We start from the raw sequence: 60,948 nt of genomic DNA on the forward strand, positions 1-60,948 counted from the left end.
CAAACTCAGGACCTTGCTTGCAAGGCAGGTGGCAGAACCACTGAGCTAAATTCCCGGCCCTTGGCAATTTTTTTCCCCCATTCTGTAGTTTGTCTTTTCACTCTGGTAATTCTTTCATTTGCTGTGCAGATTTTTAAATTGGTAAAATCCCATTTATTGATTCTTGATATTATTTCTTGTGCAATTTTCACCCTCTTGAGAAAGTCTTTACCTAAACCCCTGTATACAAGATTTTTACCTATTTTATCTTGCAGTAGGTTAAGTGTCTCTGTTTTAATATTTAGATCTTGGATCCACTCTGATTTTACTTTCGTACATGGTGAGAGATACAGGTCTAGTTTCAATCCTCTGCATGTGTGTATTCAGATTTTTTCTAGCACCATTTGCTAAAGAGGCTTTCTTTCCTCCAAAATGTTTTGGCCTTTTGTTCAAAGATCAGATGGCTGAATTTGCCTGGGGTAGTTTTGTATTATCTATTTTGTCCTATCCCTGTGACTCATGATGCAAGAGTTGAACTCTGATAGTTGGTAGATAGATGTTCATGGTGAATATATATGTGTGCTCATGTGTATATATCAACACTCATGCACATTTTGTGCATTTCTGCTTAGTGTTCAGCTGGGTAGAGTTTGGAGCATTTTTCTAGTGTTTCTTGTAGACAAAATCATGCATAAGCAAACATGAAATTCAAGTTACGCACAAATTGTTTTCTAAAACATTAAGTGCATTGAAACGAATTCACATTTTCAAAACTGATTGTACAAGCAAATATGAAGACAGAAATGCGTTCTTATCTCCTGCATTCTCACAGAAAAAGTGACTTATTTATTAATGCAATATTTTGCTCCTTAATTTTTCTTTAAGAATGTCAGAGATGTTTAGGATGACCAAGTTTAAAATTAATATTTCAATGATAAAATAGCTATTTAATATTTACTATTTTACAGTCCAGACAGCATTGATAAACACTAGCCCACGAATTTTATAGTTACAAGACTCCCTACATTAGAACTACTTCTATGACCTCTAAATAGAAACATCCGGAATCCTTACTGCAAACCAGTGATCCTCACAAGTCAGTGGTAATAAAAGAAATATTGGACTACTTACCAGAATATACATGTTTAGATTTTTCCCCAATGTTGGTGAAAAAGAATCACAGTAGGTGTGTACGTAAGGTTCTGTGCCTAGGAATTTAAGAAATATTCCAGGTGAATTTTTTGAAAAGTAGATTTAACATTAAACATTATTTTTAGACCTACTTAAAAGGATCTATGCTCTGCTGTGTGCATACTTAGTAACCACAAGTGATATTATCTTGAGCATTCAAATTGAAGAGAGCTGTTTCCTTATATGGCAAACTCAGCTAAGAAATATTCCGCTGACCAACTGTTTTACACAGATAATCATTTACGAGACTGTTCAATTTTCAACAATCTTCCAGGAGAAACTAAAATGAATTAACACAGTATAGTCTTTTAAGAATATATAGCATAAATAACCTTCCTAAACCTTGCTTAATGTGGGTAGAAAAATAAGTCACAGCACATCTGTAGAGTAAATTGAATTGTGTATCTCTCTCCATTGCCTCTTTTGGAAACTTCTATATTCTCCTGAACTGCTTGGTTGTATCCAATTGTGATTTTGTTCTATTGATTTGGCAAGGATCTAGCTAAATGGTTGCTGATACTGAAATCATACCAGCTGTTCAGATTTCCTGGTTATCATTTTAAATGCTTCTCTTTCTCTTTTATTTCTATTTTCCTCTTTCCGTCACACCTTTTTTTCTCTCCTTTTTTTCTCTAAGCCAACCATCTATAAAGAATATGAACTCCCATCTGCTCAGACCAAGCAGAAGCTAGACCAGATGTGACCTGCAATTTGCTGAATGGGAAACAAACACAAGGAATGCAGCCGTCTGCCATCTGTTGATGCAGAAAGCAGCAGGCCATGCCTGGCATTTCAACAGGGCTCCCCCACTGGGAAATTGAAAGAGAAAAAGCATTTGCTTATGTTTTCCCCTTTCCTGACCTGACAGCTCCTTTGAGCAAGGTGGGGAGGAAAAAAAAGGACATCTTGTAACGAAGAAATGACAGCTTACATAGAAATGTTTGTACTTACTAAATAAACTCTATTTTGGATTAAAACTTCTGCCCTTCCCACCAGTGCCTCTTCACTGGGGTGCTGAGCCTCTCATCTCAGGTTGGCAGAAAGGCATCCCAGTGGAGGAGTCTCAGCTTCCAAATCTCTAATCAGCTTTTTCTATGAATTCCCCAAAGAAGGCTGTTGGGGGAGTGAGAAGTAATGAGACAGGTGTTAATGGCAGAAAAACAAAGGCAAGGGTTTCTCCTGGACATGGAGTCTTTGATTCATATGGCCAGAGAACATCTGGTTTACATTTGCAGCAAGAGATGAATAGACTAGAACAGGTGGCCTGAGACACAGGCATGTTAACCTGGACTCCTTTCCTCTCTAAGCCCAATTGTGTGGACGAAGTCCTTCCATTCAGATACAAGGTACACAGTGAGATAGCAATTTCCTTCCTCCAGACAAACCCTCTTTAAAGGCTTCTCTAGGTCTCTAATTTGAACCATGTTGAATACACTGCAGTCCCTTTTTTATAAGACCCATGATCTGGAAAAATATATATATATATATTTAAAACAGATTTAAAAGAAAACAAACAGTTTTAAAGATATTTGCAAAGGAGGTTACCCAGGTTTTTTTTTTTTTTTTTTTTTTGTAAGTGTTTTGATACCTAAGCCTTCCTAGTTCTCTAAGCTCTTTATTTTAAATGTAACTTTCCATTATTTCAAGAATTCTTTTGAATCAATACCAAATCAATGCAAAATTGTGATTAAAAGAAATTTTATACATTATAAAAATACTATTTTAAGTGTTGATTTTGCTCTAAATAAACAAAATTTCCTGATACAAATCATGAATTCTCTTCAAATATTATACTATGCAATAACTTTCTGCAGAAAGGAGCAGGTAAGTTATTATTTTTTCATTTTCTTTTCAAATACATGATAACTATGAAATAAAAACACACTAAGGTCCAACCACTGCAGAATGAATTTACTAAGTAAAAATGTGAGTAGTTCCCTGGCACTTGATGGAAAGTCCATTGCGTGAAATAGGGCTATAAGTAAATGCAGTTGTACCTTGGTTTATGAACTTAATCTGTTTTATGATTTGGGGGAAGATGGCTGTCCTTGTGTTTGTGTGGGGAAGATGACTGTAGTTGTGTTTGTCAGTCAATGCAGAGTTTGCGAATGGAAGCACAATTTTGCAAACCAAATTGTTTGCAAACTGAAGTGTTTGTGAACTGAGGTACTACTGTACAACTATCTATATATGATTGTGATACTGGCACAGGTAAGCAATGGAAGAACACAAATTCTTCCTGAAGAAGAGAGGGGGGAGGGGGAAAGAAAAAAAAGAAAAAAAGGAAACAAAGGCTTTATAAATAAGAAGTGGAAGAGGAATTGAAAGGAGAGGATTTGTACTAGTACAAACTTCCTATAATGAATCTGATCATTATGTATACCTAAAATGTTTCAAATTAATTAATTAATTAAAAAATAAAAAATAAAAACATTTCTGAAAGAGGAACAGAAATTATAATTAGATGTGACTTCATAAGATGAATCATTAGTAATAATTTAATATTTGCTTTAATATTTTTGTTAAATTACAGAATAAAGCAGAAAAAAACTGTAAAGTAATTCTTTGTAAAGTTAATACTTTTTACTTATGGAATATAATCCTATAACAAATTTTTTTGTTGTTTTTTTGAGACAGGGTCTCACTATGTAGTTCAGGCTGGCTTTGAACTCATTATGTAGCCCAAGCTGGCTGACTCAGCTTTCTAAGTACCGGGATTACAGCCATGTGTCATTCACCACCTGGCTTCTTCTTCCTCTTCTTTTTAAAAATCTTTCTGCAGGGCCAGGGATTTATCTCAGTGGTTTTGCCACCTACTGCACAAGCACAAGGATCCAAGGTTGATCCCCAGTACCAAAAAAAATACAAACAAACAAACAAACAAAAACCTTCTGCAGTGCTAGATATCGTACTCAAATTCTTGAATATGCTAGATAACTGCTTTATCTCTTTGCTACAACCCCCACCCCATATTTTTAAAATAATTCCCTAAATGTGTGTTGTTGAGGAATGAAGGGATGTTTTATACTAATTCAGGCAATTTGTGAATTTGCTAGGCTTTAATGAGAAAGAGATCCTCAAAGGTACAGTGCCAGTTTGTGTGCATACAGACTTCTGCCTGTGGGTAGAAGCTCCTGTGACGTGGCTAGGAAATTATGTCGCTTAGATTCTCATCTAAAACCTTTAATATTGCTGAAAGATGTAGGATTTCAGAAAGATTATATATCTGTGTACCATTTATCACAGGCCCCAGCTATCCATGTTTATAGAATAAGGGAACATTACTTGTTATTCTCAAATTCTGAAATGGGCCCCAAAGGCCCCTTTCTCAGAGCCTTGCTACTGCTCAAGACTTGCAAGTTACTTCTAAAAATTCCAAAGTGGAGCTTCCCGTGGTCAGTAATGCAGTTAATAATAGGGCAACTACACTACTAGGGAGAAGTTGAAATAAAACCTAGAGGTTTTATGTGCCTGTACAAGGTTTTGGTTTTCTCTTTGGGGAAAATTAAATGCACTTAGAAGGTGTTGAGCAAAGCAGTAAGAGGATCTGACCTAGTTGTAATAGGATCAGTCTAGCTATGGTGTTGAGAACTGTATAAACCCCACAGGATATGCTAGTTGACTACATGTAGAGTATAAAGCAGAATAGAAGGATTACTGAACATTTCTTAATTTAGACAGTTGAAAGAAGGTAACTGCCATTCATTGTGGTAGTAAAGACTAAAAAAGTAGCATATTTGGAGGAGTGGAGGATATTTGTGAGTCTTGGATGTATAACTTTTGGGATGATCTTTAACCAATTAAGTTGGGATTAGGCTCAAGTAAGAGTTGAATATGTAGTCTGGACTTCAGGCTAGACTGACGTTTGGAAATATATTTGTTAGTCAGGAGTATGTTGACAATACCTAAAACCAAAGTTTATAGAAGAATATCAAGGATATTTACAAAGAGAGAAAAAAAATGAAAATAGAAAACCAAGCCCTGTGGAATTTTGAAAATGAAAGTTGAAGAAGCTGAGGAAGAACTAAACATTTCCTTTCTAGAAAAGCTGCCTAAAGGGAAGGAAGAAAGAATCATAGATGGAGAGTGAAAGCAAGTTTAAGAATCTTTCAAGGATAAGAGAAATAAAATTGTATACTGAAGGAACAAACAAATTAAAAGGAACAAATTGAGGAAATATGTGAGAAAACGTACTGATATACTTTTGGGTATATCATCCACAAGGACCAGGATTTACTTTATTTTTCATATTTATTTTTATCAGTACACATTTGCAGCACAAAATGATTACATTCATCACAGGGAGTTGCTACTTGTACATGCACAGCTTAATTCTCCTTTCATCCTCTTCTCCTTTCCTCTTCCTCTTTCTCTCTCTTTCAATCTCAGCAAAATCCCTATGGCAAAATATCTATTTTCCTGTTTTCTTCTTTTCCCCCCATTAAGTTTATTGGTACATTTTAGGTATAAAATACATTTACAAACATCATTGGGATCTTGTACCATTACATGAGTATCTTGGTTCTTATTTTTCCCCCTTTACCTGCCCTCCCCTCACCCCCTCCACCCCTCCTCACTTGCAAAGATCCAGTTTCTATTTTTCCCCTTTCTCATATTTTTTCTCCTCTTTCTCCCCCAACTCCCCCGCCCCCCCAGACCTTTACTTCCTACTGCACAATATAAATTACACATTTTAAAAATTAAAATATCAAGACATAGGAGACATTACTACAGATTTTACAGAATTTAAAAGGATAGAGAAAACATACTTCAAAATTTTGTTTTGAAATAAATGTGACAACTTCTAAAAAGACACATTAATGAAACTAACCCTGGAAGAAATGTAAAATTTGAATAGCACCTATTAAATAAAGAATATTCCTAGCTTGAAAACATACCTATATGACAAGAGCAGGCTCATATACATTTTAACTGATAAATTATATCAAACAATTAAAGCAGAAAAAAGAAGGAACACTTCTCCCCTCATTTTAGGCACTCAACATTGTGCTAATCTGAAAACTGGATAAAGATGATAGAAGAAAAAAAGTATGAACATAGATAGAAATTTGTTTAACAAAACAAACTATTAGAAGTCAGATCTGGCAGGATGTAGAAAGTGGTTTTATTATAGGGATGGCAGTGTTGGTTCAGCATTGGAAGATCCACCCTCAAAAGTCATCATTTTTACAGAGGAAAGAAAAAAGCTATATGATCCTGTCACTAGTTGGAGAAAAAGTATTGGACTAAATTCCACAACTGTTCATGGTAAAAGCTATCAGGAGGTTAGAAGTAGAACAGAACCTTCTCAACAGAGTAAAGACAGATACTCCATACTTCCTGCGAGAATGCCTTATATGAATGGAGAAGATACAATGCTTTCTCCTTAAGGTGGGGAATAAGGGCAGATATGCTTACTCTTCATCTGTCCATTAAACTTTGAAACCTAGGCCCAACCAAAATAGTCTGGCAATAAAATGACACAATTAGGATAGGATTGGCAAGGTAGAAGCAAGATCTTTACATGTAGATGAAATGATCATCTACAGAGAAAATAGTAAGAAATCTCTAGGAGACCCTAGAACTTGTATTTAGATTTAGCAGGATTAGAAAACACAAGGTTTATATAAAAATTCAGGTCTGTGTATACTTGGTATAAATGAAGAATTGGATATTGAAATTTAAAAGTTATGTAGGAGTACAAAGGACCTAGAAAAGTTAAAAGAAAAAAAAAAAACAGTATTGGAAGACGTTTAGTACCTAATTTTAAGACTTCTTCTAAAGCTACAGTAATCAAGGCAGTGTTGGTGTAAGGAAAGATATATAGATCATTTGAATAAGACAGAGAATCTAGAAATAGAACCACACATATATGGTCCACTGAGTATTGAAAGATTATTTAACATTAGCATTTTATAGAATATAAACTCAATTCAAGAGCCGAGGAAAAGATAGTATTTTCAGCAAATGGAACTACAACACCTGGCATCCGTATATTAAAAAATTAAACTCAACCCTTTATTTCCATACATAAAAATAACTTGAAAGGATCTATGAATCTAAATATGAAAGCCTAAAAGTATAAAACTTTAAGAAGAAATTATAAGGGAAAATGTTTATGAATTTAGGGTAGGCAAGAACTACCTAGGATACAAAAAACATGATGTATAAAAGAAAAAAATTGATAAATGAGATTCCATCAAAATTTACAACTTTAAATGACATCATTAAAATGATAAGTCGTCCTTAGGCAGACCATATTTACAATGCATATAACCTATGACCAGAATATGTAAAGAACTCTTACAGCTCATTAATAGACAACCCAATTAAAAAGTAGACACAAGAAGATGATAAATAGCCAGGACAGCACAAGGAAAGGTCTGCAACTCTAGAATCAGAAAAATAATCATCAATACAATAACAAGATTGAATTATACACTCATTAGGGAGATGAAGTTAAAAGTTCTAAAAGGCTTGTCATGACTTTTTCTTTTTGCTGGATTCTCCTCCTTTGCATTTAATTTGTCCCACCCAATGGATTCATTCTGCTGGTGTTCCTGGGGTTGTGATCCTCATTGTCTTTTCCTAGGGTATTGTCTAAAATTTTTGGAGTTCTCGTTTGTTATTCATGAAGTTTCTGAGGTGCTCTTTATCATGAAAGTATCTTATTTCTCCACCAATTTTGAAAGATAGTTTTTCAGTGTACATCAATCTGGGTTGGAGGCTGTTTTTCTTTAGGGCTTGAAATACATCACTCCAAGCTCTTCTTGCCTTGAGGGTTTGCGTTGAGAAGTCTGCTGTGATTCTGATGGGCTTTCCTTTGTATGTAATTTGTTTCTTTTCTCTCACTGCTTGTAAAATTTTGATCTTCTGTTGGATTTCTGGAATCCTAACTATTATAGCCTATGTGTAGATTTTTTTTTTTTTTTGATCAAGGCTAGCTGGAGTCCTATATGCTTCACTTAACTGTATGTCAAGTTCTTTTCCCCTCCTTGAGAAGTTTTCTGCCATCACTTCTGTGAACAGATTTTTATGTCATCTGCCCTCTCTCCTGTTTCTTCATTGACTCCACTCAGTCTTATGTTATTCTTCTTTCATCATCTAGCAGCTGCAGGATTGATTTCTCATGTTCCCTTACAATTTTAAAGCAATTTTTCTTTTCCTCCTCACTAATTGCAATCTTATCTTCTATATCTGAAATTCTATCCTCACATTGGTTCATTCTGCTGTGCAGACATTCAAGGGAATTTTGAATATCCTGGAAATCTGTTTGCCTCTGTTTTATGGATTCCATTTGTTTCCTATGTTGGGATTTAATCATGTTCCTCAGATCCTCTATTATTTTATTTGTGTCCTCTCTAGATTTATTAATCCTGTCTTGCACTATGAGCACAATCTTTGCTGTTATCTGAGTAATTATTTCTGATTTCATTTTTCCCAGATCCTCTCTTCTTGCCAGTTCAGAGAGTCCAGGTGGTAGAGTATCAGATTTCTCCATCTCCTTTCCCTTTGGGGTTGCTGCAGGTGATCCAGAAGTCTGTTTTTGAGGCTTGTTTAAGTGTCTTCTCATTACCAGGGTGTGTGGGGGGGTGCTTGTGGCACCCATAGGTTTCACTTTCTCTGCCCTAGGAGCATGGAATGGCTGGGGAGGTGGCTTCCTTCTGGGTGCTGGGACTGGCTCAGCTTCTCTGCCCTCTATCTTCCTGTTTTCTATTACCTATTGTTTCTTTTCAGGAGAATTTGAGTGAAGGGGCAACATATGGAAAGAAAGAGATATAAAGGGATGTTTCTTGGGAGTGTATAACTTTTGTTCTTATTTCCTCAATTAAAAGGAAAACAATGTGTTAACTAAGAATGACAATATTAGAATATAAATTATAATTGTTAAAGACTTTGATGTAAAAAAATTTATGAAATTATTAAGGAAATGTAAATATTTAACAAATTAGAGAAATGTAGTAAGAGGCATCAAGATGATTCCTTTGCAAAGAGTGATTATGAATTAAAAATGAAATCATTGAGAATAGCTGTGTTTTTCCTTATTTGTTTGCTACCAAAGGAAGAAAAACATAGGAGAACACCTGCGTCTAACCAAGAGTGTAATTTTGCCAGAGCAGCTTTAAAAATGAGAATAGAGCAATAAATTAGAAGATATGAGAAAACATATTTTGTATAAATGACTGTTAATTTTATGTACAGTGAACAGGGAAAGGAGGATGGTAATGAAAACGGGGACAAAAACTACTAGTAGGCTGGATGAATAAAGGTTTTACATGTAAGGTTTTGCAATGATTGTTGTAATTTAGGAAGTGATGTATTATGCGAGCTAGATAAAATTTGTGATCAGCGAATGAGGATTTGCAATTGAATTTAAAGCTGAATTTGTAGGTATAGATGAGCTACATGAGGGAATTGTCATTAAATTAAGAAGTTTCAGTGGGACAAGAGACAAGAAATTTACCAGTCTGCTGGAAGTTTCATCCATGTAGATGTTGAATTTTCCAAGAATTCTAGAGGAAAATGTTTGCAAGAAAAACATAATAAGCTAGGAGACAAAGTACTTAAGACCAAAGAAAGCACTGTCCTGGGAGTTGGTGGATGATTACCATAAATAGGGTGATGTGTTTTGCAAACTGATGCCATGGTACTAAAATTTATGATTTTAGTGGAAAAAGTGAATGGTGATGAAAGGTAAAAAAGGCTGCTATTTACCTTCTGACTGACTAGCAGCAATAAAGAAAAAGTGCCATTCTTTTAGAAGAGATAATGCACCTGAAAAGAGAACCAATTTTCCATTGAGGAAACTTTATTAAAAATTTAAAGACAACTTTTCTAGTATGTAAAGGATTTTGCTGACAATTGATGGTGAATTTCAGGAAGAGTATAGGAAGGAATTAAGTGGTGAGAAAGAGGTGAGAGATAGTACACATATAACTTTATAGAGCCTAGTACTTGGTGTCAGTTCTAGAGCCACTAGGTTTTCTAATGATGACTGGTGTAAATGTGTATATTGAGATGAATGATCTTTAAGATCCTAAGGCACATAATCGTGGCAATTCTTACACTGGGGTATGGAGTAATCATGTTAGGGATGTACAAAAATCTGGGGTCCCCCTGGATAAGCTAATGGAGAGATAGCAGTGGAAGGGTGAGGTGTTTCTCAGAAAGCACAGCCCTCTTGGGTTTTCTACCTGTGAGGTCACAAGGGCCCAGAAGAGTGATCTTGTTCTGAGCAGAATTTCTTCTCCATTCCTTTGGTCTCTCCTCTCACACCCCCAAGTGTGAATCCAAAAGGCAGGCATATGTGATGTCTACATTAGAAGGTTAGATTTGGTCCTCATGACCTTATTTCCTAAGCCCGGTTTTGTTATCCTTCCAAAGAAAACAAATATATATTTATATCATTTTATTTTCCCAATGTAACCTTTCTCTGAAGACACAGGTATTACCAGGAACTCTTTCTTCTGTGTGTATTTTTCATAACTACTGTATTTTCCAAAATATTATTCTTTAAATCTCATCTACATCTGATTTATTTATTTATTTATTTATTTATTTATTTATTTATTTATTTCACCTACACCCTCTTCCCACACACACATACTACTTCGTTAGAATGCAAAGATTATGGTGAAGACCTATGGGCTGGAAAAAAAATAAACACTCTTTTTCCAATTTTTTTTCTTTCCTCTAGTAGAATTCATTACCCAAATTGAAGAGAGAAAAAAAAAGACACTTAGTCAAAGAGGTTATGTTTCCATGAGAAGGAGATTCTATGTTCTCTCAAACAGGATTCCCACTGATCCTGGAATGAAAGCCTGCATTTGAAAGAGGTAATAGGATGCTGAACATTTCTGACTGTTATGAAGCTATAGACTGGCAGGATGCAGGATCAGAAGTTAAACCAATTCCTTTGTCATGGAGGAGGGGCTGGCTCTGAAGCTGAGCTAAATGCTATCCTCTAACATTAGATGTCTGTTGAATCTCAGGATACTGACGAAGTCAGTCATTTTCAACTTGCTATTTTTCCAGAGTGGTACGGTATTGAAGTTCAAGATAACTCAACATGCTTTTCTACTTCATAAGGAGCTTACTGAAAGATAAGTCTTCCTGCTTCTGCCCTATTTCTACACTGAGAGAGAATGATCAGTCATAAGGCAGTGTGCTGCCAAAAAGTTTTATAAAGTCAGGAACCATTCCAAATGGGAATTAATGGGGATCAAAAGTATTCTTTCACATTATCTATTATACCTTTTAGTCCTTATTTACACTTTCAGTTTCTCACATTGGAGAAACTATTTGGTATTTACACATGTGTGTCCCATTTATTTCACTTAAAAGTATCACCTCAATGTGCAACTATTTATAGGAAGAAGAGTTGCAAAGGACAAGGGGAAATGGGAGGGGTAGTGGAAAAGAAAGAAGGGAATGGAATTAATATGAGAAAAAAATGGAAATGAAGCCTTTGTAGATAGGGAGGGGTGGAGGGGTTGAAGGGAGGGCAGGGGAATGGGGGAAAAATAAGAACCAAGATGGATTATGTAAAGGTGCAAATTTCCAATGATGAATGTCATTATATTGTATACCTTAAATGTATCAATATAATTAATAAAAACATTCTTTTCATATTCTCAGCCTTCATAGGGTATGGCAATCTGTCTTTAGATGGGGCTTCAAATCAATTAAGCATGAATGATGCATAGGTATACAATGTGACCTTAACAAGTTGTCTTGTCTCTTTCCATCTGGTTTGTGCAAAGAATCTTCAGATAATATAGCAAAGAGGAAGATTATGATTTCAAGGGGAACAGTCATTATGAGTCCCTATCTTTCTGAGTCTGATAAGTTTTATCCAAGTTGCCTGGGAGGGAAGAACTCATAAAATACTTTATCTGAAGCAAGTGCAAAACTACTCATAAACTCAAAGGTTAATCACTGCACCAGAAGAACAGATGAAGGAGACAGAGAAGTTTTATGTTTCTTTACCGTCCTGCCCTTATTAATCATGTTTCAGGGTGCTTTAAAATATGTGCCAGCACTTTATTTTGAAAGCCTAATAGACAGAGAGACAGACAGACAGACAGACAGATGCTGAAAATGAAGTTGCAGTGATGATAACAGGACTTGTTCAATCTTCCCTTCACTTGCTAGTATTTGCAGGAGTAACAAGGTCAAGAAACATATTTTAAATTAGCTCTATTTCATGCTGTAAACTTTTTCTTGTTATTTTTTACTTTCTTAAAATTTCACATCTCTGTTTATTCTGGGCTGGAGATACTGGCTTTATCTTTCTGTGCAAGTGCCTTTATTTTATGATGACAGGTGGATAGCTGTATCATTTGTGTAATCATCCCTTCAGATTTCACTAAACGGCATGTAAGTGGATTGGAGAATTACGCTAATAGAGCTGCTGTTGTTAAATCTCCAGTGGGTTCCATTTCGGCCTCTGAATTCATGTAGAACATCTTTAGATGATTGAAAATATAAAGCATATATATAGGTATCAGTTCAACAAAATTTAAAGGTACTTTTTAGTGATGTGATGGAATCTGTATATAATTAAACAACTTTAGTCTAAATTGTATTTCATTTAGATTCGTTATAGGGAAAAATAATCATTATTTTCAGCTTGCAAGTCTTATGGTCCCTGCCATTTTAATATGAAACCAACCACTGATAGCATGCAAATGAATGTGCCTGGCTGGGTCCCAATAAAATTTTATTTTAAAAACAGGCGGATGGTGCAATTTGTCCCTTGAGCTGCAGTCTGCTAAAGTCTGATTTAAATTATTTATAAGAATATAATAAACAAAGATATTTAAGAACTCTGCCTTCCACTTTGTTTACTATACAGAGGTTGAGTTTGAAAGATTTCTATTTGTTCTTTTGTTTTAGTTTCTTCTTAGGGGTTATAACCCCAGACACTCAAAGAAGTCAGGAAGTAATTTAATTGTTTAAACCAAAATGGTATAATATGTAAAGGCAAGGTTTTGATTAATTAGAGCTCTAGCCTAAAATTCATTTTAAAAAGTAAAAAAAAAAAGAAAGAAAAAAAAGAAAAAAGAAGCTACAGGAAGATTTGGCCCAAGTTTCCAAAAACCAAAAGTTTCCCAATTCTTCTGTATGTGGCAGATTGAATTACCCTGTGCCTTGTAAGTCCATATGGTGTTTTAGCTGAAGAAAATCAACTATCCTTTCAAGAACCAATCCAATTATTACCTTCCCCAGGGGATTGTCATTGGTATTGGTATATAAAATTCATTACTACTTTCCCTGTGCTTTCCAAATGTAAATATTTCTGTATTCCTTTATAATATACTTATCCCCACAATAGATCAACATCATTATTTATTAAATGGAAGCTTATAGAGCTCAGTCAATGCAAATTTCATTCCTTCCAAAGACATAATCTCTTCCTCCATGGAATGTCTTATGTCTAATTTATATTCAGATATATTGCCATCCAAAGTCGGTTTATTCGAACCCTCAGTATCTGAATTCAGGAAACAACAGATTTGGATATGTTTGTCCAAGAAATATTTGTTATCAGACCTTTTACTGCTTGATATCTAATTTCATTAGAATAATAAAGATTTAAATTATGTCTTAATTTTCCTTAACTGAACTTATCTAAATTTGTTCTGTCCAGGTTAAAGAAGTCAGTAAATGTTGGTAGCAAGGAATACTTGCAGTAGATTATAGTTCAATGTTTACGATGACAGTGCTTTTATACTTCATTAAGGTCATCTTATAAATTAATACTTGTCAGAATCTTTTCATAGCAAGTAATTCCCTTAGACATCTTTGAAAACCAAAGTCTAAATATGTTTTGGTCTACAATACTGCGTATGACAGAGGCTCTGCTAACAACTCCAATTTATCTCAGATTCTACTCAAGCCACCTTAACCTTTCAGTCTTGTAAACATAATTCATATTTTGGTCATTTTACCTACTCTTTTCCTTTTCTCAGATGGTTTCTCCCATTCTTATGATGGTACACTCTTTCTCATTTAAGTCTATGCTTAAGTCTATGCTTGTGATATCTTCAGGAAGGGCACTCATTTTGAAAAAATATGTTCCACTCATTTTGAATGTTCATCCATTCATTCAGTTCATAAATATTAATTAATTGTTACTGTGGATTGTACACTCTACAAGGCAATAGGAATAAGATGGTTCACCAGAAACACAAGGTCTTTACTTTCATGGATCTTACATTCCAGTAAAACATTAAGGTTTGGGAAGGTTATTCTCTAATACTACATGCATGCTTATTTTTGCTGTAGCACTTATGGTAATCTGAAGTTTTCACTAGTTTATTCTCTGCATCTGTGTAATATTATAAATCCAAATCTATCTTCCTCATCCAGCACTCTGCCTGTCACTCACAGAAAATAATTTTATACCTATAAACATAATGACTGAGTAGAAATGAATATTATGTGTGATAAACACAAAAGTATTTTGAAGAATCAATTCAAAATCTAATTTCATCATGAGCACATTGATACATACTATATTTTCCAATAAGTAAAAATTTTGCTTTTTTCCATAGCATTATGCAACAAAATCAACCATGAAAATCATATACACTATGAGAAAAATGGTAACTTTTAAGATTAGTAAAAGGAATTAAACATTATTTGCTGGTGAAGTATGTTCTAATTACTTTTGTTTTTCTAATATAAGAATGTCTACGAGGCATAGATCCCATTTATATTAATGATGATTTAAAGGTTGAGTTACAGTACCTAAAAATTACTTCATTTATATTTTATACCAACATATTGAATCATTATAGTATGTTCTTTTAGTAAAATGGAAAACTACACTAACTATATTGCCAAAATTTTAAACATATCAACATTATGGCACAATCTCCTCTCAAATATAAGCTCTATAATCAGACCTATCAGTGATCATTTTAAGGAAATGCCCAGCATCTCAGTTTCTGGAAAAAAAAAAATGTATATTGGTAATCTTCTCAGAAACTGAAATCCAAAAGAGTATAGCATGAAACTGAAACAAAAAGTCTTTAATCTGCTTCTGTCATTTACTTTCACTAATCTCTCAAATTATGTTTAACTTTGATTTAATGATTGTATCAAAATATAAATATATATATTAAAATATAAAATTATATAGACTCCAGAACCCTAAACATATACAAGTATGATTGAGGGAGATACACCTAGAAGATCAGCATTCACCCTATGATGTGGATAAATTAAGTACAATAGTAACACACTAACAGGATAAAGAGAAACCGAGGTTTAGATGTTTGGAAATCACTGATACTTGTATCATTTGGTCAGTTCTCTAAATAGCTTTGAGAATAGAGATCAAAAAGTAGTCAAAAAATTGAAAATGTGTGCCTCATTAAAAACATAAGTCATCACTGATATACAAAGAACACAGACATAGAAGCCCTTAGAAGGAAAATATTTAAAATCATTCCAAAGACTATCAAGTTCCAGGAAAGTGATAGAAATCCAGTGCTGATCAAGGACCTTGATGATGACTAATTCTCAGGTCTGTCTCTTGGCAGGAAACTGGCATACTCAAGAGAGCACCTAAATTGACTTTTTTGGATGGGTAGGAAGGAAACCTCAGTGGCTGAAGAAGCAGCAGCATAAGAACAATTATATTTGGTTCAACTGTGTGTTTTGCTTAGTGCGCAGAGTGGGAGGACTCTGTTAGGCAACAATGCTGGAGCTTGCCAGAGGCTGACCCACTGATGCAGCACATGGCATCCAATTTACAATGTTTCTGCTTTGACACCTTCTGACGTTTACTAAAAAACAACAACAAAACAAACAAACAAACAAAAGCACACCCAACTCTGACTGAGTAATTCACACAAACACAGAAACGTGTTTCTCATAGTTCTGGAAGTCGATAAGGCTACGATCAAAAGCAGGGCTAGATTTTATGTCCAGTGGGGTCTGTCTCTATCCTTATATTGACTGGAGGGAAAAAGAACCTCAAAGTCTTCAACTCTTGATACCATCACTTTGGGGATGAGTTTTCAACATACAAGTTTTGGGGAGCACGTAAACATTCAAACTAGAGAAATTTCTTTTCTCCAAATGTTGACTGTATTTCCACTCATATATTTGTTGTCCTTATGTCTGACTTCGGTGTACATAACTTGTGATTTCTTTATTCATTTTTAAGAGCTTAATTAAACTTGCATATAGTTCATTCTTTCTCCTAAGAGTTTTATTGTCTGTAGTTTCACACTTGTAGTTTTGCATAAAACTGATTTTGACTTATTTTGCATAACCAGTTTCTATTTCCCTTGTTATAACATGAGGTTTTCATATTTCAAAATTTGTAACTAAAGTACATATTTAATATCAATGTATGTATTTAGTATGTATTTATTAAAAAGACTTTGCAAAGTCATTGATTCATTTCATAATCTCGGGTGTCTTAAAATTTAGGAAACATGAAAACATTTCGATTCACTCTAATGCTTTCTTTCCCCTAGGTTTTGGTTCATTTATAGCTAGAAAATTTTATTTATAAATATATTGGTTTATCCTTGTTGTTCTTTCTTTTTCTTTTTAAACATTTGTACAAATTCAAAACATTAGAAACATATGATACATCAAGAGCACACAATTACCTTTCTGGGTAGGGTTGAATTTAACTTTTTAAAAAAGTTTCTGAGCATGAAAAACAAATATAAAACTTTGTCCATTTGATGAACAGACAGCAGAAAACATGTACAGCTCCAAAAAATATGTGTTTTTGATTTAGTTTTCTTGGAAATACCAATTAGATTATTAAATTCCAATAATTCATTCATGGCTTTTAATTTCATTACTTCATGTCACCTCTGAATTTTGAAAGTAAACTGCTGGAGATTGACCGTTGTTAGAAATCCAGTATCTAAAAACATCACCCATGCTTGGGGGACTTGTGCCAGATAATTGTTTCTTTGGCTCGATCCTGTGATGATCTGTCTTGATTTAGGTATTAAACATATGCCAAATGTCTCCATTGAAGTCACTTTTCATAACATATTTCTATAATCACTGTGAGCACAAATGAGGACATTGTAATCTCCTCAGGGGATTTCAGATTAACTATTATTTATAGATCTCAGTTTGTTGTGATTTTGCTTGCAAGGAAGAGTTAGCTGGGAAACAGTGTTACCAGAAAGAATATGCAGAGCTGGACAGTGTGAAGGTGAAACCGCAGTAGAATAGTAAGGTCACTTCAGATGAAGCTTTAGCATTATAAATAAAATGCTGTCCTTCTAAATCAGGCACTAGAGTCTATTGAAAAAGTAGTTATGTGATGATTTTTAAAATTGAAAAATGCAGACAAATAAGAAGTATGCTTGCAAAAGTTCTCGGAGGACAGAAGTGATTATGCTGAGATGATGGTAAGGTGTGGGAAAGACACATTATGTTGGCTATTACAGTGAGAAAGATATGTCTTGTTTGAAAAAAATTTTTTTACCTATTATTCTTTAACAACTTTGATCAGGCAAATAAGATAAAACATGTAAAGGAAAAATCCCAAGCAAAATCCCCAAATGATTACAAATTAGATTTAATAGTTTCTTCAGAGAACAAATGCATTAATTTTCATGACTGAAACAAGTCCTTTTCAATAGGTTGCATTTTATTCATAGCCATATTTTTACCACATACTTGATCACATGTTTATAAAATCACTCCAATTTACATAATACAGTGTTTTAAGTAACACTATACCTTATCTGATTATTTTTGACTGACATATTTGTTCTGTTGTTTCCCCACTCTGTTTGTATACCAAATTAGTAAGAACATTTTTCTGATAATTATATATGAGTCATTTTCTGGGTTTGCATTGAAAACATCTAGAGTTATGCTTGCATACATATGTTATTTTAGAATACTAGTTTTTAATTTTTAAAATTTTTATTATTTTCTTCTTTCACATTTTTTACTAATGTGTATTGATTATACATTATAATGGGTTTCATTTTTACAGATCTGTTCATCTCCCTCCAGATTAAATGTGTGTAAACTATTTTTCTCATATTCATGTTCCACTGAATTTTTATCTTGACTTGTGCTTTTCATTTGCAGAAATTCTGTTTGGTTCTTCTTCAGAATTTCTATCTCTGTTGAATTGTTTCTGCATATTCTGTATTGTCTTCCTTAATTCATTGAGCTGTTTATTTCCACTTTGAGTTAATTATTTAATAAATCAGGCTTTTAGACTATTTTTTTGGACATATTTTCCCCATCCATATCTATTCACTCAGTTACTGACAAATTGCAGACATTTGGAGGACTGATGCTGCCCTTTTTGCTCATAGTTCTTGTGTTTCTATACTGAAATCTGTGCAGTTCTTGGAATGAATATTTCTTCCACTCTTATTCCAAGGTTTTCTTAGGATCCAGCCTTCATCTGAGTGCTTGATCCCCACCACCACCCCTAAAGGGAAAAAAGCACCACAGTAATATCGATAACATAAAAACGAACCAGATATCAACATACAGTAAAACCAATTAAAATAAAAAATCTATACCACCATGAACAATAGAAGAGAAATCAGCATTAATGTCAGTCAATGAAAAGGCTTGTTTCTGGGGTCAGGATCCGCTCTCCACCCTGACAGCAGGCTCAGCTTTCCATACTGCTCCACTGTTTGCTCTGCGTTGTCTTCTGTTTCTTCAAGGTTTTTGCCTCCCCTGTTGTCTCTTTCTCGATTCCCAGAAGTCTTCTATTCCTCCTCACTGGGTAGTTGTTTTCCAGGTGCCTCACTTCCAGGTCCAGAGAAGCCATGTTTTGCTGCCAGGTTTTATTCAGCTATTTTGCAGGATTGCTCACAATCTTCTGTATTAAAAAAAAAAGTCTGGATTGTTCTCCATTTATGTTGCATTTAATTATTTAATAGAATTTATTGTATGATTAATTTATACTTCGACTTTTTTTCTTTTTTATAACATGTGACATGACATTCCTCAATGGGATTCCTTGTAAGATGGAACCTCTTCTCTCTCTCTCTTTCTCTCTCTCCCTTTCCCTTCCCTTTCCTCTTCCCCTTCCCCTTCCCTTCTTTCTTCTAGTGGTACAACAGATAAAACACAGAGCCTTCTCACTGAGCTACACCTCTAGCACTTTTATTTATTTATTGTAATTTTGAAATGATCTCATTAAGCTGCTAATTTTTCCAGGCTGCCTCAAACTTGTGATCCTCTTGTCTCAGCCTTCCTTAGTGCTGGGACTACAAGAGTGGGTCACCACATACAGCTTGTAATAGAAGTCTTGTTTATGTAAGTCTGAGCTCTCTGTGGGGAGAGAACTCTGCAAACACAAGGTGTGATGCATGATTATTTATTAATGAATGAGTTTAAAAGGTCACAAGTGAACCATTTTTATATCGCAAATTTTTAAAGATTTTACCAGTTGCTTTGGAGTTGTATAAAGTCACAACATCTAAGAATAAATAGCACCAAACATCAAAAGGAATGAACCATAGAGAGAACCCAATAGCAATGTCCTTGCCTGAAACCTCCACTAGGTCTTGAACTTGCTTTGTCTTTGTTTATAGTCAGCTCCTGAAAGAGTAAAGACTTACAGCAGGCTTCCTGATCCAATGCCAATGTCCTTTTTTCTCCCACTACAGACTCATTTTTAACAAGTCACTTGCATAGATATCTTTTCAAGTTTGATAGAAACACACCCTCTTTTAATATTTTGAGGTGCAGAGTACAGGTTGACTTTGATTTTATTTTGGTTGTTATTATTCTATTGAGCCTTATATTTTCAAGTAAAAATATTTCCCATCATTAGCTTCTTTTGGAAAGCTCAATCTTCATCTAATCAGTTCTTTAGATAAAGACATTTCCTGGGCTTTTCAGTACATCAGGAATCATTTTCTCAACACCAAGACTTTAAGCCTGCTCCAGTGTCTGGCTATTTTCACCATTAAGGTTAATGATCAGAAGTCCTCTTTTAAGAACTATTCAAAGTCTGAAGATTTAGCTTAGTATTTAGTGTACTTACCTAGCATGTGAGAGGCCTGAGTATCCATCACAGAGGAATGGATAAGAAAATGTAGTATTTACAAGGAGTGAAATACTACTATGCCATTAAAAGATAAATTTGAATCATTTGTAGGGAAATAGATGGCCCTCGAGACTATAATGTTAAGAGAAATAAATCAGATCCACAAACCTGAGTACTGCAGGATTTCTCCTATATGATAAATCCAAAGTATAAATAAAGAGAAGAATAAAAGATAGATTAAGTAGGGAGATAGGTCTTTCTCAACGGGAAGGAGATCAAGAGATAGAGGGAGGAAGGGAGAGATGAGGAAGGGGATGAAAAAGAGTTAAGATGTGTTATGTGCTTGCTCCAGCTCCCCACAGAGATGTAATCATTAAGTACTAAAAACATGTGCTACCAAAACAGAGCTATTTTAATGCTGATTGCTTATAAAAAAGTTTTTTGAATAATAATAAATATATCTCATATGATATATGTCAAAAATGCTATTTTGCTGGTAACATTTCAAGTTTGAGCCTTTCAATCCCATATCTTCTTTCTTCTCCTCTCATGGATAACTGCTATCCACAGGCTAATATACATATGTGATATATTGCTTAATTCTGCACAGGTATTTATAAGTAATAAAAAATTAATTTTTGAGTGTATTTTTCTTTCAGAAGAATTTTTGTTCAACATTATAATACCTAACTTTAATGTTGTTTTATGTTTTTTTAATTGTTTTTGGTCATACTATATACAATTTACTTGTATAAATCACCACTTTTTAGCTATTGAATTGTTGGTTAATATTTGAGTAATTTTCACATGGATTTTTTTTATTTTCAATATTTTTTATATTCTTAAACATTCATATTTTATTCTTGCTTTCTGCATCACTTGTTCAAGATTTGCCTTACGTCTTTTAGGATAAAATTTCCGAATTGTAGTTATGCACATGTATAAAAATGCCAATTTTTAAACAAAATGGTTCTATCACTTTCAGTTTAAACTACTTTCATTGTTCAAATTCTGTAATAAATTTGAACAAACTTAGGCTTTTAAAATTTTTACATATTGATAGTTTTCAAATAACATGTAAAAGTTATCTGTTATTATCCTGATGATGTCCAGTAACTTTATGTTACTTCCTTGAATAATCTTAATCCCTATTCAAATTTCCCCTTATGTCAAAAGCATGTATTCAAACTATGCATATTAGAAAAAAGGTTGTGACTATTAGTTCTATGGATGTAAAAATGATAATATAAAGAAAATAACAACTTTATTTTAATAAATTTATTGATTTAAAAATGAAAAAATATAAAATATGACTTACCAAATCTTTACAACTAAATGATGATAAAATCATCATATTACAAAGATATATCAGAAAACAAAAATAAGACTTGTAGGAAAAAGTTAAATATTCAAGGAATATGCTATTAGTTGAGAAAAATTCAATAATTTAGTGTTCAAATATTGTAATCTAATTAAGTATAACATCAAAATGAACCCCAAAAGAAATAACACCTACTACAGAAAGTAACTGGACACACTATATAAATGAAAAAGTAGAAGGTTAACAGCATTCATGGTGAAACTAACTCAAAAAGATGGTTTAGAAATGACACATAAAGGAAATCAGAAATTTAAAAAGGAAGTTTTCAGTGCAGGTATTGAAATGATAAAAAGACAAAACTATGAATAATTTATTGCAAATATGCTATAGTTTTAAAAATGGAAAATATACTAGAAATCAATAATTTGTATAAATAAAGAAAAGTAGAAATGCAAAGTAAGAATTTAAAGCAATAATTTTTAAAAATTCCATAAAGAATTCTATTTTTAGATGACTTTAACAAAGAATTCTATCAAATATATAAAGAATAATTAATTCTAATCACATATCATCTTTTCTAGCAAATACATAAGCAAATAAATTCATCAGTGTTTTTTCAAGGTTCTGATAAGTTTAGCTATAAACCTTAGCAATGAAAATAAAATAAATTATTGGCCAATAAAAATCATAAACTAAGTTCTGTGGTAAAGATAAATAAAAACGTACCAACATCTCATAAGTAAATTCAGTACCATATTTAGAAAGTTGTACATTTTAGCCAAGTGAATCTTAGAAAGTGAGTCAATGCATTAATTTTTAACTTCTTAATAGAAGGCAAAAATTATGATTACTTCACAAAATATATAATTACTATTAATAAATTTGTTCATACAAAAAAGATTATTAATAAATGAATAAATTTTTCAAAACAACTAAAATTTTGTGAAAATTCTTCACAAAAATACATTATCAACTGATGTACTTGATGATAAAGAATCATCGTTTTATATTTGAAATAAAAAAGAAACCATTCTACAAAAATTACTTGTATGAAATGATGCTATAGCCAGGTGAGTAAAACAAGAAAAAGAGAAAAAAAAAATTAATAAATGACCAAGAACAACAACAAAAAAGCTTTTCTTCTTATTTGGTGGTACTATGCATGAAAAAAATCCAAAAATTTAAAGGGAAATCAGTGGAATATTAAAAGAGTTCATCATTATTTCTGAGTATACAGCAAATTATATTTTACACATTAAACAAAATAATTAACAGTAAAAACACTAGTCTAAAATAATATATACCCAAAATTTCCCTTTATAAAAAAGACAAGCACAAAAAAATCCTTCCCATTAACTTTTATTTTTTATTTATTTCTTTCTTTATTTTATTTTTTTTATTAAATTCTTTTATTGGTACATTTTAGGTATACAACACAATTACAATTCTCATTGGGAATTATACTTTTACATAATGCATCTTGGTTCTTATTTTTTCCCCATTCCTAGCTCTCCCTTCACCCCCTCCACCCTTCCCTATTTACAAAGACTTTATTTCCATTTTTTCCATTTCTCATCATTTTACTTTCCCTTCTTTTCTTTCCCCTGCCCCTCCCACTACCCCTACCTCTTTGGACCTTTTCTTCCTATTTTGCATTATCGATTATTCATTCTAATCATTGGTACATTTTAGGTATACAATATAATGACACTCATCATTGGAAATTTTCACCTTTACATAATCTCTCTTTGTTCTTATTTTTCACCCTTGACCAGCCCTTCCTTCAACCTCTCCATTCCTCCCTATTTACAATTATTTTTCCCTATTTTTAAATTTTCTCATATTAATCCCATTCCCTTCTATCCTTTCCCCTAGCCCTCCCACTTCCTTTCCCTTTGCCCCTTTTCTTCCTATTTCACATTACCTATTATAGATTTATTCCTTATTTACGCTTTCAGTTTCTCATAGGAGAGAAACTATTCGGTATTTATACATGTGTTTCCTATTTATTTCACTTAAGAGTATTGCCTCAATGTGCATCCACTTAGCTATAAATGTCTCTAATTTCTCATTTTATATTGCTGAGTGGTACTCCATTTTATAAAAAACCCCACATTTTCTTTATCCGGTCTCCAGTTGATGGGCACTTGGGCTGTTTCCAAGTTATAGCTATCACAAACCATGCTGCTATGAACAAGGGCGCACATATATCATTGTGGTATGATTCTTTTAATTCTTTGGGGAAGATCCCTAGCAGTGGAAGAGCAGGGTCAAATGGGACTTCCAGTCCTAGTTCTTTGAGGTATCTCCATACTGATTTCCACAGTGCCTGCACCAGTCTACACTCCCACCAGCAGTGGAGCAGGGTTCCTCTTTCCCCACAGCCCCACCAGCATTTGTTATTGGTTGATTTCATGATAGCAGCCATTCTTTCTGGAGTGAAGTGGAATCTCAGTGTTGTTTTCATTTGCATCTCCCCAATGCTCAGTGATGTTGAACATTTTTTCATGTATTTATTTGCTATTTCTACTTCCTTGTCTGAGAGATGTCTGTTCATTTCAGATGCCCATTTTTGGATTGGGTCTTTAAATTTGGGAGGTCTGATCTTTTTAAATTCTTTATAGATTCGAGATAGTAGATCTTTGTGTGAGGAAGAGCAGGTGAAGATTTTTTCCCACATTGTGGGTTGTCTCTTCACACTGCTGGTGGTTTCTCTTGTGTGCAGAAGCCTTTTAATAAGAAGAGATCCCACTTGTTGATTGTTTGTGCTAGTTCATGGGCAACTGAGGTTTTGTTCAAAAAATCTTTTCCTACACCAATGTCTTCAAGAGTTCTACCTAACCTCTGTTCCAACTGGTTCAGAGTTTCTATTTTAATATTTAGATCTTTAATCCATTTTGATTTTAGTTTAGTGCATGGTGAGAGATACAGGTCTAGTTTTAATCTTTGGCAAGTTGAAGTCCAATTTTTCCAGCACCATTTATTAAAGAGGCTATCTTACCTCCAGTGAGGGTTTTTGGCTCCTTTATCAAAGATAAGATGGCTGAGTTTGTCTGGCCTTGTTTCTGCATCTTCTAATCTGTTCCACTGGTCTTCAGGTACATTTCTTTGCCAGTCCCATGCTGTTTTTATCACAGTAGCTTTGTAGTATAGTTGCAGGTTGGGGATTGTGATACCCCTGCCATGTCTCTGTTACCTAGAATTGCTTTTGCTATTCTGGGTCTCTTCTTGTTCCAAATGAATTTTTTGATTGTTTTCTCAAGGTCCATGCAGTATGCTGCTGGGATCCCAATTGGAATTGCATTAAATCTATATAGCACTTTTGGAAGTATGGCCATTTTCACTATATTAATCCTTCCTACCCAGGAGCAGGGGGTGTCTGTCCATTTTCTGATATCATCTTCAATCTCTCTTTTCAGAATGCCATAGTTTTCCGAGAAGAGGTCTTTGATTTCTTTCGTTAGGTTGATTCCTAGGTATTTCAGTTTTTTGGATGCTATTGGGAAAGGAATTATTTGCCCTATTTCTCTCTCAGTGAGTCTGTCATTAGTGTAGAGGAAAGCTATTGATTTTTGTGTGTTGACCTTGTAACCAGCTACTTGACTGAATTTAGTTATTAAGTCTAGAAGACTTTTGGTGGAGTTCTGTGGGTCTTCTATATAGAGCATCATGTCATCTGCAAATAATGACAATTTGACTTCTTCATTTCCTATCTTTATTCCTTTTATTTGTATCTCTTGTATAATTGCCATGGCTAATGTCTCCAGAACTCTATTGAACAAGAGTGGTGATACTGGACATCCTTGACTCGTTACTGCTTTAAGTGTGAAGGATTTCAGTTTTTGACCATTTAATATGATATGGGCTGTTGGGTTTTCATAGATGGCTTCTATCAGTTTGAGGTAGAGACCATCTCTTCCAATTTTTTGTAGGGTTTTTATCATGAATGCATGTTGGATTTTGTCAAATGCTTTTTCTGCATCTATGGAGATAATCATATGGTTTTTGTCCTTGGCTCTATTGATATAGTGTATTGCATTGATTGATTTGCTTATATTGAACCATCCCTGCATCCCTGGGATGAATCCCACTTGATCAGGGTGTATGATCTTCTTGATGATCTTCTGCATTCTGATTGCCATTATCTTATTAAGGATTTTTGCATCTATGTTCATTAGTGAGATTGGCCTATAGTTCCCTTTTCGGTTGGGTCTTTCTCTGCTTTGGGGATCAAGGTGATGCTTGCTTCCAGGAATGAATTTGGGTGTATTGCTTCCCTATCAATTTCACTGAAGATTTTAAATAGTATTGGCAGCAGTTCCTCTCTAAATGTCTTGTAGAATTCAGCAGTGAAGCCATCAGGGCCCTGGCTTTTCTTAGTTGATAAGTTTTTAATTACATTTTCAATTTCATTGGTTGATATTGAGTTGTTTAGAATTTTTAGGTCTTCTTTGTTCAACTTTGGTAATTCATATGTCTCTAGGAATCTGTCCATTTCTTCTGTGTTGTCCATCTTATTGGCATAGAGATTCTGGAAGTAGGTATTGATGATCCTCTGGATTTCTGCTGGGTCTATTGTAATTTTACCGTTTTCATTCCTAATTGCATGGATTTGGGCCTTTTCTTTCCTTTTTCTGACAATGTGGGCTAAGGGTTTATAAATTTTATTGATTCTTTCGAAGAGTCAACTCTTAGCTTCATTGATTTTTTTGTATTGTTCTCTTAATCTCCATTGCATTGATTTCTCCTCTGATCTTTATAATTTCCTCCTTTGTATGAGCTCTGGGGTTGTCCTATTCTTCTTTTTGTAGAACCTTGAGGTGCAGCATCAGGTTATTTAATTGGGCTCATTCTGTTTTCCTAATATGTGTATTCACTGCTATGAATTTCCCACCTAAGACTGCTTTCATTGTGTCCCATAGATTCCGATATGTTGTATTGTCATTGTCATTTAATTGAAGGAACTGTCTGATTTCTTCTTTAATTTCCTCAGTGACCCATTTGTTATTCAGAAGTGTGTTGTTCAATTTCCACGTGTTTATGAAATTTTGTGAGTTTCTTTTGCTATGGATCTCCAATTTCATCACACTATGGTCTGATAATATACAGGGGATAACTTCAATTCCTTTGGACTTACTTAAACATGTTCTATGTGTGAGTATGTGGTCTATTTTTGAGAATGACCCATGTGCATCTGAGAAGAATGTGTATTCTGATTTTGTGGGGTAGAAGACTCTGTAAACATCTTGTAAGTTCATTTGTTCAAGAGTTCGACTGAGTTCTAGTATTTCATTACTTATTTTTAGTCTAGTTGATCTATCTATTTGTGACAGTGGGGTGTTGAGGTCCCCCACTACAATTGTGTTAGTGGATATATGACTTTTCATGTCCGCTAGTATATGTTTTCTATAGCTGGGAGCACTAGTGTTTGGTGCATATTTATTTATGACTGTCATCTCTTTCTCTTGGATTGTTCCCTTTACAAGGATGTAGTGTCCTTCTTCGTCTCTCTTCATCAGTGTTGGTTTGAAATCTACTTGATCTTCAAAGAGGATAGCTACTCCTGGTTTTTTTCTGGTTCCTGTCCCATGGAGTATTGTTTTCCACCCTTTAACTTTCAGTCTATGAGTTTCCTTTTGAATGAAGTGTGTTTCTTGTATGCAGCGTATTGTTGGATTTTGCTTCTTGACCCATTCTGCCAGTCTATTTCTTTTGATTGGTGAATTGAGACCATTAACATTGATGGTTATAACTGAAACATATTGACCTGTCATTGCCATGACTTTTTCTTTTTGTTGGGTTCTCCTCCTTTACATTTAATTTCTTTTCATGCCAGATGGGTTCATTCTGCTTTGCTTCCGGGAGCTGTGATCCTCAATGTCTGTTCCTAGGATATTGTGTAAAATTCTTTGGAGTGCTGGTTTGGTATTCACAAAGTTCCTAATGTGCTCTTTGTCACGAAAGTATCTTAATTCTCCATCCATTTTGAAAGATAGTTTTGCAGGGTACATCAATCTGGGTTGGAGGGTGTTTTCTTTTAGGGCTTGAAATATGTCACTCCAAGCTCTTCTTGCCTTGATGGTTTGTGTTGAGAAGTCTGCTGTGATTCTGATGGGCTTTCCTTTGTATGTGATTTGTTTCTTTTCTCTAGCTGCTTGTAGAACTTTGCTCTTCTGTTGAGTTTCTGGAATCTTAACAATTATATGCCTATGTGAAGATTTTTTTTGATCAAGCTATTTGGAGTCCTATATGCCTATATGCCTCACTTCTCTGTATGTCAAGCTCTTTTCCCCTGCTTGGGAAGTTTTCTGCCATTATTTCTGTGAAGAGATTTTTTTATGTCATCTGCACTCTCTCCTGTTTCTTCATTGACTCTAATCAGTCTAATGTTATTCTTCTTTGCATCACCTAGCTGCTGCTGGATTGATTTCTCATGTTCCTTTAAATTTTGAAGCAATTTTTCTTTTCCTGGTCATTAATTGCAATCTTATCTTCTTTATCTGAGTTTCTGTCCTTACATTGGCTCATTCTGCTGTGTAGACTTTCAATGATGTTTTTCATATCCTGGAAATGTATTTGCATCTGTTTTATGGATTCCATTTGTTTCCTATGTTGGGATTCCATCATGTTCCTCAGCTCCTCTCTACATTTATTTATCATGTCTTGCACTAGGGGCACAATTTCTCCTGTTATCTCAGAAATTATTTCTGATTTCATTTTTTCCAGATCCCCTTTTGTTGCGAGTTCAGTGGGTCCAGGTGGTTGAGTATCAGAGTGTTCCATCTCATTTTCCTTTGGGGTTGCTGTAGGTGATCTGGAAGTCTGGTTTTGAGACTTATTTACTTGTTTACTCATTTCGACTTGGGGGGGGCTGTTGTCACCTGGACGGATTACCTCCTCTGAGCTGGGAGAAGTGGGACAGGGGCCGGGAGCAGCGGTAGGGATGGTGGCCCAAAATCCCTTTCCTGTGGGCCGGGAGCAGTGGGAGGGATGGTGGCTGGGAAGCCCCTTCCTCTGGTCCAGGAGCCATGGGATGGCAGCTCAGCAGCCCCTACCTCTGGGTCGGGAACAGTGGGAGGGATGGTTGCCTGGAAGCCCCTTCCTCTGGGCCAGGAGCAGTGGGACAGCGGCTCAGAAGCCCCTACCTTTGGGCTGGGAGCAGCTGGACTCAGTATTGTGGTCTGGTGGTCTGGTGTCCTCTGCGTCTTTGTAGTGTGGAGCCAGGTGGCTGTATAGAGGAGCAGGGGTGGGGGTCCAGTGTATTGTTGCCAGGGCACGGGCTCATTCGGCGTGTTCTGCGTGACTCTCTCATTAACTTTTAAATGGCTAGTAATTCTCATATTCAATTATTTTCTTTGCAATTGTTAAAAATCCATGATTTTTTCTATGCTGTATATGAGGATTTGTAATGTCAATTAATTTTATAACATAAGCATAATTAATCCCAATCACATATCTATAACTTGTCTTAGTTTGAAGTATTATAAAAAATACCATAGATTGAGTGAGTTAAACAAAAGCAAATTATTTCTTATGATTCTCAAGATGAGGAAGTGTAAAATCGAGGCATTAACCTATACAGTTTCTGGTTAAAAGCCTATTTCCTCATCTACAGACCAATCCCATTTTGTCGTATCTTTATGACACAGAAATAGACAGAGAGGAAATGAATTTTTTCTGGTGTCTCTTCTTATAAAGGTACCAATCCAAATATAAGGACTCCACACTCGTGAATTCACCTCTCTGAAGACCCATGTCCATAGATTAACACATTGGGATTAAGATTCAAAGGTCTGAATTTTGAAGAAAAACAAACATTCAATTTATCACATTCTGAGTACAGTTCCCTCCAACCCATGTCTGTCTCATGCGACAAATAAATTCATTCCATCTCAACAACTCTAAGTCTTAACTCATTCTAGTATCAATCCTGAAGCCTAAACTCTTATCTAAATAGCACCTAAATCAGTCATGGGTGAAAATCGAGATACAATTCATCCTGAAGCAAAAATTTCTCTCCAGCTCTGAGCCTGTCCCACCATTTGATACTTTGTTTTATTGAGTTCATGGTCTGCTACCACTGAGCTATAAACCCAACACTTTTGATTATTTTTGTGTGAGATAAGGTCTTGCTAAGTTGTTCAGACTAGCTTCAAACTTGCAAGTGATCCCCCTGCTTCAGTCTTTTCTGGAGCTGGGATTATAGTTACATACCACTGCACCCATTTTTTCATTTATTTGTGATGATGTGATAAGTTATGCGCTTCCAGACTAAAATGTTTGGACAGTTATAGCATAAAAATTTTTCACTCTGAAAGGAAAGAAGGAAGAACAAAAGACCACAGAAATCCCAAATCCATGGGAATAAGTAGGCTGAGAGTTAAGATGTGAGGATAACATTCTGCATCAGTGCCCTGTCACCAGGCACACTGGGGTAGGGCTTCCATCCCTATCACTCTACCATGGCCCTTCCTATTCTGTGGTACGGTCTAAGCTGCTTCATTCTGTTTTGCTGTGTATAATATCTAAGACAATTTATTTAATTTATATTCTTTCAGTGCCAGACCTTTATTATTTTATTGATTTAATTTCACTGGGAAATGAAAATTTACTTTCTGCATTTTCAAACTCATTAATCACAGTTATTTCAATACCCTAGTTCTGTGACTCTGGCATGTGAATCAACTCTAAATAGTCACATGCCATTTTTCCTTTTTGTTTCCTGCAGCCTTCACTGTTACAATGCAGCATTACATAGATTCAACTAATCACTGACTTGCTATGAACCCTCTCTTTTTATTTTGACAATATCTAATCATTTAAAAAAAATTTCTCCAGCATCAGCAAGAGAATATGCCACTGAACTACACCTTTGAGATAGTCCTTTCTCCCCTCTCGTAACTTTCTCATCTCTTTATCATATACTTTAAGAATCAATAAACTATAGTAGAGAGAAGCAACACGAAGTTTTGGTGATCTCTGAATTATTCTTTCTCTTGGATCAAGTCTGCTAACATGGTTGTCCCTTTTTGTTTCTGACACTCAGCCCTTTCACCATACTCACCAGGTTTCTGGACTTGGGCAGCCTACTATAATCAGTTAGTGCTATGAAGGGAAATGACTAGATGTCCCTCTGTGACTGTGGCTGTGCAGAGAATTTAAAAAAATTGCTCAGAGATGAGCCTTGGCCTGAACTCCTAGAGGGCCTGAGGGGCTATCTCAACCGAGAGCACCCAGCATTAGGAAGACTCCCAGGACTAACCCCAAAGCCAAGAACTCTCTGGCTTTGTTTTCTGAGAGAGAAAAAAGCAAGAAAAAAAGAATTTAGGCCAGAGGCTGTCTCAAGGCTGTGCATTTTCTTGGGGAGAGAGGAAGGACACAAACCGGACACAACATGCTTCAGCAATCTAAACTTCTTGTTTAATCATTCACTCCTCACAGAGCCTGTGTGCTTTTGTCTCACAGTTTAACCACTCACTCCTCCACCAAGTCGCCCATGAATAGAGGATTTCCATTATTGCATTTCCCTTGGGCAAAAATCTTGGCTGTTCAGCTCTTGACTATTATGGTTATTTACTGACTTCGCCATCGTTGGCAGTGGAGGCATGGTGCGGCAGCTATATGTACACCTTCTACGGTGGATGTTATGTTAGGCGTCATATGAATTAAGCTATTAAGTCAGAGCTTAGTCTATCACAGTTGGATTTATTGAGATTTCAGCCAAAAAGGAAGGAGTCGAATAAGGATCATTCATTGGTGGATTTAGCTTACCAGTTGAGCCACTTACTGTTTTGTCTGGGGAATATAACATACTATTTACTCTCTAGAATTTGGAAGGTGAAAAACTGTTGAGAGGATAATAAAGGAAGACAGTTGCTTATGCTTTGAAACAGATTATTCACTTGAAGATGTAAAGAGCAATTTATGTATCAGTTGAAAACGTTACTAAGTATTGAATGGTTGATTTTCAAGTTTAATTTTCAAATAATAATTGCTTCATGATTTTATCAAATGTTAGGGTATCATGAACTTTTATTGATGACAAGAAACACAAAAGTGCCTAAACAGTTAACTGAAAGCTTAGTATTCCCTTCCACTTGTGCCATAATATGGAAACTGAAAGATAATTTTTGTAATGCATCTAGAATGTAGTATATTTACCTTTTTTTTGGGGGGGGGTACCGGGGATTGAACTCAGGTCCTTGAGCTTGCAAAGCAGGAGACAAAACCACTGAGCAAAATCCCTGGCTAAAATTTAGTATAATACCGATTTTTCTGATATTTTTCTCTAGTTTGATTTAATGTGCAAGATATCCAAATAGGATTTAATATATACAGCTTTTCTCTTGTGATTATGACTTGTTACCTTACACATAACTTTAAATCAAAATAAAACCCCAAAAATAGATACAATGAAAAATTTTTAGTAACTTTCATACTTAAAAATACAAATTATTTCCATAAAGATATTTTAAATACCTTATATTTTTAATTTACTATAAAAGCCTTAAAAAGTCATTATTATATTCATACTTTATGAATATTTTTAAAAGGATATTGGGTATGACATATTGCTTTTTAATGAATTGTATGGAAAAAGTTTCATTGGTAACCTACAAAATTAAAATGACTTCTCATTATGATAGCATAACTAGACTCATGCTGTTGGATTAAATCAAGTCATTGTTTCCAAGTGAGGATGGAGTCCAGTCTATATTTCCTATTACTCTAGCACGGGAAGGTAGATAATGGTATTAAAAATGAGATCAATCTTTTTTTTTCCTAACCGATGATAAAATTAACAATATGTCAAATTACTTCTGTGCATAAAGTTTTGTGGGGTGAATACAGAGCTGACTTCATGGATGGATAGCTTTATGAACACACCACAGGCTCCCAAGTTCAGAATTACTCTGCATTACATTTGCCAACATTTTACTTAAAAAAAATTTAATACATTCGTGGGTGAACTTGTATTTTTAGGTGAAGCCCAGTAGGAAAATGGATACATTGTATTTTCGGCTCGAGAAGATATTTGAAAGATGTAGGCCCATTCTGATTCCTAGCTGTCCCATTTCCATAAAGATGTTGCAGTTACTACCGAGCACAGATTTGCTATGTACCTGTGATGCCCGGGAGGCCATGTGCACTTTAAGCACATGCGAGGTAGCCACCTTTTCTGCAATTGGGTGAATACGGCAGGGGTAGCCTCAGAGGCTACAATTTTGTTTTCTTTGAAATAAAACTTTCTTCAACTGTGGAAAGAAGATACCAATGTTCTAAAATATCTGAATGTGCAAAGGACTATATAAATTATTTTTATTCATGTTGTTTCCTCATATTATGCTGAAAATGCTGGCCTCAGAGGGAAGAAAAAGATCAGTAGGCAAAGATACTGAGTGTTGGTAACATGTGCATGGAGCAATAAATTAAATGAAGATGTGAATAAGTTTTGTACATTATTTTGACCATTCCATCGTACATACGATTGACAGTCTGAATTGTGTAATTTCAAAGGTTCTTCATGCAATTTAAATGCTCTTGTACATGCATTTAAAGCAAGCATTATGCAATATCAAAATTAACAATAAAAATATACTAACAAAAATTATTTTACCGATAATGATATTCAATTAAAAATAAACCATCATGGTAAGTGGAGAGAAAGAAGAAACTGTAAGAGAGGAGAAATGGCCTTATTTATATTCTTACACCTTAATGATGGTATGTTCTTGCACTATTAGCAAGGGCCACTTGTTTCTTTTCATTAGACCTCACTGTTTTCACATATGACCATGGTTTAGAGTGTTTCTAAATCAGTCTTACTACATATAATTATTCCTTGTACATTTCTTGCCTCAGTAAGTTCCTAACTTGTTTCAGTATTACTGGCGATGAAATCTTGTGCAACAATGTTTGACTTATCTGGTAGTCTTCTTTCACACTATAGAGAGTGGAGTGTCTAGAAAGTTAATTTCTTATTGAAATGGGATAAATGCTTAAGGTTCATTTGGCAAGCAATATCTTGACCTGATAAGATTGATAATATTACCTAAAATGTGCCAATAAATTTAATGGAAGAAAAAATAATATTAAAATAGTTGATAGACCATTACCCCTAGAAGCTCTCTTCAAGACATGCTGAAAGGAATCTGTTTGGTTGAAATGAAAGGAAGCTAGTCTGCACCTTGAAACTATATAAAGATTCCCCAAAAGAAATTCTAAAACTAGAAATTTAATTCGACCCAGCTATTTCATTTCTAAGCATCTCCCTGAAAGAGTTAAAGACATCACACTTCAGTGATGTATACATACTCATTTATAGCATCACAACTCATAATAGGTACATCTTGGAAGTGGTCTATGCCAATCATCATTTGATAAAGAAATGGATAAAGAAAATGTCGCATTTCCACACAATGGTTGTTTGCTTTACCATAAAGAAAAATAAACTTGAATCATATGTAGGAAAAGGGATGCACTTTGAAACCATAATGTTAAGTGAAATAAATCACACACAAACTTAAATATTGCATGAGTTCTCTTATATGAGAAACTTAAATACAAGTAAATTAGAGAACAATGAAAATATAATAGGAAACAGGGAGATAGATCATTTGTATAAGGGAAGGGGACCAACGATGAAGGGAGAAGGGAGTGTGAAGAGAAGGAGGAAATAAAAAAAAAAAAAGATGCACTTTGTACATGTACCAATTCCTCATGATGAAAGTAATCATTATGTACTGAAAACATGTACTAATAAAATAAAATAATCAGAAGATATAGAAAAAATACGAAACTTTTAGTACATGAATAGTTTAAAAATCAGCTGTTATAGCTTTCATTTGTGACTCTAATTTTTTGCTTAATACATCTACAAACCATTAATCTAAATACAATTTTATTCTAGCTTCTTATTCAGTTTTATATCAAATTTGAGAGAGTAGCTCACTTAAAGGAATTATCAGTTAATGTACTGAATCATAAAATATATGCAAATGGAACTTGTAACACTAAATAGAGGGTGGAGGGAGAGTAATAAGGTAGAGTTTTTATACATCTTTGAAGCTAAACTGCTATAAATTCATGTTAGAGTGTTATAACTTAAGGACACTTAATGCAATCTCCATAGACTACACACAAAAAAAAATTAGTTACAGATATACAAAAAAGGAAAGAAAGGAACTTAAATGGTTCACTGCAAAAAATCATTAACAAACAAAGAGCCAATAATAAAGAAATGAGAAGGGGGAAATGTCATAAGGTATATGTAAAATTAACAGCAGAATGCCAAAAGTAAGCCCCTGTTTATTAATAATTAACAAGGCAGGGGCAGAAGAATTCAGACCTTTTCAGTACAAGTACAAATTCCCTAAGATTCATATGACCATTATGTAAGGTAAATATACACTAATATAAAAGAATTTTAAAAAATTTAAATTAATGTTTAAAAAATACTAAAATTAACTACAGATACAAGAAATTTAAAAGGCATATTTTAAAGTTCACTCAAGAACTCGCTATATCTGACCTTATAGTATTCTTTCTGGTGGAAAAAAGTAAAGAAAAATATTAGCTTGCACTCCAGGTAGATTTTATTTATTTATCTTCTGAGACAGAGTCTCACTAATTTGCCCAGGCTGGCCTTTACCGTGTGAAATCCTTTCTTCTGCCCCACTGAGTAGCTGAGGGCAGAGTAATGCAGCACCACAGCTACTTTAAGTTATTTTTGAGGTAATAATATGTCATCAGTGCAATTTCAAATATATAACACATACAGTATTAATTTTGTATATATCTAAGTCTTTCATTGATGCTAAATACAATTAGTTATAATGAAAATACTCATCTAGCAATGTATATACAAAATAAAACATCATAATCAAGTTGGGTTAATTGTAATGATGCAGGTAATTGGTACATCAGAGATTAAAGATTAATGTGCTGTGCCACAGATTATAGAAGAAAAGTAAAGATCTAAATTCACAAGAAAACAGTAAGTACAATATTTAAGAATTTTTTATCAAATAAAAACTGATACCATGATGAGAATAGAGCATTTTGCCTTAAATTGGAAATAACTAATAAAAAATCAATTTCAATGATGGAATCTTATGATTACTTCTAAGTAGAGACATAATATATACATAAGACAATGAGGCATTTAAAAATAAATTTAGCCACCTAAATATATCTGTGCCTATTAGTGCTAGCATACATCTCTCCAGTGAACTTCGTCTTTTCCTAGGCAGTGTATTTTTTCCTATTCTAAAATACTTATTTTAATACTAAGTTAGAAAATTCTGATCACACACACACATAGAAAGATCTACCAGTCTTTCTAGATGTACCAGTTCTAGCAGATAGAGAGGTATTGAAGGAGGTATATTTGAGTATATCAGTTGTAGATTATTGTATCAGAATGATTTGTACAGTTCAGTAATAATGTATTACATTAATGTTAAAGGAAAAACAAAATCTTTTCAAAGAAATTTACAACAGTAAGGAAATTGAAATTCGCTTTTCCAAAATATGAGTTTATGAACTCTTCATACAAAAACTTTTAAAATATCTTCTTCTCCTGACAGTATTCTATTTAAGGTGTGGGTTTCTGTCACATGTCCAACAATATAATTCAGCTGTGCCTGTGTCCAGAGCTTATCACTTCTTATATTCTAGAGCTCGGAGAAGAGCAGAGAAAGTTTTAATACATAACTGATTTTTGGACCTTTAATTTTTCTCCTCTGCTCATTTATTCTGTGAGGACACACAATAAATTTTTTTTTATTTTTACAAAAAGTTTATTCTGTCAAATCCAGTGCATTCACAGGGTGTTAACATTTTAATGTTCATTATTTTCACCAACTGCAGCATTATCTAAGTAAACCAAAATCACTTTTGTCATAGATGTAGCCAATGATTATTAATTCTTTTTCTTTTTTAAAAATTCATTTATTGGTACATTTTAGGTATACAATACATTTACATTTATCATTGGGTGCTTGTACTTGTACATGGTATATCTTAGTTCTTATTTTTTTCCCCATTACCTGTGAGCCCTTCATCCCCATTAATTCTTTTTTTAAAGGACCTAAACTCCAAAAATTTAGCACAGGTAATTTTATTGTATGTTTCATCTAGTAGATGATTTAAAAAAAATATTGTGTAGAAATGAATAGTTTCAAACTATGTAAATATATTATGCCATGTTATCAGTCCACTAAATCAAAAGCAATTGCCAAGCTGAATAAGTTACAAAGAAATAATAATTCTGGCTTGAACAGAAATGTGCAGTGTTTTCAAAGCCCTTAACAGTTACCCACTAATATAATCTCCAAAGTTTAACCTAGAGTTGGAAGATAAGTTTCACAGTCATGTAATTTTAACCTCCTTTACATTCATTTTAATTTATTACTAAAATGCTTATATTCTATGTCACAATGCTTTCCAGTGTTTACAATTTACAGTGCCAATTTGTGCATATGTAAGTCACTAACATAAGAGACTTTACTATACAAAGTATCCCTAAAAAGAAAAAAACACACCCTACACAGAACTCTGAACATTGTATGACTTAAAATAGATTAATGTAACATGATTTTTAATATTTTAGTAATTTTCTAAATGCCAGCATGTAAACTTGCCCATTTAATATGACAGCTACAATTTTATTCATTGAGACATTATGTATTAATTTCCTTCAGTCATTTCCACCTTATCTCAAAACTCTCTTTGACTTGCTTTATCTGATTCAGTGAATTTCAAACTTTTTTGAAAAGCAGACTGAAGGAAGGCAATAAACTGTAAACCGAAAAAAGTTCTCAAATTAATCCTTTAAATTTTTTCTCTTCGATATAATTTAAAACTTAAAAAGTAAGTTACAAATTATTACAGGGGCAGTTGGACCTACCAATCTGGGATTTTAATTTCTAAATATGAGAACAGAGGAATAAAATATTTCAATCAATTCTGAAATTTAGAACAGTTATATGATTTAACTAGACTGGTCAAAGCAGTCAGAAATTTACAATTCAGTAGGTGGTTGGTTATTCTGCTTTTGGGGATAGGCAGTCAAACAACAGAATGACAAATGAAGTGACAAAAAATTGTGTTTCCCATTTTTGGGAGGGGGTGTGCAAATCACAGGATAGTTTAAATATTGAAATCCATTTGACCTATTAGGTCAAAAATGAAATTAAAAAAATTTAATAACCCCATTCGTTCTTTAAGTATCAAACTGATTGTTATTCACTTCTCCAAGTACAATCAGTGCTTTAACAGCTTGTTGAATGAAATATTAGTAAGATCAAAAGGACAAATTAAATTTTGAACTAAAAATCTACTCAAGTATTACATTCAGTTTTCAAATTGTTTACTAACATGACAACAGATTTGGCTGAAATCACCATTCCACACACTCACACCCACAACAAATACCCTAGCCACTGATCTGCTTTCCAATACAAGGCCATATAGTCAGAGATGGCATTCTCTAAGCCAAACTTTAAATAGATTAAAAAAAGTAATTTCTAATTTTTACAGAAATGCTTCTTCAAAAAATATTTTCTCTCATTTCCTCATCTCGTATACTGAAGATGTATGTTTCTCCCCCAAGCTAAATCTCAACCCTCAAAATTGATTCCAGGCAGAAAATCTCTGCAAATTAAAATAAAATCAAAAATAGAAAAATTTTATATATATATATACACACACATATATATACGTATATACATACATATATACGTATATATATGTATATATACATAAATATATATATGTGTATATATATACATATATATGTATATGTATATATATGTGTATATATATATATATATATATATTTATACTGACTGGAATCCTCCAGCATTTAAAAATCATTTTAGAGATGAATTTGGGATCCTACTGCTCACAACTCCAAAATCCATAATGATTTATGATATACTTTCTGTATTCTTCCTGGCTCTTTAGCGGGCTTCTGGCATACTTCAGCTTAACTTAACTTTCGGGGTTCCTGTAGGAGCATAGCTGTTGTTATATTTATGTTATCATAATAAAGTTGTATTTGCTCTTGATGGCTTTGCAGTACTCAGGGAAGAAACTGGTGTAGTCATCTGATTGATAACATCCTTCTGATCAATGGGATCATCTATTGTACCCTTTTCTTGCTGAGTTGTGCTTAATACAGGAAACTCAGGTGTACATGGAGGACTGGTATTCATGCTAAGTTGCTGGGCTGAAGTACAGTCTTCCCGCTCATCTTCTGCAGGTATTGGACAACTAACTTGCAAGTCTTCATTCTCCTTTTCTTTTTAGAAACCTTTTACTACATCAGACACTCTATTCTCCAAAAGGAGTTCGCTGGCATTCTTGATGAACTCCCAGGTAAAGGAGGACAATTTGAAGCTAGTCAGTCAAACTTTGGTGTTGCAGACTTTGCTTCAGCCGAAGGATGGAGTCTTGGGATCCTTTCATCTTCTCATCGTCTTCGACCTCTGAAAAGAGTTCTCCTGCCCCTACCATGGTCCCAGTTTTGTTCCATTTGTAAAGTGGTAGTCTCCTATGGAAGGTAAATTTGCTCTTGATGCTCTGTTACTGTAGGATTATGCGATTCAGGTGCAAAGTTCCTTGGATTAGATCTATTCATGGTCCATCCCCCAATGACACAGAGGCCTCTGTGGAGTGTTCTGTACCACTGGATGACCTACAATGAGGCTTCACACGACTTTTGGGGAATGACTGACCATATTCATAGCAGCAGCCTTTGTTTTATAAGATACTGGTGAGTTAAAGCCATTCACAAAATGACCACTGAGGAAGGGAGCCAGTGGTGTTTCAAAGTAAGGTGCAGGACTTGGAGACCAAAACTGAGCCACAGTACTATAAACTGAGTGCTGTTGGTGAGGATTATACACAGGCCGGATAAAGACTGGCAAGGCATACTATGCTTGAGGTTGAATGGGGTGACTATACATATTAGAATCCATTAATCGATAACCATTCTTAGCAAAGAATGTATTGATGGCTTTTATCCTTGCCATGATTGACTTGACCTGAAATGTTTTAACTTCTTCTCTTAAGTATTTAAATGCCTGTTGCACATCAGTATCTGACTGGAAGGTGATGTACCAGTTGATATTGGGACACACAATAAATTAAACATCTAATTATACCTAACAAAAGTAATTAAAAATCATAGGACAGATCTTTCTTACTATTTCAAGCATTTGATGATAATGCTTGAAAAATAACTACATTAGAAATTCAATTATTACAAATAAATTGATTTTTGATAAACTCAAAAGGTGGAGTGAATAGGAAAACAGATTGTAGTCAACTATTATTCCTAGCTGGAATTATTTTTTCATTAAAATTACTGTTTGCTTATGGTAAAAAAAAAAATAAGATGAAAAGGGACCTAGCACAGTCTTTTTGTCAAAGAGGATGTGTGCAAAATGTTTTTTATTGGCATTTTTTTGTCCCTTGCATTTTTTGTACTCTTCCATTTCTAGTAAAACATAACAAGTGCTTGCTTGTTTTCAAATCCAAATAGAAAAAAAGACACAGTTGGAGAAGAACAGCCACAACCTACTGATCTTCTCTTTTACCTCCATACCAATAATAGAAGAATTCCAGTTGTGGTGGGATATTTTCAGGAGTAGGAGAGGATTTCATTTTGTAATAGCAATATAATTCTATTACAACTCAGCTATTGTAATAAACAGTTAAGTTTGTTCACTAAGAGGTAAGAGTAAACTCATATATCATGTGTTACTAACTGCTGTATTTTATCAATTTTTTTTGAAAAGTAAACAGAAGAGAACCATGTCTCCCTAGTACAATAATACAAAAAGGAAAATGATATAAATTTTCTTAGGGACTATGTATATTAACTCACAAATTTAATTGTCTGGACGTACAAAGTGAAGAACTCCAGAGGCAAAGATGGTGGTATCCATCCTTTGGAAAACCTCCTCCAGGAAATGCAAGCATGTCTCCTTGACAAACATGTTTCTTGCCTCTGATGGATGCTAAAAAAGAATATTTATTGATAAAGTCACAAGTTCAGCAGATTGAAAGAGAAAAAAACCCTCCATTTACTCTTGAAAATTTCATGTTCCTTTTACTTTATGCAAACCAAGTTTATGTTTCTTAACTAACTTTATTTATCTGAGATCTTAACTTACCTTTATTCATTTCTTTCCCTGATATCATGGTACCCTGTAAGCTATTGATTGTGTTTAACTTTAAAGAATTTAGGCTTTCTAATCCTTTCTTTCATAGAATATCAAATCTAAAATGATCATTCATATTAATTGATTTATCAAAAATATTTTGATAATCAAGTAACTGGTTTAAATTAAAATTGGTAAATATGAGACTTAAAATAAATTTTATAGTTGTTTGGCCTGGCTTTTCAAATTTTATTTATGATGTACTTTATTTAAGTGAGTTAGCTTATAAACATATAAATGGAAACATTTGAAATATAAGTTCTTCAGTTGTTCCTCACATCCAGTGCCGGTCTAGTACCTGTGTTGTAATGACATTCTATGTCTATATTTATTGATTCAACAAATATTCATGCAACAAATAATGTGATTAAAGAACTGAAAAAATATTCAGAGTAACAAAATTTATTTCCTTTATATACTACCTCTAAATGGTTTTTCCTAGTTCTGTAGTTTTAAATACCATTTATGTGTCAATTGTTCTCAAATGTCTACCACTAGCTCTGACTACTTCACTGACTGCAGATTTATATATCCAACTGTCTCCTTAGCATAACCATATGGTTATCTAATAAAGATGTCAAATTTTACACTTGATTCCACTTGTCCCAAAGCTCACTGTCTCAGTTTCCCCTATTTCAGACTGTCCAACTCTTTGAACAAAATCCTAAGGGTCCTTTTCTGACTTCTCTGAACCACAGGCTGTAGTACTTATAACCCATCAGTAAGTCTGAAAAGCTTTATATATAGTACGAAACGACATACCACTTGCAGTTAGTTTGATTCAGTTAAAATTCTGGCTCCAATTTTTGTTTGTTGTATGATATCAGGCTAGGTAATAATCTTCATTACAATTTAATCTTCCTATCTAAGATGGAATTAATAATAATATCTGTGTTATAAGATTGCTATAAGAATGAAATAGAGTAATACATGTAAATATTTAGAGCAGCTTCTGATTTCCACTCTTGTGTGTCAATGGATTTTTGTTTATTCTTTCTACGAAGGCAGAATCAGTAGAAATTGATTAGAGTGGCTAAGGTGAAGAAGGAAGAGAAGTCCAGAAACACTTCTGCTTTGGGTAAGTTGGTGGGTACTGGTAATCATATATAATTCCCCAGCATTACGAGAAGTTTATATTTGAGAATAACAATGATGATTTTAACATGGTGCAAGTTGAGCTGAGATGCCTGTGGTACATTTAAGTAAAGATATTCCCTAACTGTGTATATGCAGCACTGTGATGTTGCACATGCCCACTGCAATCAAGGAACATATTTGAGCCACAACTGAGAATTCTATCTTGTGGTAGAGAATATTGATTGTGTCTATGTTTAACATCTACTTGTAAATGAAGGGTGAAGATACATATTTGGTCAGTCAGGGAATATTCTTCATGTAAGGAGATGCTTAAAAATGGAATCCAGGGGAGTGTCTCTGTGTAAAAGATAGAGTGAGAAACCTTATTTCATGAGATAAGATGTAAGATTCAAGTTGGAAAACAATCAGTGCAGCACACGTTCCAACCAAACAGCTGGAGGATCATGTTGATACTCCATATCAGTCCTAAAGTAATGAGGACCTGCATTTATTTAGTCTAATGTGCATTTATGCTTTAGTATTTATGAAGGAAACTCTATTTTTGGTCAGATGCAACATAACTCTGCATTCAAGTATTTTACTACATGAAAATGATGATGCTGGCGAAGCGAAGACTATCATTATGCTAGCACTCAGGCATACATGTAGCTGTCATCAGCATGCTACATGAAAATCTGATTTCTAATTTACCAATGAGAAACTTGTACTTACAAAGATTTATACCTTCCTCAATTAATGCAGTTAAAATGTAGGAAAATGTGAACCACTAAGATTTGCTGAATTATCAGCTGAGAAACAACTTAAACTGTGGTTGTAATAATTGCCTTAAATTAATGAATATATATAAATATGTATACATATACATATATCAACTATACTACCTTATCAAGGTAGTTAGACAACAATCAACAAAGACAATTTGCTTTCCTCTACTTCAAATTCTAGGATGATTTAATATGCTTCACAACAGATAAATTTTCATTTAAGAATTGTGACTTAGATTTAATAATATATTTATTTATTAAATATATGAAAATTTTTGTGATATATAAGAAGTGTAACTGGATTATAAGTAATGGTCATTTATTTGAATATTATGAAAATTAAACTGTACCTTTAATTCATTGAATAATATATCTTATAAATTCTTATTATTAAAGTCTGGTTTTTGCTTCAGAAGAGCCTCTTTTCTTCCCATTGATATCACAGCCAGGCATTTTAAGGACCATTCTGACTTCTTTACTTTCAGAATTATAACTGGGCGTACCGGAAGGAGGCTCTCCTGCTGCCATTCCATGCTCCTAGGGCAGAGAAGGTGAGCCATGCAGGCACCAGAAGCACCCCCCCCCATGGAAATGAGAAAAAACATAAACAAGTATCAAAAACAGACTTACAGATCACCTAAAGCAACCCCAAAGGGAAACGAGATGGAACAATCTGATACTCAACCACCTGGACTCTCTGAACTGGCATCAAAAGAGGATTTGGGAAAAATGAAATCAGAAATAATTTCTCAAATAACAGCAAAGATTGTGCTCATAGTGAAAGACATGATTAATAAATCTAGAGAGGACACAGATAAAAAAATAGAGGATCTGAGGAACATGATTGAATCCCAACATAGGAAACAAATGGACTCCATAAAACAGATGCAAACAGATTTCCAGGAGATTAAAAACTCCATCAAAAGTCTGCACAGCAGAATGAACCAATGCAAGGATAGAATTTCAGATATAGAAGATAAGATTGCAATTAGTGAGGAGGAAAAGAAAAATTGCTTTAAAATTGTAAGGGAACATGAGAAATCAATCCAGCAGCTGCTAGATGATGTAAAGAAGAATAACATAAGACTGAGTGGAGTCAATGAAGAAAGAGGAGAGAGGGAAGATGACATAAAAGAACTGTTCACAGAAGTGATGGCAGAAAACTTCCCAAGCAGGAGAAAAGAACTTGACATATAGATAAGTGAGGAATATAGGACTCCAGCTAGCCTTGATCAAAAAAAAAAAAAAAAATCTACACATAGGCTATAATAGTTAGGATTCCAGAAATCCAACAGAAGATCAAAATTTTACAAGCAGTGAGAGAAAAGAAACAAATTACATACAAAGGAAAGCCCATCAGAATCACAGCAGACTTCTCAACGCAAACCCTCAAGGCAAGAAGAGCTTGGAGTGATGTATTTCAAGCCCTAAAGGAAAACAGCCTCCAACCCAGATTGATGTACACTGAAAAACTATCTTTCAAAATTGATGGAGAAATAAGATACTTTCATGATAAAGAGCACCTCAGAAACTTCATGAATAACAAACGAGAACTCCAAAAATTTTAGACAATACCCTAGGAAAAGACAATGAGGATCACAACCCCAGGAACACCAGCAGAATGAATCCATTGGGTGGGACAAATTAAATGCAAAGGAGGAGAATCCAGCAAAAAGAAAAAGTCATGACAAGCCTTTTAGAACTTTTAACTTCATCTCCCTAATGAGTGTATAATTCAATCTTGTTATTGTATTGATGATTATTTTTCTGATTCTAGAGTTGCAGACCTTTCCTTGTGCTGTCCTGGCTATTTATCATCTTCTTGTGTCTACTTTTTAATTGGGTTGTCTATTAATGAGCTGTAAGAGTTCTTTACATATTCTGGTCATAGGTTATATGCATTGTAAATATGGTCTGCCTAAGGACGACTTATCATTTTAATGATGTCATTTAAAGTTGTAAATTTTGATGGAATCTCATTTATCAATTTTTTTCTTTTATACATCATGTTTTTGTATCCTAGGTAGTTCTTGCCTACCCTAAATTCATAAACATTTTCCCTTATAATTTCTTCTTAAAGTTTCATACTTTTAGGCTTTCTTATTTAGGTTCATAGATCCTTTCAAGTTATTTTTATGTATGGAAATAAAGGGTTGAGTTTAATTTTTTAATATACGGATGCCAGGTGTTGTAGTGCCATTTGCTGAAAATACTATCTTTTCCTCGGCTCTTGAATTGAGTTTATATTCTATAAAATGCTAATGTTAAATAATCTTTCAATACTCAGTGGACTATATATGTGTGGTTCTATTTCTAGATTCTCTGTCTTATTCAAATGATCTATATATCTTTCCTTACACCAACACTGCCTTGATTACTGTAGCTTTAGAAGAAGTCTTAAAATTAGGTACTAAACGTCTTCCAATACTGTTTTTTTTCTTTTAACTTTTCTAGGTCCTTTGTACTCCTACATAACTTTTAAATTTCAATATCCAATTCTTCATTTATACCAAGTATACACAGACCTGAATTTTTATATAAACCTTGTGTTTTCTAATCCTGCTAAATCTAAATACAAGTTCTAGGGTCTCCTAGAGATTTCTTACTATTTTCTCTGTAGATGATCATTTCATCTACATGTAAAGATCTTGCTTCTACCTTGCCAATCCTATCCTAATTGTGTCATTTTATTGCCAGACTATTTTGGTTGGGCCTAGGTTTCAAAGTTTAATGGACAGAGGAAGAGTAAGCATATCTGCCCTTATTCCCCACCTTAAGGAGAAAGCATTGTATCTTCTCCATTCATATAAGGCATTCTCACTGGAAGTATGGAGTACATGTCTTTAATCTGTTGAGAAGGTTCTGTTCTACTTCCAGACTCCTGATAGCTTTTATCATGAACAGTTGTGGAATTTAGTCCAATACTTTTTCTCCAACTAGTGACAGGATCATATAGCTTTTTTCTTTCCTCTGTTAAAAGGATGACTTTTGAGGGTGGATCTTTCAATGCTGAACCAACACTGCCATCCCTATAATAAAATCATTTCCTACATAGTGCCAGATATGACTTCTAATAGTTTGTTTTGTTAAACAAATTTCTGTCTATGTTCATAATTCTTTCTTCTATTATCTTTATCCAGTTTTAGGATTAGCACAATGATGATTTCCTAAAATGAGGGGAGAAGTGTTCCTTTTTTTTCTCTGCTTTAAATGTTTGATATAATTTATTAGTTAAAATGTATATGAGCCTGTTGTTGTCATATAGATAGGTTTTAAAGCTAGGAATATACTTTCTTTAATAGGTGGTATTCAAATTTTATACTTCTTCCAGAGTTAGTTTCATTAATTTGTCTCTCAAGGTACCTCTTAGAAGTTGTCAAATATATTTCAAAATAGATTTTTGAAATATGCTTTCTATATCCTTTTAAATTCTGTAAAATTTTTGGTAATGTCTCCTAGGTCTTGATATGTTAATTTTAAAAATGTATAATTGATATTGTGTAATAGGAAGTAAAGGTCTAAAGGAGCAGGGGAAGTGGGAGGGGTAAGAGAAAGGAAAGAAGGGAAAAGAAAAAATATGTGAAAAGAAAAAAAAAAGGAAACAAAACCTTTGCGAATAGGGATGGGTGGAGGGGGTGAAGTGAGGGCAGGGGAAGGGGGAAAAATTAAGACCCAAGATACTCATGTAATGGTACAAGATCCCAATGGTGTATGTAAATGTAATTTATACCTAAAATGTACCAATAAACTTTATGGGGAAAAAAAATACCCAGGTGCAGATTAGAAAAGTACACATGTATTCGATATAATAATTACCAAAATAGAGTAGACATGTCATTAGGTTTATTTTGAAATTGAGAACACGCCATAGTAAAATAAACCTAAAAGTACCTTTTTGTTTCTAGATAGTAAATTTGGCAGTAAATGTTTTTCTATGTTTGGGGTAGGAAGTAAGTATTTAATTATATTTTCCCTGATTCCTTGGGCTGGAACCTCCAGCCCTAAGCAAAATATTGTGGTATAAACTTCGGCAGTTTCAACCTTTACTTAAAAATTTCTCCTTTTCATAATATACATAGAGTATTACTCAGATGATTAGCTATGTAAAGGCCATTGAATTCTTGTTTTATTTGTTTCAAGGTGAAGATTTTCTACACCACTTAGAAGATGTTAGCAAAGATTTAATGTACAACTCTTAGTAAAAACTCCAAAGTACTGCAAAAGTTTAAAACTGTAGTGAAATAGGAGGAAAAGGTTTAAAGGAGTAGGAGACATGGGAGGGGTAGGGGAAAAGAAAGAAAGGAAAAGAAAAAAAAGAGAGAAAAGAAAAAAAAATGGATATAAAGTCTTTGTAAAGGCAGAGGGGGTGAAAGAAGGCAGGGGTATGGGAAAAAATAAGAACCAAGAAACAGCATGTTAAGGTACAAGATCACAATGATGGATGTAACTGTATTGTATACCTAAAATGTACCAATAAACAATGCAAAATAACCCAAACAAGTGGAAAAAAAATTGTCTTAGTTTACTTTTGCTGATGTCCTAGAAAAGGCACTATTTATTTTACCATATCCAGATGCACCCATATTTTAAGATAAACGTGAAGTAAAAACTCCCTTGCTTATACCTCTGAAAAATTCAGTATCTGGAATGCCTTGCAAATGAATCCTGTCTTCTTTACTAAGCTCTGGGCACTAAAGACACTGCTAATAATGAATGCCTGTCATTATGTATCAGTACACTTACGAGAATTCACAGCCCAAACACTGTCCTCTGCTCATCTGTGATCACCTCTGAATTCTCTAGATGTGTTACATAGTTCTTGCAATTGAAAATAATTGGAGTGGGGCTAGATAAATGCTCACATATCAGTAGAGTGTGAAATGTTCATGAGCAGTATAAAAATAACACATCACTAATGGAACATAAAAATGTCATTCCCTGGGTAGCAACTTAGCTGCTAAAGTTGCTCTGGGGAAGTAGGAGTAATTGTGAATTCCTCTGACTTCCGAGGTGGTCCAAATTTCTCTAGTTGAAAAAATCTATTGTAAATGATTGATTAAGAAATCAAAAAGCTATAACTTGTGTAACAGTTAACAGTCCTCCTCAGTGGGACTAAATTGATCAACCATAAATGTAGTTGTATTTCAGCAACTTATATGAAAATGGTGCATGGGTTTCAATATTAATTATATTTATTTTTGCTAAAATCAGCCTCTTTTTCCTGATATAAAGATAAAAATATTTAAAGTATTTAGAAAGGTATAAAAGAGTCAATTTTATATTTTAAATTTAGCCTAATCTTCTACTACAACTTTCAATTTTTTAATGCTCTTTGCAATCCAATGTGAAAAGCAATTCATACCTTGAAAAAATATTTGTATTATTTCCTTAATATTTATTACAGAATATCCAATACAACATCACTTTATATCTCATTAGTTATTCACTGATCTTAGATTCAGATGTTTCCTAAATCTGTAAATTTGTTGCCAGATAACTAAGACATTTACATCAACTTCTTAATTCTAATATAGATACAACTTCAGGAAAATTAGTATAATTAACAATGATGAAAATCTCCCTACAAAAAAGAGAAATGTATACTGACACTTACAATGTAAACTTCAATTTGTGAAAAACAAGTTTGACCCAGCAACCAAGCATAGCCATCATTCCAGCTTTTGCATTTTTCCTTATGGTAATGAGAGATTTAAGCACTAAAAGGCTGCACAAGTGGAATTTCAGTTACCTAGGCTGCTGTTTAAGGAAGTTCTTTCCCATTACTCTTTGTGTAAATTACTCAAAGCTGTTTCACCAAATCAGTGGTGATCTTGGTTAGTGTTACAAATTGAAGTGGCATACTTTAAAGCACAAGAGAGCTTTTGGTGATCAACATTACATTTATTGTTTTAACTAAATAGTCGAAGATTTTTATAGTATCATGTGAAACCCTTGTTTTCGAGCAAACTGAGATCAGAAACTTACTTTTACTAGAGATTGCAAAAGAATATTTTGATTTTATTGACGTTTTAAAGAGTATTTTTGGAAGTAAACAGTTTTTGATTTAATTATTTGTAGGAGACTCTTTCTAGCCCATCTTTTCTCATTTCACTTTTAATGTAATTAAGGTTCAGTTGATTAAAAATCTCTACCGAAATGGAAATAAATTCAGCCAATATGTAGTGTTGTCAAAGCTATTAGATTATGACCCTCCAGAGATAATATTCTGATCTGTTCTTTTTGAGAGCACTTTAAACTGAGGTAGACCAGATGATACCGTTGTTAAGAACAACTTTCTTTCAAAGGAATTTGCCAACTGTGTTGCATTTGAAGATCCTTGCTGGCAAATGTGCACATCTAATCTTTTACTGTTTTGATACAGACAACAAAATTTACTTTTGATTTTGTGCTTGGTAAAAACAAGTTTAAAAAGAAGATTTGAACAAAATAAATATATAGTCTACATTTATCATCAAACTAAAGAGATTATCTTTGAATAGGAAACGAACCTGTCAAGAAAGACTTTGTTATCGTTTTCTGTATTCCCTTTCTCTTTTGTTTTATTTTGTTTTTAGTAGCAAGTATCTCAATTTTGACAATTTATCTTCTTGAGAGGATCCATAAAGTTATACACAATAGGAATGAAAAGTGTACAAAGGCAAAAGATTTTTTTGCTCGAATCTGCTGAGCGAAAGAATACATGTGTATTCATCAAGGACTGAGATGGTTTTCATAATCAGCCCAAATGGTACTCAGATAATGAGAGTCTAGGATCTGCTGTACAATAGAGCATGATACAAACTCCCTCTCCTATGGGCATTGTTAGTAGGGGGTTTAGTTTGACCTAAATCTTTTGAATATTTTCAATGACTAGAGATTTTAAGAGAGTTAGTAGAGTTTTCCTGCAATTGGTCTTTTTATAATCCCACCAAATAATGTGACTACTGAGTTTATTGTTATTTCTCTGTGCATTCCTTTATTTTACAAGTAAACTGACTATCGCTACTATAGTTCATTTACTGGAAAAGTGGCAAAAGGGAATGCTGGTCCTAATGTTTATTTCCTAGCTGCTGCTGGGCTTTATAGAAGTATCTCATATTATCTAGCAGAACTGTGATTTACCTGTAAGACTCATTGGTATTGGCATCATCCCTACTCTGTTTGCTGATAAACAGAAAAATAAATTAGAGGGATGAATGCCTTTATTCGGATGTATTAATGTTTTTGAGACATATACTTTGCCATGCCTTTGATAATGATTCATAAAGAGATTTTTACATTTGGATGTTTTTTCCTCTGAACCAAACAATTAAGGAACTCAAAAATTCAAGACTCTTGCTCTCTTCCTTAATAATTTGAAATAAATGCATCTGGTATCTGCTACTATTTTATCAGAAGTTTAAATGCTTCTTATGCAAAAAATATACAAATAGATATTGACTCAAATACAATATTTATTTGGTATTAAATTTAAATTACAGTACAGTTTTTAAGAGTTAAGAGAAAAAGCAAGAAAAATTATAACTTTCTCTCTAATCCATTTATTCATTTTTTTCCAAAAATAATGAAATTTTCATCTGTATCTAGTAGAAAACTTCCTTTAAAAATTGGAGAATAAGCAATGATTACTTTAAAATGGAATTGAAGACAAAATAAACATAATGCAATCTTATTGAACTGGCTTTGCCTGGAGAAGTACCACACAGGAATAGTTAACAGTGTTGTGCAAAACTCTGAATCTGAAAAGATTTTTTTATCTCTACTATCAATTCTAAATTTATATTTATATGTAAAGAGAATATGTCTGAAAATATGGTTAAAATGTAGTTGTTTTTTCATATCCCAACACTTTAATCACAACTGGCAGAGAAGAAAAATCTGCTCTTTGACTAAAATGCTGTACGCTGCCATGGCAGTATTAACAATTCTTCCTACTCTGATGGAAAAACTAAAACTGTGTCTCAGTAGAGGTACAGCAGAAGCAATAATACTGGTTAAAATAGGAAGATGATTCAATTCAGCATCATAAGAAATGAGACAACACTAAGTCATAGGTGAGTGAAACACAGTAATTAACATACTACATAATAGAAACCTCAGCACACCAGCCTAAGGCAAATGGTTGTTAATAATGACCTCAGCATTATGGCATAATTTTTATTATGCATGTAATTGTTAGTTGACAATATACAGAAGAAGGACTGCTCAGGAGTGTTCCTGAATCTTCTGAAAGCTTCTTGACAGCATAAGAAGAGAAGAAATGCCAGTGTGACAGTCAATTTTATGTATCAATTGAATAGGCCACAGATCCAAAATACTTGGTGGAACATTATTCTGGGGCTTTCTATGAGGGTCCTTTTGAATGGGATTATAAATACCGTATTTAAATTGATAGAAAAAGAAAAACAATTCTTAGGCTTGCCTCCAATGTCATAAGGTCTCCTACATTAGTAAGATCTAAGATGCTCCTCGAAGGGCTGTGTGCTAGGTGCTTTGTCAGAACTTTTAGGAGATGAGACATAGCAGAAGGAAATTCGATCATTGGGTGTGCCTTTCAAGAAGGGGATATTGGCTATTGGCTTTCTCTCTCTGCCTCTTTCTGTGTGTCTCTGTCTCTCTATTTGTCTCGGTCTGTCTGTCTTGTCTATCTCTCTCTGTCTCTCTCTCCTGTTTCCTGGATTCCATAAGGTGACCAGTTGCCTCTATCATGTGCTTTTTGTGATGACTTCTATCCGTTGCCATCGCCCCAAAACAATGTGCCAAAATGAGTATAAATGGAAACTTCTGAAAGCAAAGGCAAAATATACTTTTTCTTCTTTAAACTGCTTCACTCAAGTATGTTGAAACAATAATGGATATCTGACTAACATAAGAACTTTTACCCATTACAATGAAATACTTGAGGAAATCAACGTTTAAAATAAGTTTTATTTTGGTTCACACTTTCAGTCTTATTGCTTTTGGGTCTGAAATAAGGCAGCCTATCATGGCAGAGAGACAGAGGAACAGACTGGGGTCTCACAATTCCACTCATGGTAGTGCTCACAAAGTCCTAAGATCTCCTACTAGGTCCCACCTCTCAAAGATGTCATAATCTCCCAATGGTGTCACCCTGCAGATAGAGACTTTGGCAAGTGGACCTTCAACATACAAAAATATCACTTCTCTAATGTGGATGGACTTCATCCAGTCAGCTATCAGCCTGAATTGAAAAAGAAGTCTTTTCTGGTCCCAGAAAAAAGAGAGTTGATCCTACAGTCTTACTTTCCACTTGGGTTTCAAACTGCCCCAGGTTCAAAAAGAAATGTCTCTTTCTGCATCTATTACTTGTTGCACTTTTGACTGACATAAAAACCACCGGGTCTCCAAAGTCTCAAACTTCTAGAGAATTTGAATTTGGGAATTTGGGAATTTGTGAGTTTCATAACTGAATGAGTCAAATCCTCATAATACCTTTCCCTCCATGTATATTTTATTTATCTGAAGACTATTAATTGATACAGCCAGAAAACTGATTTTCTTTACCATTCTTGTCTGTCAAATAGATGTTGTGCCACAGACAAGTTTAGATTTTGCTTTTGTCCAATGATGCTGGAATTCACAAGGACAGACTATATCGCCTAAGTAATACAAACACACAATTGTATGACTCATAGTGGTGGGATAGTGTGAGGTTGTGTCTCTGTATTCTCTCCTCATTGCCTTCCTTCTTTCTGCTGACCTGTTGTCAGAAATGCAAGAGTCATATCCTGTTATTACAGTCCCTTCAGGAAGTGTCCTCCCAAGTTGATTCAATATCTCATTTTCAATGAATTATTAATATAAAATAATTCAATTAAAGAAGGAATTTGATTCACCTATATTCACTATTTCATGCATTTTCCAAAGGCAACTGTAGTGAATATATGTTCAATTATTTTTGATAAACATTGGCACATGAATGCTTGGTACTCATGTCATCAAAATACTCTCCAACCTGAGGTGTTGTTTACACCATTTTATTTGAGCAGAAAACATGTTTCTGGATTTTTAGGCAGCTAAAAAAGTGACTAAAGTGCTATTTTTTCTACTTTTTTCATGTGGTCTGATTTTACTCTCTCTATATATTTTTATTTTTGTGTGTAGGTTAATTCTCAGTTGTTATTTTTTTGAAATGAGAGCTTGCAAGTAGTTTATAATAAATGTTTATTTGGTGAAGTGCATGCATTGAGAATGTTCACATCAATTTTAGGAGTTCTCCTGAGGACAGAGCAATGTAAGTCAAAAGTGGAGGTTCCCTCAGATAAACAAACAGGTTTGCAATGATGTTGCTTTCACCTTTCATGGTTCTTGGGATATAGAACCAGGTCTTTACTTGGAGAATCCAAAATGCAGTGGAGGAAACATACACAACATTTAAAAACTTTTCCAGCAGTACCTAGACAATAGTACTATAACACAGAGGAACAGCACCTAAACCAGGGGTAAGTTGAGGAGAAGATAAATATGCTCTGTCTTAAAGAAAGAACTGCACTTTAAACAAATGAAGAATAGGGATAAATGACTAATGTTGAGAGAAGAACCATTAGTTATGTTAAGAGATGTAAGACTTCGTGATTTATCAAATCAGAGTAATTAGGATTGATGTTCCATAAGAGGATATAAAGCAAATAGTAGACTCTGTGTTTGGAATCATGAATAAGTTTTTTTTTACTATTTATATTTTATGTAATATAAAAATCATATGGCATATAGACAAAATATTGAATGGAAAAGATGGTTGACACAGGCAGAAACTGCACAAAGACAGAGGAACATTTTAAAAAAGAAATGTTTCTTAAATTTTTAATTGGGGATTCAATTTCCTCTAGTGCACACTGGTCATAACTACCATCATCCTTCATGCAAGGGAATTATACACATAGACATCAATGGGTATGAAATCTAATGTATTACTGTTAGAGTATACATCAGAAGTTGTCCCGAGTTGCGTGGAACAGGCCGAATCAACCCGCTGCAGACAGGCAGGCACCTGGTTCCACACTACAAAGATGCAGAGGACACCAGACCACCAGACCACAGTACTGGGTCCCGCTGTTCCCGGCCCAGAGGTAGGAGCTTCTGAGCCACCTTCCAACTGCTCCTGTTCCAGAGGAAGGGGCTTCCCAGCCACCATCCCTCCCTCTGCTCCCAGCCCAGAGGAAAGGGCTTTTGGGCCACCTTCTGCCCCACCGATCCTGCTCCAGAGGAAGGGGCTTCTGGGCCACCATCCTTCCTGCCACTCCCGGCCCAGAAGTAAGGGCTTCTGAGCCACCATCCCACTGCTCCTGGTCCAGATGAAGGGGCTTCCCGGCCACCATCCCACCTGATGCTCCCAGGCCAGAGGAAAGGGCTTTTTGGCCACCATCCCTACCACTGCTCCTGGCCCCTGTTCCACCTCTCCCAGCTGAGAAGAGGTACTCTGTGCAGGTGCCAACAACAGCACTCCCCACCCCCCGTCAAAATGAAAAACATGTAAATAAGTCTTAAAACCAGACTTCAACATCACCTACAGCAACCTGAAAGAAAAATGAGATGGAACACTCTGATACTTAACCACCTGGACCCACTGAACTCGCAACAAAAGGAGATCTGGAAAAAATGAAATCAGAAATAATTTCTCAGATAACAGGAGAAATTGTGCTCCTAGTGCAAGACATGATTAATAAATGTAGAGAGGAGCTGAGGAACATGATGGAATTCCAACATAGGAAACAAATGGAATCCATAAAACAGATGCAAATACATTTCCAGGAGATGAAAAACTCCTTTGAAAGTCTACACAGCAGAATGAGCCAATGTGAGGACAGAATTTCAGATGTAGAAGATAAGACTGCAATTCATGACCAGGAAAAGAAAAATTGCTTCAAAATTATAAGGGAACATGAGAAATCAATCCAGCAGCTTCAAGATGATGCAAAGAAGAATAATATAAGACTGACTGGAGTCAATGAAGAAACAGGAGAGAGAGCAGATGACATAAAAATTTCTTCACAGAAATAATGGCAGAAAACTTCCCAAGCAGGGGAAAAGAGCTTGACATACAGAGAAGTGAGGCATATAGGACTCCAAATAGCCTTGATCAAAAAAAATCTTCACATAGGCATATAATTGTTAAGATTCCAGAAACTCAACAGAAGAACAAAATTCTAAAAGCAGTTAGAGAAAAGAAACAAGTCACATACAAAGGAAAGCCCATCAGAATCACAACAGACTTCTCAACACAAACCATCAAGGCAAGAAGAGCTTGGAGTGACATATTCCAAGCCCTAAAAGAAAGCAGCCTCCAACCCAGATTGATGTACCCTGCAAAACTATCTTTCAAAGTGGATGGAGAAATAAGATACTTTCATGACAAAGAGCACCTTAGGAACTTTGTGAATACCAAACTAGCACTCCAAAGAATTTTACACAATATCCTAGGAACAGACATTGAGGATCACAACCCCAGGAAGTAAGCAGAATGAACCCATCTGGCATGACAAGAAATTCAATGTAAAGGGGGAGAACCCAACAAAAAGAAAAAGTCATGACAATGACAAGTCAATATGTTTCAGTTATAACCATCAACGTTAATGGTCTCAATTCACCAATCAAAAGAAATAGACTGGCAGAATGGTTCAAGAAGCAAAATCCAACACTATGCTGCATACAAGAAACACACTTCATTCAAAAGGAAACTCATAGACTGAAAGTTAAAGGGTGGAAAACAATACTCCATTACAGGAACCCGAAAAAAAAGCAGGAGTAGTTGTCCTCTTTGCAGATCAAGTAGATTTCAAACCAACACTGATGAAGAGAGATGAAGAAGGACACTACATCCTTGTAAAGGGAACAATCCAAGAGGAAGAGATGACAATCATAAATATCTATGCACCAAACACTAGTGCACCCAACTATATAAAATAAATACTAACGGACATGAAAAGTCATATATGCACTAACAGGATTGTAGTGGGGGACCTCAACACCCCACTGTCACAAATAGATCAACTAGACTAAAAATAAGTAATGAAATACTAGAACTCAATCGAACTCTTGAACAAATGAACTTAACAGATGTTTACAGAGTCTTTCACCCCACAAAATCAGAATACACATTCTTCTCAGATGCACATGGGTCATTCTCAAAAATAGACCACATACTCACACACAGAACATGTTTAAGTAAGTGCAAAGGAATTGAAGTTATCCCCTGTATATTATCAGACCATAGTGTGATGAAATTGGAGATCCATAGCAAAAGAAAAAAAATTTCATAAACACACGGAAATTGAACAACACACTTCTGCATAACCAGTGGGTCACAGAGGAAATTAAAGAAGAAATCAGACAGTTCCTTCAATTAAATGACACTGACAACACAGCATATCAGAATCTATGGGATACAATGAAAGCAGTCTTATGAGGGAAATTCATAGCAGTGAATACTCATATTAGGAAAACAGAAGGAGCCCAATTAAACAACCTAATGCTGCACCTCAAGCTTCTAGAAAAAGAAGAGCAGGATAACCCCAGAGCTCATACAAGGGAGGAAATTATAAAGATCAGAGGAGAAATCAACACAAGGGAGACTAAGAGAATGATACAAAAAAATCAATGAAGCCAAGAGTTGGTTCTTCGAAAGAATCAAGAAAATTGACAAACCCTTAGCCAACCTTATCATTAAAAGGAAAGAAAAGGCCCAAATCCATGCAATTAGCAATGAAAACAGTGAAATTACAACAGACCCAGCAGAAGACCAGAGGATCATCAATACCTACTTCCAGAATCTCTACGCCAATAAGATGGAAAACACAGAAGAAATCGACAGATTCCTACATACATATGAATTACCAAAGTTAAATGAAGAAGACCTAAAAATTCTGAACAACACAATGTCAACCAATGAAATTGAAAATGTAATTAAATCTTATCAACTAAGAAAAGCCCAGGCCCTGATGGCTTCACTGCTGAATTCTACAAGACATTTAGAGAGGAACTGCTGCAACTACTGTTTAAACTCTTCAATGAAATTGAAAGGGAAGCAATATTCACGAATTCATTCCTGGAAGCAAGCATCACCTTGATCCCCAAAGCAGAGAAAGACCCAAACAAAAAGAAGAACTATAGGCCAATCTCACCAATGAACATAGATGCAAAAATCCTTAATAAGATAATGGCAAACAGAATGCAGACGATCATCAAGAAGATCATACATGATAAAGTGGGATTCATCCCAGGGATGCAGGGATGGTTCAATATATGCAAATCAATCAATGTAATACACTATATCAATAGAGCCAAGCACAAAAGCCGTATGATTATCTCCATAGATGCAGAAAAAGCATTTGACAAAATCCAACATGCATTCATGATAAAAGCCCTACAAAAAATTGGAAGAGATGGTCTCTACCTCAAACTGATAGAAGCCATCTATGAAAACCCAACAGCCAATATCATACTAAATGGTCAAAAACTGAAATCCTTCACACTTAAATCAGTAACAAGACAAGGATGTCCAGTATCACCACTCTTGCTCAATATAGTTCTGGAAACATTAGCCATGGCAATTAGACAAGAGAAAGAAATAAAAGGAATAAAGATAGGAAATGAAGAAGTCAAATTGTCATTATTTGCAGATGATATGATACTCTATATAGAAGACCCCAAGAACTCCACCAAAAGTCTTCTAGACTTAATAACCAAATTCAGTCAAGTAGCTGGTTACAAGGTCAACACACAAAAATCAATAGCTTTCCTCTACACAAACAACCTACTTACTGAGAGAGAAACAGGACAAATAATTCCTTTCACAATAGCATCCAAAAAGCTGAAATACCTAGGAATCAACCTAACAAAAGAAATTAAAGACCTCTTCTCTGAAAACTATGGCACTCTGAAAAGAGAGATTCAAGATGATATCAGAAAATGGATAGACATCCCCTGCTCCTGGGTAGGAAGGATTAATATAGTGAAAATGGCCATACTTCCAAAACTGCTATATAGATTTAATGCAATTCCAATTGAGATCCCAGCAACATACTTCATGGACCTTGAGAAAACAATCCAAAAATTCATTTGGAAAAAGAAGAGACCCAGAATAGCAAAAGCAGGTGGTATCACAATTCCCAACCTGCAACTATACTATAAAGCTACTGTGAAAAATACAGCATGGTACTGGAAAGGAAACGGACCTGAAAGACCAGTGGAACAGATTAGAAGATGCAAAAACAATGCCAGTCACACTCAGCCATCTCATCTTCGATAAAGGAGCCAAACACCCTCACGGAAGGAAAGATAGCCCCTTTAATAAATGGTGCTGGAAAAATTGGGGTTCAACTTGCCAAAGATTAACACTAGACCTATATCTCTTGCCATGCACTAAACTAAAATCAAAATGGATTAAAGATCTAAATATTAAAATAGAAACACTGAACCAGTTGGAACAGAGGTTAGGTAGAACCCTCGAAGACATTGGTGTAGGAAAAAATTTTATGAACAAAACCTCAGTTGCTTGTGAAGTACCACAATCAACAAGTGGGATTTCTTCTTATTAAAAGACTTCTGCACAGCAAGAGAAACCACCAGCAGTGTGAAGAGACAACCCACTAGGTGAGAAAATATCTTCGCCTGCTTTTCCTCAGACAAAGGTCTACTATCTCTAATCTATAAATAATTTAAAAAGATCAGACCTCCCAAATTTAAAGACATAATCTGAAAATGGGCATCTGGAATGAACAGACATTTCTCAGACAAAGTAGAAATAGCAAATAAATACATGAAAAAATGTTCAAAATCACTGATCATTCTAGAGATGCAAATGAAAATAAAGCTGAGATTTCACTTCACTCCAGAAAGAATGGCTGCTATCATGAAATCCACCAATAACAAATGCTGGCGAGGCTATGGGGAAAGAGGAACCCTGCTCCACTGCTGGTAGGAGTGTAGACTGGTGCAAGCACTGTGGAAATCAGTATGGAGATACCTCAAAGAACTAGGACTGGAAGTCCCATTTGACCCCGCTATTCCCCTGCTGGGGATCTTCCCCAAAGAATTAAAAGTATCATACCGCAGTGATATATGTGCACCCATGTTCATAGCAGCATAGTTTGTGATAGCTAAAAATTGGAAACAGCCCAAATGCCCATCAACTGGAGGCTGGATAAAGAAAATGTGGTTTTTTATTAAATGGAGTACTACTCAGCCATAAATAATGAGAAATTAGAGACATTTATACCTAAGTGGATGCACATTGAGGCGTTACTCTTAAGTGAAATAAATAGGACACACATGAATAAATACCGAATAGTTTCTCTGGTGTGAGAAACTGAAAGTGTAAATAAGGACTAAAATGTATAATAGATAATGTGAAATAGGAAGAAAAGGGGCAAAGGGGAAGGAAGTGGGAGGGATAGGGGAAAGGATAGAAAGGAATGGGATTAATATGAGAAAATGGAAAAATAGGAACAAAGCCTTTGTAAATAGGGAGGAATGGAGGGGTTGAAGGGAGGGCTGGGCAAGGGTGAAAAATAAGAACCAAGAGAGATTATGTAAAGGTGCAAATTTCCAATGATGAATGTCATTATATTGTATACCTAAAATGTACCAATGATTAGAATGAATAATCGATAATGCAAAATAGGAAGAAAAGGTCCAAAGAGGTAGGGGTAGTGGGAGGGGCAGGGGAAAGAAAAGAAGGGAAAGTAAAATGCTGAGAAATGGAAAAAATGGAAATAAAGTCTTTGTAAATAGGGAAGGGTGGAGGGGGTGAAAGGAGGGCTAGGAATGGGGAAAAAATAAGAACCAAGATGCGTTATGTGAAGGTACAATTCCCAATCAGAATTGTAATTGTGTTGTGTACCTAAAATGTACCAATAAAAGAATGTAACCCCCCAAAAAAAAGTTTTCCCGATTAAAAAAAAGCAGGATCGGTCTGCAGTGAGTATGATAGGTGACTTTGGCTTTGGTTAAAGATAAACTTGGGGCTGGTGAAAGGATCCCCAGTGTAACTATCGAACTTTTGGAGCAGTTGAAGAAAAGGAGAAAAGAGACTTTGTTCAGAAGAAAAGGAGAAGACTGGGGTTTGACAACTATTTTAGATAATATAAGAAATAAAGTTCTTGCTTTTGTTTTTAAATGACCAAACTCTTCCCAAATGGTTTTACAATTTCCACTAGCAGTAAGAATGTTCAGTTCCTGCTTTTCCTTGCCAACACTTGGCATATTCATTCTTCTTTTTTCTTGTATCGGGGATCGAACTCGGATCCTTGTGCTTGCGCAGCAGGTGGCGAAACCCACTGAGCTAAATCCTCAGCCCCCATATTCATTCTTTTCTAAATTTAGACATTTTAATTGGCCATTAAGTAGTATTTATGTTCAATTTTAGTTGATGTTGAACATTTTCTCATGTGTTCATTTGCTTCTCTCATTTTTTTTCCCCAGTTAACTGTCCAGATCATCTGGAAATTTCTTGCTTAGATTTGTTGGCTTAATTTAAATGTCACTTGTTTTTTATGTCTGAGTTACATAAACATACGTGACTTACAAGTATTTCCCCATATGTGAATTTTCAGTTCATTATATTTCCATAATATTTAAAAGTATAGAACTCTTAAATCTGAACAACTCATTATTTTTGTTATGAATCATGCTTCCAGTGTCATATACAAGAACTCAAGACCTTAAAAATCTTTTCTGTATTTCTTCTAATTGTTTCTTACTTTTGCATTTTACATATATTGTTTTGATTTCATTTGTTTAAGTGTTCTGAGACTTGGCTCAAAATGAATATTTCAAAGATGTATTTATTATATATTATATAATATATTGCATATATATACACTATATATAGTATAAATTTTCATTTAGGCAACTTGACCATGCAACCATAAGTAGATCTTTCTCTGAATTCTGTACTCTTTTATAGAACTATATAGCTAAACTGACACCAAGGGTATTCCTCTTTAATACTTTAAATTTATAATAAAACTTAAATACAGGTAATATAGTTCCTGAAGAATTGTTCTTCCTTTTCAAAGTCTTTAGAATTTAAAAAACATTTAGTATCAGCTTGTAATTTTTACAAAAACAAAAACAGTGTACTGAAACTTTAAATCTCTCGATCAAATTGAGGAGACTTTACCTAATGTTAGTCATGAGAGCCATGAACACTACCTTTCTTTGAAGTTATTTCTGTCTTCTTACATTCTCTCAGCAAATTTTCTATCAGTATGTAGATTTAGTCCTTAGATTTCATAGTTTGAATCTATTTTACATGATTTTCCAAGAAAATTCAATTTTCAGTGGTCTATTGAAAAATATAGACATAGAGTTGTTTTT

The 60,948-nt window shown here is 34.4% G+C and overlaps 1 pseudogene; it reads right to left on the reverse strand.

The window, feature by feature from the left end:
- Nucleotides 1-38,421: 38,421 nt before the first annotated feature.
- LOC101716888 (la-related protein 4-like) lies at nucleotides 38,422-39,658 on the reverse strand (annotated as a pseudogene).
- Nucleotides 39,659-60,948: the final 21,290 nt, after the last annotated feature.

The sequence above is a fragment of the Heterocephalus glaber genome, unplaced genomic scaffold (genome assembly GCF_053883595.1).
Source record: "Heterocephalus glaber isolate CG9 unplaced genomic scaffold, H.glaber_assembly_v1.0 deba00001608, whole genome shotgun sequence".
NCBI classification, from domain to species: domain Eukaryota; kingdom Metazoa; phylum Chordata; class Mammalia; order Rodentia; family Bathyergidae; genus Heterocephalus; species Heterocephalus glaber.